At 61.1% G+C, this 52,049-nt stretch overlaps 2 protein-coding genes across 4 annotated transcripts; one reads left to right on the forward strand and one right to left on the reverse strand.

The window, feature by feature from the left end:
• Positions 1-232: 232 nt before the first annotated feature.
• On the reverse strand, positions 233-19,227 carry MATCAP2 (microtubule associated tyrosine carboxypeptidase 2). Of its 2 annotated transcripts, XM_051978115.1 has the most exons (7): positions 19,137-19,227; positions 7,169-7,854; positions 6,169-6,312; positions 5,531-5,663; positions 5,021-5,326; positions 4,717-4,814; positions 233-555 (listed from the first exon to the last, which is right to left on the reverse strand). In XM_051978115.1, the coding sequence occupies exons 1-7, from the start codon at positions 19,159-19,161 to the stop codon at positions 394-396; spliced, it is 1,554 nt and encodes a 517-aa protein (XP_051834075.1). In that variant the 5' UTR covers positions 19,162-19,227; the 3' UTR covers positions 233-393. The 2 variants fall into 2 exon arrangements, with proteins under 2 accessions (XP_051834075.1, XP_051834068.1); XM_051978108.1 differs by lacking the exon at positions 19,137-19,227 and having other exon boundaries at positions 7,169-7,947.
• Positions 19,228-25,738: 6,511 nt separating this feature from the next.
• ANLN (anillin, actin binding protein) lies at positions 25,739-48,837 on the forward strand. 2 transcript variants are annotated; one of them, XM_051978157.1, is made up of 24 exons: positions 25,739-25,971; positions 30,499-30,652; positions 32,126-32,446; positions 33,150-33,514; positions 33,786-33,999; positions 35,106-35,296; positions 35,372-35,479; positions 35,718-35,826; positions 37,068-37,172; positions 37,525-37,766; positions 37,951-38,093; positions 38,457-38,610; positions 39,010-39,145; positions 39,686-39,865; positions 40,400-40,523; positions 41,312-41,360; positions 41,502-41,558; positions 41,692-41,730; positions 41,951-41,972; positions 42,091-42,203; positions 45,763-45,849; positions 46,678-46,785; positions 47,300-47,472; positions 47,906-48,837. In XM_051978157.1, the coding sequence occupies exons 1-24, from the start codon at positions 25,954-25,956 to the stop codon at positions 48,027-48,029; spliced, it is 3,336 nt and encodes a 1,111-aa protein (XP_051834117.1). In that variant the 5' UTR covers positions 25,739-25,953; the 3' UTR covers positions 48,030-48,837. The 2 variants fall into 2 exon arrangements, with proteins under 2 accessions (XP_051834117.1, XP_051834127.1); XM_051978167.1 differs by having other exon boundaries at positions 37,534-37,766.
• The last annotated feature ends 3,212 nt before the right edge of the window (positions 48,838-52,049 follow it).

The following is a 52,049-nucleotide window of genomic DNA, read 5'->3' on the forward strand; positions in this document are numbered from 1 at the left end:
TGGGGGACCAACCTCCGAGCTGCCTCGGGACACCCCCACAACATCTGGAGCCGCACGTCTGGAGCACGTTCCCTCCACGAGCTCTCCAGGTGAGAGAGCTAGCTCGCCGGCCGTGGACGTCCTCAGCAGGGCCCGGGTATCGGGAAGGGCGTCGCGACGGGGAAGGCGACTATTCCATCGGGAGGGCACCCAAAACAGTGAACCTCCCCCCTTAAAGAAACATTTCTGGGAAATTGTTTCAGGTTTGTATTTTAACGCACTTAATAAACATTGCTGAATACTGCAGATCTTCCTCACTGAAAACTTGCATAAATCACTGCTTTGCTTTCATAAAATTTCTGACACCAGCACAGTCCAGGTGTGGGTCCGTAGCTCTCCAGGGCGGGTCAGCCGTTAGAATATGAGGTCTTGGAGCTCCTTGTCCGTCAGCTCATTCACCTCCATGATTTTCTGTAACTGTTCCATGTACCGATCACTGTCCTGCAGGAAATGGGGGACCCTCAGGTTCTCCGTGACGGCCAGCGTTTTCAAGCGCTCCACGTCCTCGAAGGACACCTGGGGAAGGAAGGGGAGAAGGTTAACAGACACTGGAGGCCACTGGGTTCTAGCGGCCTCGTCCACGAAGCGCTGATCAGTTCATGGTGCCGGGACCCCTACTCTAGATCTAGCCAGAGCTCGCTCCCCCTCCCCCTCTTTCCCTCCTTCTCTGTCTCTCTCTCTCTGCCTCCCCCTCCCCCCTTTTCTCTGTGTCTCCGAGATAAGGCTGGGTTCGTCGTAACCTTGTTCAGAAGTTGCACAGGGAATGACGGGCCCAGAGCCGGAGCGGGGGGCAGGGGGAGACAGGGGGCCCAGACACGGGCAGGGCTGCGCCCAAGCTCCCTGAGCTCCCGCAGCCAGAGCTGGGGGCTGCCCCGGGCTCCTGGCTGCCATTCTTCCTGCTCCGACTCCCTTCAGGGCCTTGGGTTTTTCCCAGGTCAGTTTAGGGCCTTTCTCTTTACATCACAAGGGTCCCACCCTGGAGGGGAGGCGTCCGTGACAGCCGGACATTGGCCCGGCCTGGAGAGTGAGTTTCGGCAGTTGTGGGGGTGGCTCAGCCTCAGCCGGGCCTCGCAGGACGTAGATATTCGTGGATGGCGGAGGGAAAACCCGTCACGTTCACAAACCTTTGGGGACGGGTGACAGTGTCGGTACGAGGGCGGTCCTGGTGAGCTCGGGCTCCAGCCTCCGGTGGATGTTTGCCTGTCTCCGCGCCAACACGCGGCTCCTGAAGGTGGTGACTTTGCCCCTGTGGGGAAGCCCCGAGCCAGCTGCAGGGGGTCCCGCGCAGACAATGCCCAGGGGCCGGCTTCTGGTTCCCCCCGCTTCTCCCCCATCCTCGGGAGCGGATCCTGGGCAGGGCCCCGGTCCTTTCTGCACAGACTCAGACACTCCAGGGAGCCTCTGCCGGACCGTTCCTTCGTGGTGGCGAGACCCGCCCCGACGCCCAGGTTCTCGCGGGCACAGAACATGTTCAGGTCGCCGATGTTCTCCCGAGCCTCCCATTCCAAGGGAGCTGGCCCGTCCTCGACTCACGTTGAACGAGGCTTGTGTTGAATGCTCAGAGGGGACTGGAAGGGACGAGGACTTGGGGGGCATTGAGGGCCCCGGCCTCTCCCAGAAGGCCTCCAGTGAGAGGCCCTCCCGCTCCATCACCCGGGGCCAAGGCGGACGGCCCTGATCCTGCTTCTGTATCCCCCGAGTCTTCTCTCCTCTTAGGGAAAGGCTCCTCGGGTGCCACACTCAGCCAGCTGCCCGGCCCTGCCCTGCCCCTATCAGCCCCATGGGCTCCCGGGCCCCTCCTCGGGCCCATAGGCTTCCGGGCCCCTCCTCGGCCCATAGGCTTCCGGGCCCCTCCTCGGGCCCCCACTCTGGCCGTCCCCCCTCGACTGCTGCCGCAGCGGCACCACCAAAGCTCTCTCCGACAGGGGCCCGACCCCTAGCGCCGCGCTTCCTTCCGTGTGCTCTGGCACCCTTGAGGGCTCCTTCCACCAGCCCCGGCTCCAGCAGCCTTGTGTCCCGCTCAGAGGCCATGGCCCCGGTCCCTTCGTGCCAGCCCCCCCCTCACAAACTCCTCCCTAGGCCGGCGCACCTCTGACCGCTCCCTCCTCCATGGGTCCTACTCGTCCGCTCCGTCCTTCCCTCTCAGGGCTCCTCTTAGCGGCTGCACAGCCTCCTCTGGGGTAGCCAAGAAGCTGCCGCGCTCTCCTTTCTGAAACCCGTCTTTTCTGGCGCGGCCCCTCCCCCGGCACGGCCCTCCTCCCCTTCCCCCAACCACTGCCCTCACCCGCGGCTTTCTCTGGCTCCCCGGCTCAGCCGTCCAATCTTTCTAAAGCCCCGGTCTAATCAGGGCACTGCCGCTCCGTCGTGGCGGCTCCCCCACTCCTAGGATCCTCCTTCACATTTCCCACAGCGCGTGGTCCCCTCCGTGCCTCTGCTTCCATGTTGGTCGGGGCCGTGGCGATGGGCTGCTCTGTGTCACCTTCTTCCACAGTGGACGGTGCCAGGGAGCCGGCCCTCTTCTTCATCCCGTGGATGGCCTCCTCCATGTCTCCTCCATGTCCCCTTTGTCCACAATGGATGGTGCCGTGGCGTCGGCCCTTCCTGTGTCTCCTTTCGTGACAGATGGTGCTGTGGCTCCAGCCCTCTCCATGTTCCTTCATCCTGTGGATGGTCTCCTCTGTGTCCCCTTCTTCCGCAGTGGTTGGTGCCATGGGGCCGGCCCTCTCTGTGTCCCCATCTTCCACAGTGGATGGTGCCATGGGGCCGGCCCTCTCTATGTCCCCATCTTCCACAGTGGATGGTGCCATGGACCTGGCCCCCCGTGTGTCCCCTTCTTCACAGTGGATGGTGCCATGGGGCCGGCCCTCTCTGTGTCCCCTTCTTCTGCAGTGGATGGTGCCATGGTCCCCTTCTTCCGCAGTGGATGGTGCCATGGGGCCGGCCCTCTCTGTGTCCCCTTCTTCTGCAGTGGATGGTGCCATGGGGCCAGCCCCTCTGTGTCCCCTTCTTCCGCAGTGGATGGTGCCATGGTCCCCTTCTTCCGCAGTGGATGGTGCCATGGGGCCAGCCCCCCGTGTGTCCCCTTCTTCCACAGTGGATGGTGCCATGGTCCCCTTCTTCTGCAGTGGATGGTGCCATGGGGCCGGCCCCTCTGTGTCCCCTTCTTCTGCAGTGGATGGTGCCATGGGGCCAGCCCCCCATGTGTCCCCTTCTTCCACAGTGGATGGTGCCATGGTCCCCTTCTTCCGCAGTGGATGGTGCCATGGGGCCAGCCCCCCGTGTGTCCCCTTCTTCCACAGTGGATGGTGCCATGGTCCCCTTCTTCTGCAGTGGATGGTGCCATGGAGCCGGTGCCCCTCCACGTCCCCTTCTTCCGCAGTGGATGGTGCCATGGGGCTGGCCCCTCTGTGTCCCCTTCTTCCACAGTGGATGGTGCCATGGTCCCCTTCTTCCGCAGTGGATGGTGCCATGGGGCTGGCCCCCCGTGTGTCCCCTTCTTCCGCAGTGGATGGTGCCATGGTCCCCTTCTTCCGCAGTGGATGGTGCCATGGGGCTGGCCCCCCGTGTGTCCCCTTCTTCCCTTCTTCATCCCGTGGACGGCCTCCTCCGTCCCACTCTCCGTGTCCCACTGGCCGTGAGTCCCCTCATTTGCTCCAGGCTCCCGAGGTCCCACCTTCTCCAAGGAGCCTCCGCCGCTTCTCTCCCTCTGAGATTCTCTCCGTCGGTCTCTGGTCCGCCTCGGGGACCGGCTTCTGCGGTTTTCCTCGGGCCCGTCTCCTCAGTGGGGCTGCCGGTCCCGGGCTGGGCCCGGGCACACGGACCCACACGACAGATCGAGCCCTAAGATGCTCCTTCTTCTTGGGGACGAGGCCGGGAAAGCCACACGAGGAGCCGGCAGCCCAGCGCTGCACCCGTCTCTCACCGGTCCTCACGCCCCGGGGCGGGCACAGGAGACCCAAGCTCAGAGACCCCAGGGTTGGCCAAAGAGCTCCTCGGTCTGAGAAGTTCAGCCCAGCCACCGGAAAACCACCGGGGCGGGTTCTAGCTCCTGGCCCGGCCTTAATCTCTGACTGGGCCGTCCCAGGCCTCCCACTGTGTCCTGATCCCTCTGGCCTGGGGCCCGGCCCCGCCTCCATGAGGTCCGGGTTGTCCTCCCAGGGGACGGACTTTTGGCCAGGTATGTCGCCCAGCAGTGTAAGGGAACGACTGACCCGTCCTGTGTCCACGGAGACCTGGGAGATGCTGCTCTCGGACCCGGTTCTGGACTGGGGAGGGACACGGCTCTCGCTGACTTATCTCCCCCCTCCCTGCTCTGTGACGCCCCCCTCCCCATCCAGCGGACAGGGCCTTGGGGCCGCCCAGGGCACGGGCCCCGCGCCGCCCTCTGAGGTCCCGGGAAGCCCCGAGGGGAGGCCTGAAGCCGACTACAGCATCACCTTGCTGGGAATCAAATTCAGGAGAAGTGACTCTTTTTGCAAAACGAGACTTTATTGTATTTTTCGGAGGAAAATGGCCTTTTCCTTCTTCCGTCTCCTTCTTCTCCTTATTTCCCAAGCCTCAGTCTGGGTTTCACAAAGAAGCCCCTTTTCCCTTGGCTCCCGGGGCCCAAACGCACCGGAGCCGGGGACCGGGACCGGGCCTTCCTCAGTGTTTGCGGGTGCCCGCCGGGGGCCTTACCTTGCCCAGGGTGGTCAGCAAGTGGAAGTCGATGGACTCTCTGTACCTCAGGATCTGAAGAATGCCATCCAGGTAGACTTGGTCTTTGTTGAAACAACCTGGCGGGACCGGAGGGACACGTGGCCAAGTTGGGACGGACGCCACCTCCCGCCCCCTGCCCTCTGCCCTCCAGGGGCTTTTTGGCTTCCTCCCCACTTCCCCCAAAGGAAGGCGGGCTGCAGGGGACCCTCCTGGGACAGACTCGGGGGCAAACACAGGGGGGCCCTTCCCAGAGCCCAGAGAGTTGGGGGAAACATGCGCCCACCTGGCTGGGAAGTGTCAGTCCAGCCCCGCTTGGCGCGCACACAGTAGTCCCACCGCGTGTTGGGGTCCTTCACAAACTTCCCCACATCCTGGAAGAGCTCGCTGAAGGACATCTGGCTGGCCTGGTAGACCGTGTAGTAGAGCAGGGCGGCGCGCCACAGCAGGGGGTCCTTGCGGAAGAGCACGCTGTGGATGCTGGCCAGCCCCTCCTCCGTGGGGTTGTTGGGCCGCAGGCCGTACTTCTTACGGCCCGTCCAGTTGCTCCAGGGCTGCTGGAGATTGTTGATCCCGCGAAAATAGTGCGTTCCTGCCAAATCCGGGGGGCTTCAGGCCGGGAAGCCCCCTCTGGGAGCCGCCCCCCCACCCCTCCCCAGGGCACTTTCACCGAGCCGGGGGCTTCTCCCCAAAGGGGAGCCACGCGGTCGAGGGTCTCCGCTGCGGGATGCCATGGGAGGCGCGGGCCCGGAGGAGCCCCTCCCCGGGACGGCCGGAGGTCGAGGGCCGCACTTACCGATTTCGTGCCTCAACATCCCCTCCAGCCAGTGCTCACGGGCGGTGGAGACGTTGATGGTCAGCGTCGGACAGCCATTGACCACTGTCATGGACGCTCGGGACAGCAGATCTTCAGTGAGATGAACCACAATCTAAGGAGGGGAGAGATAAGTCGGGGCCACTGAGAGGGAGGCCCTCCCCCGGGGTCCCTGAAGCTGAAGAGGGAGACCCTCCCTTTCTGTGAGAGCCCGGGGGCCTCCCCACAAGCACAGGCCTGGGCCGGAGGGGCCCCTGACTTCCAAGAGATTTCTAATCTGCACCCCCACCCCCAAGCTGCTGGTGATTTTGGTGAGATGCCGGCTTTCTCCATGTGCATTTGGTGGCTGTTCGGATGGGGCCGTGTGGTCCCTGGGGTGTGTGGTCCCTGGGGGAGCCGTGTGGTTCCCAGGGGGGGGCCGTGTGGTTCCCAGGGGGGGCCATGTGGTTCCCGGGGGGGCCCGTGTAGTCCCTGGGGGAGCCTGTGTGGTTCCTGGGGGGCCGTGTGGTCCCTGGGGCGTGTGGTTCCTGGGGGGCCGTGTGGTCCCTGGGGGGGCGTGTGGTCCCTGGGGGGCCGAGGATGGCTCGGGGGCCACATACCTCCCGCTCCGTGGGACTCACCTCCCCGAGGCAGCCTTCCTTGGTCATGTACTTCCTGACATGGCTCCAGATGCGCGTTTTGGACAATAAGCAGCCCCCGGTGGACTGTTCAAAATTCTCATAACTTCCGTATCTCTGTAACGTTCTCTCCATAATATTGACAGACTGCAAGAGGCCCCGACAGGCCCGTTAGTTCGGATTTGGAGGCGGCCCCGGACGCCGGCCCGGTGCTCACTGGGAGCCCGGGGCCGCCCGCCCAGAAGGGACAAGAGTAGGGCGGAAAGACGGGGGCCCCCAGGGGGCTGCGGGAGAGGACGGGCCGGGGGGCGGGGGTCTGGGCGGGCGGCCACCGGAGAACCTCTGGCTAACGCCGCACTAGCGGGGGACGCCGCCCGGGACTCCGAGAGGAGCGAAGGCCGCAGGTTGTCGACGCCCCGGGCTGACGCTCCCAAGCGGCCTGAGAGGCAAGGCCGGGGCAGGGTGGGGGGCCCTGGGGCAGCCGGGCCTTGGGTCAGGGTCCTTTTTAAATAGTTAGGAAATGGTGCCACCTGCTGGGCTGGCGCGGGCTGGCAGGGCAGGGGCTTTGCTTTGACCACCACCCCAGCTGTCTCCTTATGATGCTCCCTCTGCCCAAATGGGAAAGTGTGTGTGTGTGTGGGGGGAAGCACCGGAAGGGGCCGCCCTTGGGCCCCCAAGCTGCCTCTTCTCCTGCCCGGCCCCACCCAGGACCTCGGGAAGGCGACCGGCCCTCGATTCACGGCCGTGGGGCACCCCCTGCGTCTCGCTGCAAGCCCTCGCCCCTGCCCGCGTGCCCACGAAGGAGCCCCGGACTAGTGCCCTCGCCCCCGGGCCCTGTGGCAGGACAAACCCCCCGACGGGTCAGGCCGTTGGATCCAGCCCGGACGCATCCCCTCCCCGCGTGCCCCGGGGTGACGCAGGGCGGGCAGAGCGCCGGGGAGCCGGCGAGTCTCGGCACCCGCAGAGCGGGGAGAACGGCCCCTCGGGGGCGCCCGCGCCCTACCTGCTTCAGGAAGCGGTCGGACGCCTGACCGTGCTTCGCCAGCACGGCGGGCACGGTCGGGTTGGCGTACTCAAACTGGGGGTTGTAGGCGAACTCGGCCTTGAAGAACTTGGCCTTCTCCCTCTCCAGGTTGGTGGGCTTGATGGCCGTGAGGATGCAGAGCCTCTTGGCGGGGTCGTCGCCCTTCTCGAAGTTCTTGGGCACCGTCGGGGGCTGCTTGGGCTTGGCCAGCGTGGAGAAGTGCCTCTTGGCCTTGGTCTTGGGCCTGGGGGCCAGGCCGCTGCCGCTCACCCCGAAGCTGCTGGAGAACTTGATGCCGCCGGGCAGCGGGTTGTTGACGAAGATGGACGGCTGCTTGTTCAGGTAGCACCAGCTGTTGTTGCTCAGGGGCATGGGCACCTTGATCTTGCGGTGGTGCTGCTCCTTGCCCCGTGGGGACCCCGGCGAGCGGCTGGGCTTCCGGTGCCGCCGGTGGTGGGCCGGGGACGGCGGCTTCGACAGCTGGTTCTTCTTCTCCTCCTTGGACTGGAGCAGGACATTGTAGCTGCTGGTTCCAGTCGTGAAAATGTCTTTCAGGATTCCCGAAGTCAAGTGGGAAAGGTTGTTCTCACAGTCAATGATCAGCTTCTCCCCGGGGCTCAGCAGGGACTTGGTGGCGAACTCTTGCTCAGGCCAGTGAAGCTTTTCTGCAAGAGACACGCGGGGCAAAGGTGACCGGGCGGCCCCGGACATGCAGCCCCCGGCCCTCGGCTACGGCAGCCCCGGCCTACTCGGCTGCCTGCCCCTCCTGCCCTCGGCTACGGCTGCCCCGAGCCCTAGGCTTCTCAGCTGCCTGCCCCACCCCCTCAGCTATGGTTGCCCCCAGCCCTCGGTCACTAGGTTGCCCCCGGTCACTAGGCTGCCCCCGCCCTCGGTCACTAGGCTGCCCCCGGCCCTCGGTCACTAGGCTGCCCCCAGTCACTTGGCTACGGCTGCCCTGAGCCCTAGGCTTCTCAGCTGCCTGCCCCACCCCCTCAGCTATGGTTGCCCCCAGCCCTCGGTCACTAGGTTGCCCCCGGTCACTAGGCTGCCCCCGGCCCTCAGTCACTAGGCTGCCCCCGGCCCTCGGTCACTAGGCTGCCCCCAGTCACTTGGCTACGGCTGCCCTGAGCCCTAGGCTTCTCAGCTGCCTGCCCCACCCCCTCAGCTATGGTTGCCTCCAGCCCCCGGTCACTCGGCTGCCCCCGGCCCTCGGTCACTAGGCTGCCCCCGGCCCTCGGTCACTAGGCTGCCCCCGGCCCTCGGTCACTAGGCTGCCCCCGGTCACTCGGCTGCCCCCGGCCCCCGGTCACTTGGCTGCCCCCGGCCCTCGGTCACTAGGCTGCCCCCGGTCACTCGGCTGCCCCCGGCCCTCGGTCACTCGGCTGCCCCCGGCCCTCAGCGAGATGCCTCGGCAGAAGCAGAGAACAGCCAGGACACTATGGGGGCCTTAATTGCTTCTCTCTTCCTACGCCAACCCCCGTCCAAACCGGTGAAAGCGTGACTGAGCCCGGGCACAAAAGAGGCCCCAGGAAGCAACGTCCTCCGCCTTCAAGTCCCTTCTCTCACCACGCTCTAGTTCCACAAGATCCAAGATGCAAAGAGCTCAATCCAGAATTCTATGGAGGACATCGTTCAGTGAAAATTAAGAGCCGCCTCAGAACATTTCAGATAACACAGCTCTGGGACTCCCCACCCCCAGGCGGAGGTCCTGAGTGAACACACTTTGGGAGGCTCGGGCTTCCCAGAGCGATTCCCCAGAGAGTGCCCCCCACACTGCCACAGGAGGGCACCCTGGCCAGTCAGACATCCATTAGAGAGAGGAAGACTCCAATATCTGGGGGGACAGAGAGAGGAAGGCACCAGAAGTGGGGGGCAGATAGAGGAAATAGAAGTGGGGGGACAGAGAGATGAAGGTACCAGAAGTGGGGGGCAGAGAGAGGAAGGCACCAGAAGTGGGGGGGGCAGAGAGAGGAAGCAGAAGTGGGGGGACAGAGAGAGGAAGGTACCAGAAATAGGGAAACAGAGAGAGGAAGGCACCAGAAGTGGGGGGACAGAGAGAGGAAGGCACCAGAAGTGGGGGGCAGAGAGAGGAAGCAGAAGTGGGGGGACAGAGAGAGGAAGGCACCAGAAGTGGGGGGGGGCAGAGAGAGGAAGCAGAAGTGGGGGGACAGAGAGGAAGGCACCAGAAGTGGGGGGACAGAGAGAGGAAGGCACCAGAAGTGGGGGGACAGAGAGAAGAAGGCACCAGAAGTGGGGGGCAGACTGAGGAAGGCACCACAAGTGGGGGGCAGAGAGAAGAAGGCACTGGCCCCTGGGGACCCAAAGTCTCTTAGAGAATCAGAGAATCGGGGGAGCTGCAGATCAGGCAAACATTGGGGCCCGAGAGCACCAGGCCCCCAGGGATGCCCACTTGAACGTACCCAGCGAGTGGCGCCCAGCCTCTGCTTGAAGGCGCCGAGAGGGCCCAGGGCTCGCCGCAGCCCCCGGCGCTGGGAAAGCTGCAGCCGTCCTGTGTTCTCCCGAGCCAGGACCGAGGGCTCTGCGGCTTCTGCCCCTCGCTCTGGGCCCAGCCCTTCTAATACCCCGAGGCCGCCATCCTATCCCGGTTCCCCGTGCCAAGGGCACGTCCGCAGCGCCTTCTCTCCTCCTGTGTCGTGACCCCGAAGCCCTTCGCCCGGATGGAGGCTCTCCAGCTTATCAGAGCGGGCCAGAGCCCGGTCCAAGCCCAGAGTGGTCTGTGCAGGGCGGAGCCTCTCTCCAGGAAACTCAAAATCCAATGAGCTCCCGCTGCCGACTCCCAGGGGGCGGGAGCCCATTAGGCGCCCCGGCTCCTTTTCCTGGCCCGCACCGCAGACGGAGGGACGCCCCGACTTCAGTGAGGCTGCTCTTTGTCCCCAAGCACGAGACTTCAGGGAACTCGATCTGACTGGAACGAGGCTACGGGGTCGGCTCCCAGCGTGGCGAGTCACGGGAAAACCAGAGGGGTGTCTCCCTGACCAAAACGGAGCCCCCCTGCCGCGGGCCCTCCTTGGGTTCGGTCCCCCGGCCAGCTGGCGGCTCCCACCCGGCCCCTATTCCTCCCTCTTCTATCAGACCTTGAGAATGACACGCGCACAGGGAGCCTGCGCGCACCAACTCCCGAATTCTGACCAAAATGGCGAGGCTGGCAGGAGCCAGGCTCGCCACGGCCCCCCAGGGCTCTCGGAGGCCCCTATCTGCCCACCATTTTCCCACGGCTGGCTCCCGGAACGCCCCCAGGAACCCAAGTTAAGCCAACCGGGTTACAGTCTTCCGCTCTCTTCCCTTTCAGAAAACTGGGGCGACATTTGCCCTCCCAGGCCGGGGCGAGCTCTCCGGGGGCGCAGGAGCTTTCCGCTGTTGCTGGCGGGGCCCAGGAGTCCGAGCGATCTCATCCGGGCCTGGAGACCTGAGCCCGTCAGAGGCAGCCAGCCGGCTCTCTTCCCGGCTCCGATATCCACACGGTTTTGGTCCCTCCTCTCCAGGGCGAAGGGCGAGCTCCCTGGCAGAGAAAACAGGCACCGTCCCAACCCAGCGGGCCTGGTTCTCTCCACTGCCCATTATCAGCAGCCTGAATTTCAACTGGGACACAAGGTGGTGACTGAGCCCGAACAAGTGGCACAAAGGGAGTGTTGTTGGGCGAGCCGGGCAGGCTGGCAGCGGGCAGGGGCGGCCCAGAAGCTGGATCTTTGTGTCTGGGAGAAGTGGGAGAGGTGGAGGAGCCCGGCAAAGGCCTCCAGAGGAGGGGGAGAGCATCAGCAAAAGCCAGCGGGGAGCCAAGTTTCCCTGGGCCTGTCAGTGCTGGGGGGTCACCGAAGGTCTGGGGGCAGGAAAGAAGTGCGAGGGAAAGCGAGTTGGGCTGAGCCCCTGGAGGGGTCAGGGAAAACAGGGCCACGGGCGCTCGGTGAGGGCAACTCCGGCCAAAGGGCGAGGGCCACGGGGGGCGAGGGGGGACGCCATTCCTCTCCGAAGTCTGTATTCCAAGGAGAGCAAAGAATTGGAAACTGAGGGAGCACCTGCGTGGCGGGGAGCACCGACCACACCTGATGTGGGAGAAATGAGGGGGGCAGAGAAACCTGGGGAGAGAACTAGGAGAACCAGCCTGGTGGATGTGGAGGCCGGCCCGGGGAACGGGTCTCACCAACCATCTTGGAGGGACTTGGTAAAACTTTTCTCCAATTAGATGTAACACAACTGGAAAATGGGTCAACAGTTGCTTCTTATTTGATTTTGAGTTACAATTGTTTTCTCCCCCCTCCCTCCCTTCCCCCCAAGATGGCGAGGAATCAGAGGAGGCACAGGGCGCCATTCGTTTTCCTAGGGAGGCTTGTGCTCCCAGCAGTGGCCTCTGCCCCCAAGGGGTCACGGAGTAGGAGAGCGGGAGCAGCTTTTTGTGGGAGAAGAGAGCCGGAAACTGAGGGGGTGTCTGTGACTGGGGAACGGCCTCCAGGCAGAGGATGATGGGGGCCAAGGGGGTGCTGTACGCAGGAACCACAGAGGGCTGTGTGAGGGGGGCTGTGGGGGGTTACGGACTGGAGGTGTGGGAATGCCGGATGGCCATGAGGTCCTCCAACTGGAACTGGGAGCGGGGGAAGGTCCTTAGTGACTAATAGGAAAGGTGGGGGAAAGGGAGGGTTGGGGGGGGGGGGGACAAAGATGTCTGAAAGGTAAGTGGGGGAAGGGAGAGGAGAGGGAGGGAGGAAGGGAGAGAGAGAGACAGAGACAGAGGAGGGAGACAGAGACGGAGAGGGAGGGTTAGGGGCGTGGCACCCCCTGCTCCGGGGAATCCTCGTCCAATGTTTTGACCCTCACACAGGAGCAGTCCGAACTCTGACGCTGTTAGGAGCCGGGTCGCTGCCGTGCCCGCTCTCCCGCCTCCCCAGTTTCTGGGAGCTCTGCTTTGTCGCCGGCCTTCTCAGGGCATCCGTGGCTTCTGCCACCCCCCCCCATCCTTTTTTTATTTCTTACGCTGACCGGAGACACACTAAAAGCCCGATGGGGAACGTCTCCATATAAAAGGGACACGCGCCCAGGAATGGTTACCGCCTGCGCCCACGGGGCTAACGGGATACGGACCCGAGCAGTGTGGAGGGAGAGGAAGAGGAGGCCCAGGGGATGGCCGTGACCCGGAGGAGGATCTAGAGAGAAAAGGGGGTCAGGATGGATGGAGGAGACGGGGAAGAAAAGGGGGAGAGGGAGGATCCAGGAGGAAAGACGGTCGACGGCATGAAGGGCCCCAGAGGTCGAGAGGAGGATGGGGAAAAAGCCTTGGATTGGGCGATTACAAGGTCATGGTTAACTGGGGAATCCAGTCAGGTGAGTGATGGGTCACGCAGAGGGCGGGACTCTGGAGCATCTCCTGGGGACAAGGTGTTGATTGATGTGATTGACGAGATCACGGTTCTCTAGCTCCCATACATCTAGTTTGAGATCATGATATAATCAGCCGAGATTGGCTTGTACTCAGTGTGCTGTGATGGTGTCATTGTATCAGGGGGTTTAAGGAGAACTGGGATCAGACTCTGGGAGAGACTGGTTGAGACCGGCTCGGACTGAGACAGACACAGACTGTGAGGGAGACCACATTCGTGTCCATCCTCCTGGTGGCTCTCCTGCTGAGACCAAGGCCGTCGGGGGGCCCCCAGAAAGCCGGCCCGGACACTACGGGGCCCAAGTGCGGCCAGCCTTCTCAGGGGGTCTGGCCACAGGAGGGAGGAGCCAGCCTGGGGACGATGGGGAGGGAAGGTCAGAAAGGGCGGCGGGGAGGCTCTTGGCAAGGAAGGCTCAGGGGCCGGAGCAGAGCCCCCCTCCCCGCCCCCCCTGCAGGGAGACGTCACCCTGAAGGTGAAGAGGGGAGAAGAGGGAGCTCTCTGCGAAGGCCCCACTTTTTTGGTGATGATGAAACAGGGTCCACATGGACCCCAAAAGCAGCCGGACTGAGAGCCGTGCCAAAGCCACAAGGGGGCCGCCACATCCCCCCTACCAAAGCTCCACCAAGTCCCAAAGGCCAGAATCCCTCAAGCCCTACACACACACGTGCACACACTTACACACACGTGTGCACTCGCACACACACACACTCACACACTCCTAGCCCTACGTACGTTCCCCTAGCTGGAAAGCACCAGCGAGCCTCAAGGTCCGTGACCTCAAAGTGAGAGCCGAGAGGCCCCCAAAGCAAACTCCCGGAGGCGCATCTGGACGGGCCAGAAGGAGCCCTCAGCTGTGCGGGGCGGACAAGGCGCCCGACCCTTGGTTTGGCTTCCTCTTCCCCAGACCTGAAGGCTCTGATGCCATTTCCTTCTCCCACTTCCGGGCCCCCGCGGGCCGCGGCTTTTTGGGAAGAAGGCGCAGGTTTGGCGCATCTCGTCCACCTCAAGGCCCCAAGCTGGGCAAAGGCTCTGAATGACACCCAAACCCTTCGCCGAGTTCATGACGGCGTAAGATCTTGGGAAGCTTTTTCCTGCCCCAGATGAAGCACGCGAGCCGCTGGTCCTGTCACAACTCGGGGACGATTGAAAAACGGCATCTGGAGCCCCGGAAAGGGCCGCCAGGATTCCGGGAGCCCGGGCCAGCTCCGTCAGTGACCTTCCGTGCAGCATCCGCCCGGTCTCCGAGCCGACGGGCCCTCTCGGCTCTCTCGGCCAGAAGGACAGAGGCCACTCGGCCGCGCTCTCTCAGAAGAGCGTTCCACAAAGGAGCATTAAGTTTCGCTCCCCCTGCCATCCGCAGCCCAAAAGGCCGGGAGACAGTGAGCGCTTTGAAACCGGAGGGCCTGGAAACTGTTCTCGACCTAAAAGAATAAGGTTGTTTGAAAGAAGATCCCAGAGCACTACAAACAAAACAAAAGCCTTCATTCTACCCAGAGTTTTTTACTTAAAACTCAAAGCAGTCAATCGCTTCAGTCAATCAGCTTGTTTTTTTTCCTTTTCCGCAGCAAGATAGCTCTGTGGAAGGAGAGCTAGGTTAGTGTCAGGAAAGCTAAGCTTTGTGAATCCACATCTAGCCTCCGACAACTACCAGCTGGGTGACCTTGGGTAAGTCGCTTCACCCTACTTGCCTGGGTTTTCTCATCTGTAAAATGGGCTGGAGCAGAAAATGGTCAAGCCCTCCAACATCTTTGCCAAGAAAACTTCCAACAGGCTCATGAAGAGCCGGACATGACTGGGCAATGACTACCATTTTTTCTTTTGCCATATCCTATTATTCATTTTTCACACTATTCGTGACTCTCATCTCAGTGTAACCCTAAATGAGGAAGAAATACAAAAGATTCTTCTCAAATTATGCCGGAGGGGAGAAGCACCCACTGCCCTGAGGCTGAAAGCTCAGCATTTCAGCAACAGGGACAACGCTCCTATTACCACGCCAAACTTCCTTCATCAGAAGCGAACATCAAGCAGTGAGCCAGAGGCTCCTTTGGAAGGCCGAGGAGGGGGTCTCGGTGTGAAGACGCCCCCTTTAAAGATGCTCCTGGGAAGCGGGGGGCAAAGACGGTGACCGGGGAGGAGCCGGCCCAGGGCCCCGAGGACCCCGGCACTGACCACGGCCTCCCAAGCCACCACTCTCTCCTAGACTTGAAGATGGACACAAAAATGGAAGACCGCTCCCAAGGAGTTCACAAGCTGCCGCCGGGAGCCCCCCCAACCTCTGCCTGGAGAACAGACATCCAAGCGGGCAGCGGGCGGGCGTCCGAGGGGCCCCGCCGAGCCGGGCAGTGCCCTGTAAGTGCCCGTGCAGAGCACAGCACGCTTCCGAGCTGGGAGAGCAGGGCCTGGGATACTGAGCGACGTCTAACGTCTGCAGACAGATGAGCACTCCATGGAAAGGGCTATAACCCAAGGAAGGCGGATAAATCTGTGTAACTCTCCCCCGCCTAATTCCAAGTCTGCGAATTCTGCTCGAGTCGGCTGTTTCATACACCATTCATTACAATCTGCTGCTGCTTATGGGGTACGAGAGCTTTTCTTTTGGGGGGAAGGTAGTGAGAGCGACACAAATGAAAACACAATCCAAAAGGATCCCTGGAACATGTTTAAAACAGAAAAGAGCAGAGGAACTCCAGAGAGTGACAGACAGGAAGGCCAGAGCTGGACTCCCCTGGCACAAAGCAGGGTACCCCAATTCCCCGGGCAGAGGCGGTGTGAGCAGCACCTCCTTTTTCTGCTCTTCACACATGGAAATGGTCACATGTGACCATGACTGTCCAGTTCTTAACCATGAATATTCATTGAAAATAATTTTCCTTGTACCCGACCCTTTTTGTTGGGGGTGGGAAGCAGCAAGGCTGGCACTGTGCAGTGGTCACAGAAATGGCAAACCCAAGTAGGGAGGCAATGGTCAGTCACTGGGCACTGCCTGGCGAGGTGTGCCAAAGCCGGTGGCCCCGGCCCTCCGGCCCCGCGGCCTCCCCTCCCCGTTCCCCATTTCTTGGCCTCCACCTGGTAGTTGCTGCTCAGGAACCACTGAGGGCTAGACTTTCACTTCTGTCTTCTCCTCCAAAACTTTCCAAGTACTTAGCACATAGAGAGAGCTTAGCAATCGGCTACCACCGTGCGCCAGGCTTTGTGCCAAGGGCCGAGGGTACAGAAAGGGGCAAAATACAGTTCCGGATCTCAAGGAGCTCAAGGGTGGGAGGGGAAAACAAGCAAATACATACAAAGCTTTAGGACTAGATAGCACAAAGAGCTTAGCAATCACCTACCACCTGCGCCAGGCCTGTGCCAAGGGTCGAGGGTACAGAAAGGGGCAAAATACAGTTCCTGATCTCAAAGAGCTCATAATTGGGGAGGAGGGGGGAGACAACAAGCAAATACATACAAAGTTTTAGGACTAGATAGCACATAGAGAGAGCTTAGCAATCACCTACCACCTGCGCCAGGCCTGTGCCAAGGGCCGAGGGTACAGAAAGGGGCAAAATACAGTTCCTGATCTCAAAGAGCTCATAATTGGGGAGGAGGGGGGAGACAATAAGCAAATACATACAAAGTTTTAGGACTAGATAGCACATAGAGAGAGCTTAGCAATCACCTACCACCTGCGCCAGGCCTGTGCCAAGGGCCGAGGGTACAGAAAGGGGCAAAATACAGTTCCTGATCTCAAAGAGCTCATAATGGGGGGGGGTAACAAGCATTCAAATACATACAAAGCTTTAGGACTAGATAGCACCAAGAGCTTAGCAATCACCTACCACCATGTGCCAGGCCTGTGCCAAGGGCCGAGTGTACAGAAAGAGGCAAAATACAGTTCCTGATCTCAAAGAGCTCATAATTGCAGGGGATGGGGGGGCAGCATTCAAATACATATAAAGTTTTAGGACTAGATAGCACATAGTGAGAGCTTAGCAGTTGCCTACCACCATGTGCCAGGCCCTGTGCCAAGGGCATAGAAAGAGGCAAAATACAGTTCCTGATCACAAGGAGTTTGGGGGGGGAGGGGGAGGTAACAAGCAAATACATACAAAGCTTTAGGACTAGATAGGAGATAAAGGATAAGGAGGTGGGAGAGGCTTCCCACAGGAAGCCAGGAAGGCCAGAGAAAAGGGGCAACATCCGCAAAATGGCCACAAGGCTATGGCATTGTTCAAGGTGGGGAATAAGGGGCAGAAGACTGTGGGCCGGACTAAGTCCGAAAGTGAGGCGCTTCCTTCCAGTAAGAAGGCTACAAAGGGCTCCCAATGCCAAATAGGGGATTTTGTATTTGATCCTGGAGATCTTAGGGGCTGATGGAGGTAACTAAGGCTGCCTTGGGAAAATCAGGTGGCTGAGTGGAGGCTGGACCAGAGTGGGGAGGGCTCCTTCACCCCCAGCAGCTACCGTAGCAATTGAGTGGTGGCAAAGGTCAGGAGTTCAGGTCTTAGGGCCAGCTGGGCTCCGGTGGGGTGAGGAAGAACCAGGAATCCAGAGGGGCTCCTGGGTAGTGCCAGGGGCAGTGGGAGGGGGGAAGATCAGGAAGAAAGAATGAGCTCTGAATTTAGCTTAAGATACAGTCAGAAACAGACGATTCCAACACCGTGGCCATGTGGAAAATCCCAATGCCAGAATCTTAGATGGACACATACATACAGACGGCTAAAACTCAGCAATGCACCAACCCAACATCTGCTCGCAGGACAGCAGCATCACAACTCCCCGCCCTGCCCCCAGCTTCCTGGACTTTCCTTCTGCCTCTGCTTGGGTCCTCCAGAGAGGAGGGGCCATATCAATGAGGAACGGCTTAGGAGAACCTGGGCCTGCAGGCTTAGATGGCTCAGGGCACAGGGTTAGGAGAGCGAGTTCCAATCCAGCCTCCGACACTTCCTGGAGATCACAAAGGGACCCCAAAGGCTGCAGTTTGAGGTGCAGACAGGTGCAGCCCAGGTTCCTCCAATAGTAGCCAGCTGTCTATTTCCCATGCAGTTATGGGGGGCTAAAATGGGGTGGGGGACAGGGAGGCCACTCTGACTCACTAAAGGCTCAGTGGAGTCTGGGGGCATCCCTCTGTCATGCTAAGGAGGAATATTCAACACCCATTTGCCATGGAAAATTAACACTATTCTCAATGTGGGGGTCATAGTTTGAGGGTTAAGATTTAACTTCTTTAACTCACAAATGATGCGATCTGGGACTTGTGTGATTCACCCTATGGGACCTGGGAGGGGAGGGCGTACTAAAGCAGGGACTTCGAGGAAGACTGTGTCCCGGTCCAGAGATGTCTAGCCAATAGCCTGTGGTCACCAGCCCGCGTCTGGGCAGAGAAGTCATAGCACGAAGTCACTTTCCTTCCCCCCAGCCACAGGGCTTGACAACACTAGAACTCACAGGAAGGAATCACATCCAACCAAGGGGGAGCACTTTAGGGTCTTGGAGCAAGAACCCCGGGCTCCAGTTGGACACTCACTGCCTCAAGGATGGTGGGGAAGGGGAAGAGCTTTTGTTAAATGTCAGCTGTGTACAGACATGCCGGGGTACAAAAGGAGAGCATCTTTGAGGCAGCGGCTGGGAGGCCCAGGAGAACCAAAGGGAGCCTCATAGAGAAACAATGTTACAGGGAACTGCTGGGCCCCCCAGGAGAACCAAAGGGAGCCTAATAGAGAAACAATGTTACAGGCAGCATCTGGGCCCCCCAGGAGAACCAAAGGGAGCCTCATAGAGAAACAATGTTACAGGCAGCATCTGGGCCCCCCAGGAGAACCAAAGGGAGCCTCATAGAGAAACAATGTTACAGGCAGCATCTGGGCCCCCCAGGAGAACCAAAGGGAGCCTCATAGAGAAACAATGTTACAGGCAGCATCTGGGCCCCCCAGGAGAACCAAAGGGAGCCTCATAGAGAAACAATGTTACAGGGAACTGCTGGGCCCCCCAGGAGAACCAAAGGGAGCCTCATAGAGAAACAATGTTACAGGGAACTGCTTGGGCCCCCCAGGAGAACCAAAGGGAGCCTCATAGAGAAACAATGTTACAGGCAGCAGCTGGGCCCCCCAGGAGAACCAAAGGGAGCCTCATAGAGAAACAATGTTACAGGCAGCAGCTGGGCTTCCCAGACTCACCAAAGGGAGCCTATAGAGAAACAATGTTACAGGTGCCCAAGACACAAAGTTTGGAGCCGCACGGCCGGATGTTCCAGTCTTAATGTTTAGTCAGAGGAGGCGAGACCTCCACTTCCCCGGTCTGGGTGAGGAGCCCGGAGTTCGAGACTGACACGAGGGGTTTTGGATGGGCACTCAGGGCCAGTGGGTGCAGAGCAGCCCGGGGACCCTGGCTCTGCCCCGGAGGGCGGGAGAGAGACAGAGAGGAAGAAGCAAAGGAGGGATAGAGGAGAGCAGAGCAGAGCAGAAGCCCGCCGGGCTCCCAGCTCAGATCCTCGGCCCAGAAGGACCCCTCTTTAGCAAACCCCCTTCCCACTGGGCACCCCTTCCCCCCCCCCCGGGGCCCCCCACGAGGCCGCTCACCCGTGACCCGGATCCCCTCCAGCATCCTGGGCCGAGGCCTCCTGCGGTGCCGGGCCGAGCGGCGCGCGTGGCGCGGCCCGGGCCCGGGGGAGGCGGCGGCTGCGGCTGCGGCGGCCGCGGAGGCGGCGCGACGGGCGGAGGCGGCAGCCACGGCCCGAGCTCGCCGGTGGATGGCGGCGGAGGCGGCGGAGGCTGCGGGGCGCGGGCCTCGCCGGCCTCTCAGGGCCGCCCGCAGCCTGGGACCTCGGCCGGGCCTCAGCTCTCCGGCGGCGGGCGCGGCGGGGGATCGGGCGGCGCCGCAGGCGCGGCGAGAAGGCGGAGCCCCGGCGGCGGGGGCGGCCCGGGGGGCCGGGGGCGAGGAGCACGGGGGGCGGCGGCGGGAGCGGGGCGCGGAGGGCGGCGGTCAGCGCCGCCGTGTGCATGGGTGCTCCCGCAGCCCGGATCTCAGGCCGCGGCGGTCGGCCGGGGCGGGGTGGTGGCAGTGACGACTACGGGGGCGCGGCGGGGCGACCTCAAGGGGCGCAGGTGGAGGGCGGCCCGCGGTCTCCTTTAGTCCCTGCGGCCAGCTCCCAGCGGGCGGCAGTGACGTGCGCCGCTCCCGCGGTTGCTAAGACACCGCGGCCGGAGCCCTGCCCCCCATGTCGCTGGCCCCGCCCCCCCGTCCCCCGTCCCCTCCCCAGACAGGTGGGCAGACACGTTGGGAAGAAACGGAGGAACTACGAGTCCCGGCAGGCACAGCGAGCTCACGTGGATGCCGGGGAAACGTCACCCACTCCGTGGCCAATCAAGATTCTGAGCTCCGGAGGCCCTCCCTTAGGCACTGAGTCTCCGCCCCGCGCGCGGGGATTTCGGAAACCGGGCCTCCGGCTCGGACGCCCCCGGCACCTGGTCATCTCAATGGTTACGAGTCGGAGGCAGGAAAGCCCGCGGCAGAGACCACTAATTCTAACCTTGGAGCACGTCACTAAACCTCCGCCTGCCTCAGTTTCTCATCCCTAAGTGGGGATCACAATAGCATCTCACCACAGGTTGTCCTGAGGAGCAAGTGAATGTGAGGAGTATGTTGCAAACCCTAAAGCTTTACATAAATGTTATTTTTCTTCTAGCTCCTAAGTGATCCATGCGGGCTGCTTCACGTTCTCTGTACAGGTCCACGGGTATGATGTGTGTGCTGCGGTCGTGCCGGGGCTCCAGACTCGGGGTGCCCCCCACGGATCGCGGCCCTGCCGGCTCCTCTGTCCCGCTCTCCCGGCGGCGGGCCAAGCTCACGCTCGGGGCTCCCGTGACGCCCTCTAGCCCCCTCATCCTCTCCCATCCCCGTTTCCTTTTGCCTGTCTTCTCGTGTGACCGAGGTAAGCGTCAGCTTCGGCAGTTTATCCTAGTGAGAGGATCCATGGGACTGCAACCTCTGGGTGGCCAGAACCACCCAAAACTGGCTGCGGACAGGAGGAGAGTCAGCACACAAACTCACGTTTAATTAGTTCCTGTGAGGAAAATGGCACTTGCAAACGGACCCCGCCTCCTCCCCGGGAGTGTTGGACTTAAGGCTGCTGGCGCTGGAGCCACTGACGGGCTCGGCCTGTCACAATCATTCTTCCATCTTGCGATAGCTTTCCTGGTTAGCATTTCTTGGGACGATACCCGTGTTCTGGGGTCTCATGTGCCCCCGAGAGGCACCGAACCAGAGTGCAGCAGTTGTCACTGACAAGGAACGTTGACCCTGATCATGTGATGGCCGGCTCTGGGAAATAAGGGGAGCTAAGTCCCAGAATGACATTTTGCCAGGAGGGGGAGATGCTGGAGAGGGTGAAGGCAGAGGACCTTTTCCAGAGCTGAGGTTGGGCAAGCAGGCTGTGTCCTAATCTAGGCGTGACAACAATCCTTTGTATTCACCCTCTACTTTGTAAGAAATATTGTTAGGTTTCACAAACATTGTAAAGGACAAGGAAGAGGGGTGAAATCTGTTAAGATATCTTCAAGTAATCATCTTGTGAGTCAAATTAGCTAAACCACAAAGTTTCTGATAAGGGGACCCAGGTCTAAAGCTCCTAAATCTGCTAGAATCAAGAACAGAACACAGACTTTTAGCAACTACTCATGCTTAATGAACTTCCTTAATAGGCCTTCCTACCTGGTACTTAACTACCGTAGTTTGTGTTTCTTCCCAGATAGATGGATGTGTATATGTACTTTTCTCTTGATTGAATGGAAACTCCTGAGGAGCAAGGATTGTTTTCCTTGTTTGTGTCCTTAACATTATTTTTAGACTGAATAAACTTTTCTTCCATCCTACCTCTCTCCACAGAGTTGTCAGAAACATTTTCCTACAGCTCAGACCTAATTGTATCATCCCACTACTTACTACATCCCAGTGACGCCCTCTTCTCTTTTTTCATTGAAGGCCCTCACGTTTGGCTCCAGGCTCCCTTTGCAGCATGATTGGATGATGTTCCACTTTGTGCGGTTATGCTGAGGTGGATGTGGCCTTCTTGCTTCTTTCCTGACTATTATGCCTTTTACCAGGCTGTGCCCCATACCTAGAAGGCATACTTCCCTCACTTGTCTTTTAGAACCTCTAGCTTCCCTGAAAGCTCAGCTTGCATCATCTTCCACATGAGAACCTTCCTATATGTTTACCCTATGGGCTTGTGTCTGCCCCTTAAAATTATCAGGATATTAGAAAAACTATAAGCATAATCGAACCTAACAACAAAACAACAAGAACAATTTGCTTATATTAATATAGGCAGAGGAAGCCTCTGACAAAACACAACACCCATTCCAATGAAAAACATCTGGAAGGCATAGGAATAAAAGGAGTCTTTGGAATAAATGGAATTTTCTTAAACGATTAGTAGCCATCCAAAACAAAGAGCAAGTGTTCCCAATAAAAAAGAATAAGATCAGGGGTGAAGCAAGAAAGCCCATTTCATCATTATTATTCAATATTGTGCCAGCAGTGCTAGTTAAGGCAATAAGACAAAAAGGAATACAGATAAGAACAAGTAACAAAGAAACAAAAACGATCACTTTTTGCAGAAGATATGATTGTTTACTTAAAAACCCTAAAGAATCAACTAAAAAATCAGTCAAAACAATTTGCAACATTAACAAGAGTTGTAGATATGAAATAAAGCTACAGCATTTCTGTTACTTACAAATTCTAACAGGAAAGATCGATAGTATAAAATACATAGAAGGCTTTCTATCAAGATACCTATAGAAACTATATGACCACAATTACAAAATAATTTTTACACAAATAAAGATCTAAATACCTGGAGAAATGTTCATTGCTCATAGTTAGGCTAAGTCAATTTAATAAAAATGACAATACGACTGTTTAACAGAATTCTGTATAACAGAATTATATATCGCCAAACTGTCGATACCTGGAGCCACACAAAGCAGGTCTAGAGACAGGTTTTTAAAAATCAAGTAGTGGTTTAATTAATCACTCAGTGTGAAGAATTCGATTCACAAACTGAAAGCTCTTTTAAAGAAGGAGACCTTAACTGTTGCAGTAAAGAGATTTTATACACAAATCTAGTCCTGTGGGAACTTAAATTCTTAAGTGATTGTTTCAAATTCTGATCACTGGTCATTCAAGGCCTGGCTGAAGTCTTAGAGGAGAGGAAATCCAGTGTCCCTCAAAGTTCCCTATCTGCTAATATCAGGAACCTTGTGCTGACGCCAAGCTTTGCTTTGTGGCTGCCGGTTTACTAAATTCCCTGGTGAGGCACACTCAGGTTAAATGAAGGAAGCTAGATTTCTACCCCCTTCCTACGGTCCCCTCCCCACATCAAATCTTTTCTTCTGGGTGAACCTTCCCTGGTTCCCTCCCCAAGGGGAAAAAAAATAAAACATTGGACAGGATCACAGTAGGGTTCTGTCCAACGAACAAAGATGGAGCACTTCAAGGGGAATAAAAGTCTGAAGCACAAGGAGTGTCTGCCCTCCTGGGGTTACTGCATTCTCAGCTGGGCTTGTTGTCTCATCCACTGGGGCATTCCTTTTGCAAATACAGATTTCAGCTCTTCAGTGCCGCCAGAGCTCATAGGTTATTCAGTAAGATTGGCAGACACCTCCTGGTGGTGTAGGCTGATAGGGACAGGGCTGCTTTTCCTGTTTCATAATTTATTAAACCACCATGGTTCCCTACCAAATGCTCTGGCTGGCTGTAGTTTACAGTTTTGGTTCATTGCTTTTGCTAGTGAGTCTGTAATTTAATTGGGCCAGAATCTCCCCATGAGGAAACTCCCTCTGCCAGTGCTGCTTGGCACCTACTCTGCAGCTGGGGTCTCGGAGATGTCGGGGGCACTGCCAGGTGAGGTGCCACGAGGGCCCAGGATGTGTCAGAGCTCAGAGCTTCCTGATTCTAAACTGGCTCTCTATCTAGCACATCCCGATGCCTCTGATGTTACTGGATAGTAACAAAATATTAGACTGTTTAATAGTAATAATAATACCAATACTAAAGGCTACAAATTCTGGCATATTTGGAGGTAGCTAGGTGGCTGCAGTGAAGAGGGGGCTGGGCCTGAATTAAAATCTGGCCTCAGACACTCAAGTTTCCTCATTTGTAAAACGAGCTGGAAAAGGGACGGAAAATCACTGGAGTATCTTCGCCAAGAAAACCCTAAATGGGGTCACGGAGAGTCAGACATGAATAAACAACAACCCACTACTGGGGTGAATTAATTTATAAAATCTAATTCTAATTTTAAAAAATACAACAGGGAGATATGAGAGGAACATAAGCAGTAGACATTGTGCTTGAAGGGAAATTTTTTTTTAATTCTTCCTTTTGAGATCACGATCATGGTAACTGAAATGAAATGAGAAAGTCGAAGTGTGTGGTTGTCCGTCCAAGGCAAATCACGGAGAGCAGAGAACGGCCAAAGAGCCGTAAGGTGACGCTAACTCCCGGGCAGCAGAGTAGGAAGCCTCCGAGGGTCCCGCGGGGACCAGTGACGCAGCGTCAGCTCAGAGCGTGAACGTCCCGGCGGCGCCTCTAGCTGGGACCGTTCAGTCCAGGAGTCAGCCCCGAAGCAACCTCAGGAAGGACTGAGCTATGTGGGCCAGTTCTGAGGACCTCCCTATAAATGAAAGTGTGGCTCTGTGGAAAACGGGCTCCCGAGCTCTCGGCAAACTGTTGTTGGAGTCCATTTTAACGCCAGACTAAGGGTAATAAGATACCTTATATTGTTTAGTTATTTTATGTTTGTCCATCAATCGATAAGTATTAAGTGCTTACAGTGTGTCAAGCACGCAGCTCAGGGCTGCAAAAACAAGAGGGAAAATAGTCCTTGCTTTTGAAGGACTCCTCCAGGGAGGGCTGCAGATTCTAATCTACAGCAAAAGTGATTAACTAAACAAAACAAAAACAAAAACAAAAAATTAGTTGCTCGGTGATGAGTCGCCTGGAGGTGGGGGTGGGGATGGATCTGGAAAAGCCTCGTGGAGCAGATGTCGCTCGGGCTGATCCTTAAGAGGACTACCGGAGATGGGGGACACTTAGTCAGTGGATGTGGCAAAGGACGGGCATTGTGTGAGGAGCTGCCAGGGACACCAGCTTAGTGGGAGGAGAGAGACAGCGAGGAAAACAGAGACCGAGAGGGAAAGCCACCCGGGGAGCCCCAGCGGGCAGGCTCCCCCCTCTCTGCAGTGGCTGGAATGCTAACATGGAGCTTTAAGGGACAGGGAGTTAATACTTGATCCTAGACTAGGTAGACGCTGGAATCTATTTGGTAGAAAACCCAGCGCTGGCTTATCCCATTTTAAGTGTATTGCGCGGGGTCACCCAGCTAGGAGTGTCCCAGGCTGGCTTGAATTCGGATCTTCCTGACTCAGAGCGCGCCCCTAAGCCACCTCACTTGGTCTGGTGCGGGGCGGCCCGGCCAGCTTTCTGTAGCCCTAGTTCAGCACTACGCCCCGCCTGGCGGTTTTCCCCTTCTTCAGTAGAGACCCCTCTCTTCTCCCCCGCGCCCCCCGCTCCGCAATCCCGGGCCCCGATACCAGTTCAGCACTACTCTGCTAACCCAGCTTATTAACGTTTATTTGCTTTAATCCTTTCTAAAACGCGGCGCCCCAGACTAGGCACGGGGGGCAGGCCTGAGAAAGGCGACATCCCCCCCAGGACCAGTTTTTGGGAGTCGGAGAGGAACTGGAGCAATTTCGAGGACTCTGGGCTTGTGGGGGTCCCACGGAGCGTCTGCCCCGTCCCCGCCGCAGTCGGACACAGGGAGATACAAACTATCAGCAAGAGGCTGGAACGAGGAAGCGCCCCCCGCAGCGCAGCCCGGCTGCCCCAGCCTAGGGAGGGGGCCCCTTTTCCAGGGGACTGGCCGCAGCTCCGGCCGGGCGGGAAGCCTGGGTTCGGGCCTTTGGGCCGTCGCCAAGGATTAAGAAGGGTGAATTTTAGGGAAAAAACTGCAGGCTGGCTAAGAGGGGAGGAACCAACGCCCAGCGTTCGGGCGCATGCGCAGAGCCGGGTCACAGGGCGCAGCCGCAGTGTTCAACCCCCTAGCCTCAATGAGTCACGTGACGGCGACTTCCCTTAGGGTGGCTGGGACACACCCCCTCATGATGCGCACGCGCAGTTCCGGGGCGCTGAAATTCAAATTTGAACAGTAGCTGGGGCTGTGGCACAGGAGACACTGCCCACGACCGGAGCTGAGCGAGTTGAGCTCGGCCGCGGCGCCCCGTCCTCCCGACCCGACCACAGGCCGGCCTACCCCGCCAGAGTCCTAGGCCCACGATTGCCCTTTTCGTTGGTGACGCCGGAGCGGCTGAGTCTGCGGACCGCGGGGTCGCGATGGACCCATTCACCGAGGTAAGCCCAGGTCGCTGCTTCGCGCCACGTCCTTCCTTCTGCCCCTCCCTCCTCCCTGATTCTCAGGGGTCGGGACACAGGCGTTGGGGGCCCTTTGGGGAAGCTGCTTGTGCATACGCGCGAGGGTCCGCCCCCCCCCCAGCTCTGTGGGTTTCCAGCGCGCACGCGCGGAGGGGTCTGTCTGCATCAGCTCTCCCCTCCCCCTCGCAGGGGGCTTTCAGTGCGCACGCGTCAGGGGTCCCTAGGCTCCTCTCTGGGCCTGGGTCTGCCCTTCGGGAGGCTCCTGTTTCGGGGGCGGTGGAAACGCTGGGATGCCGGCCGGTTGTGGGGCAGGCTGTCATTTGCTGGCCACGTGACCTCGGAAGCTCTTTTCGAAGGCCCCTCCCTCCTTTGGCATCAGCCCCCGCCCGACGCCCCCTCGAAGTTCAAATGAGTCGGCCCGGGAGAGTTCCCGGTGGGCGGGTCCGGGCTGGGCAACTGACGAGGAGAAACTGACCCTGCTTCCTCAGCCCGACCCGTGACTTGGGCTCTTTGTGTTTTCAAAGAAAATAGTCGGGAGAAGGACGACAGCTGTTCTAGAAAATGAGCTTGTCGGCGCTCCCTGAGGCTTTCGTCCTTCCCCAGACTCGCCTGGATGCAGCCGGCGGCTCAGTGGTGGAGCTGGGCCCGGAGGCAGGAAGCCTTAGGGCGAATCTCCCCTCAGCGCTTCCCTGGGTGGCAGCGGGAGCTCTCCGGAGCTGTCCGGAGCCTTCTTGGTGTCCCTCCCGCCAGGCGCGGCGCCCAGCGCGTGCATCCGTCCTTCCCGCCGCCCTCCCCCCTCTCCACCTGCGCCTCCTTGCAGGCTGTTCCCTGGCAGGCCGCCCCCCCCCCCGCCCGCGGTGCCGAAGCTCGGCCCCCTGCACGCAGCCCCGAATAAGTGCTTGTGGGACGGGGGAAGGGAGAAATGAACGCTTTAGTCTTCGGGCAGTTACCGGGCGGGGAGGAGACTAAGTAGGAGTTTCTGCAGAGATAATGAGAGGCTTAATTAGAGAGGAGCCAGGCCCTGCAGGGGCAGCCCCGAGGCTGGCCGTGGCCGAGGTCAGAGAACTGGCCACCAAGCATTGGTTAAGTTCCTACTGTATACCCGGCACCGTGTACCCGGGCGGGTGGAAGCAGCCCCTGGCCCGGAAGGGTCCCCGGGGAGACAACGTGGAAATGGCTGTGAAGAAACCAGAGACGTTGAGGATGATCGGGGGAGGCCCGGAGACTGAGGCAGTGCTGGGAAGGCTTCCCCCAGGAGGTGGGGTCCTAGCTGAGCCCTGGGGGACTTGAGTGGGCTGGGAAGGCCGGCTTTCGGAGCCAAATGGGATTAATGTTGGATGTTGGAGGAAGTGGGCGCCGGGGCCGGCACAGTCACTTTGCTGGCAGGACTGAGGATGCCTGGGAGCGGGGAGGGGACTTGCTTGCAGGTTTGCAGGGGAACGGGGTTAGCGTGACCGGAGGCTGGGGGAGGAGGCGGGCAGGTTTTAGGGAGGACTTCTTCAGGAGAAGCTGGCCAGCCCCGTGGTGATGGGGGTGAAGGACCAGCACCCACAGGAGGGCTCTGGGAGCCCCGGGGCTCGGAGGCCAGGGAGACCCGGCTTCAGCCGGCTGCCGAGGCCTTTTAACAGTGAAGTTTCGGGCCCATTCTGCCGTCCCGCTCCCATAAACAGCCCGAGGAATTCTCCTTACTAGGTAAGGAATGATCTGAGGACTCTGGGCCAAGTCCAGGTCCAGCCTTGAGGCTGTTAACGGCTCCATTCCAATCCTTCTGGTGACTTCACGCCCTTGAGACCTCCCAGCCCTTCTCCCCACCCCTTGCCTCTTCTCGGCTGGGGCCGGGGTGGGGCTGGGCAGGGTTGGGCAAGTCCTTGGTTCTCCCTTCTTGGTTCTCCTTTTGAGAAGGCTGAGTCAGAAGCCAGAGAGCCAAGGCCGGGGGGCCTTCCACCGCCACCGTGGGCAAAGCCACATTCTTTTGGGATGACGCATTGCATGGGGAAAAATCCAACGGAAAAGACGGGGATGTGGGAGGAAGGGAAGCATCGATTAGGCGCTGACTGTGTGCTAGGCGGTGGATGTAGCTGTTTCTCGCACCTGGGCCAGCATGGGCGCTTTGAAAGTAAAGATCATTTGAAACTTGAACTTTCATCTTGTAAATTTCTTTCCCAGCCCTTGCTGACTTGGGCTGGATTGTTAATTATCTGCTGATCGGAAGCAGTTAAAAGTGAGCGGCCGCTTCTGAGCAGCTTCTCGGGGGACTCCCTGTGGGCTTTGCAGCCCGGCAGTGGCCCCCGAGTGGGGCTGCTCGGAGGGATTTCTTTGGGCCGCCACCGGGCAGAGTCCCCAGGAGCACTCGCTCACCCCTTTGCCCGAGACCCTTCCTTGAAGTTCAGCCTTGAATCATTCTTTTTTTTTCTTTGTTTTTTTCCATTTTTTATTACAGCTTTTTATTCACAAGTTCTTTGCCTGGGTAATTTTTCAGCATTGATGGTTGCAAAACCTTTTGTTCCAACTTTTCTCCTCCTTCCCCCCACCCCCTCCCCCTGATGGCAGGTACTCCCATACATGTTAAATATGTTAGAGTATAAGTTAAATACAATATGTGTACATGTCCACACCGTTATTTTGCTGTACAAAAAGAATCGGACTCTGAAATAGTGTCCAATTAGCCTGGGAAGGAAATCAAAGATGCAGGTGGACAAAAATAGAGGGATTGGGGATTCTATGTAATGTTTCATAGTCATCTCCCAGAGTTCTTTCACTGGGCGTAGCTGGTTCAGTTCATTACTGCTCTATTGGAACCGATTTGGTTCGTCTCATTGCTGAGGAGGGCCAGGTCCATCAGAATTGATCATCATATAGTATTGTTGTTGAAGTATATAATGATCTCCTGACCCTGCTTGTTTCCCTCAGCATCAGTTCCTGTCAGTCTCTCCAGGTCTCTCTGAAATCCTCCTGCTGCTCATTTCTTACCGAACAATAATATCCCATAACGTTCATATCCCACAGTTTACTCAGCCCTTCTCCCATTGATGGGCATCCCCTCAGGTTCCAGTTTCTGGCCACTATAGACAGGGCTGCCCCAAACATTCTTGCCCATGTGGGTCCCTTTCCCTGCTTTACGCTCTCTTTGGGGTATAAGCCCAGTAGAAACACTGCTGGGTCAAAGAGCACGCACAGTCTGCTACCTCTTTGGGCACATTCCCAGTCGCTCTCCAGAATCAGCCTTGAATAACGCTTAGCTCTTTGGTAACGATGGCGATAAGCCCGGCTCATGGAAGTGAGGGGCGCTCTTCCTGCGGGAGGAGGGCATCCGTTACTGGCCCACCGCTTGCCACTGTTGCCCGGGCAATGAAAGATCATCCCCTGGGAAAGGCCGGCAGCTGGGCCGGTGCAGGCTGGCCAGGGTTTGTCGGCGGGAGGGCAAGCTGGCCTAGGCCGCCCTCAGAGGTGCTTCCTGGCCTGGGCAGGTGGGTGAGAGCCGGCCCAGATGGAGGGTGAAGCGTCAGGAGCTTCACCCTTGTGGTTCAGGCCTGGGCTTTTCGTGGTCCAGAGCTCACAAGCCGGTGCACTCGGCCACTTCTGGGACTCATCCTTTTCCCTCAGTGCTCCCTTCCCTATCGCTGGTTGGACTCCACCCCTAGGGCTCATCCTGGAGTCCTCCCTTGGCCCCTCCCCCCTCACTTTCACCTTGGAACATCCCCAAATATTCCCCTTCTCCCTCAGCCCCCACCCAGACAGGCCCTCATCATCTCAGGTTGGGCAGGGGAGGAGGCTGCCTGCCTCGAGGCTCCCCCCACTCGTGTCCATTCTCTATTCAGCCACCAAATGGATTTTCCCAAACCCCACATCTGACCATCCCCCTTCCCCCTCCCCATTAAGCTCCAGAGGCTCTCCCTGCCTCTTCAGGCTAGTGGTCCTCCTGACTTTCCAAGCGGCTCCACCAGCCAGAGCCTCCCTCTGGGCTCTGGGCCTTCGCCCGGCCCGCCCCCAGGCCTGCACTGCCTCCCTCCTGGCTGCCCACAGCCTGGGCTTCCTGTAAGTCGAGGCTGAAGGAAGTCTCCGAGCCCCGCTAAGTGCCAGGGCCTTCCCTCCCTCCATTAGCTCCCGCTGAGCTTTGCTCGATGCTGTTCTGGGAGGGCAGGGCCCCTGACACTCAGTGCAGCACTTGCACGCACACAGTAGGAGCACCGGCACACAGTGGGAGCACAGAAAGCTTGACCCCCGGATTGATGGGCCTCTGACTTTGGGACGGTTGCCCAGGGCACCGGGAGGGGGGGCGAGGTGCCCATGGCCTTGGAGCCCACCCGGGGTCGGAGTCGGCTCTTGCTGCCCAGAAGTTACTGCAACACAAGGGGAGAGCGATGGGGGATCCCCTCCTTTTCCAAAGTGGTTTGTCCTGTGTTTTAGCCCGTGTGCTTCTCGTTCTCAGGCCTGGGTGCCCCGGGGCAGGGGGTCTCACAGACCCCGGAGACGGCTCACTGACCATTTATTACATGAATCCCTCAGAAACTCCTTGAGCGGACTCGTGCCAGACGAGAGAACCTTCAGAAAAAGATGGCTGAGCGGCCCAAGGCGGCGGCCAGGACCACGGCCCAGACCAAGAGGCTTCGGGAGCCGCTCACGGAAGCCAACAACCAGCTGCCGCCGCGGGAGGGAGAAGGTAAGTCCGGCGCTGGGCCCCCAGCTCTGCCCCGAGGCCTTGAGCCTGGGGAGGCTTTGGCCCTGTCCGGGGCAGCTGAAGATGCCGTCCCCCGTCCTCCAGGGCCCGTGTCTCCCAGCGGGGTTTGTGCCCGAGCGTGAGGCCGAGTTTGGGGCCGAAGTGGGGGCAGTCGGGGGTTTTGGAGCCGAACCACCATCCGGAGGGCTCTGAGAGGCAGACCCGGGTAAAGGCCCTGGGGCCGGAAATAAGGCGGGGGCAGGGGCCAGGAGGCCGGGGCCAGCTTAGGGAGTTGGCCCGAGGTCTCCCTCACAGGTCTGGAGGAGGCTCAGGGAGGTGCTTCTGGCAGCGTCCCCCTGCCTGGCACACGGCAGCCCCTGGGCCCCCCAGGGAGGGAAGAGACAGCAGTGACCCGCTGGGAGTGCAGCCACGCGGGCAGCTGTGGGGGGCGTGGGGCAGGGGACTGAGGGGGGGGCACCTCGGGGAGGGGGGGGGCCTGCTGCCCACAGGATCCGGCTTCATATTCTACCCCAGGAAATGCCGAGGGAAAAGACTTCAGCCCCTGGTTTCTTGAAGTAGGGCAGGTGTTTCCGGCCAGAGAAGCCCCTCAGGGTCCCTGACGGTCGCATTTTGTCAGCATGGCCGACGCGAGCTTAACACTGAGACAGGAAAATGGCACGAAACGGCACTCGCAGGTCGAGGCCGGTGGTCTTTTTTCATTGGGGCCCACGGAGTCTGTCCGTCAGGGCCCGTGGGGTCTGTCCGTCGGGGGCCCGTGGGGTCTGTCCGTCGGGGGCCCGCGGGGTCTGTCCGTCGGGGGCCACGGTGTCTGTCCGTCAGGGCCGCAGTGTCTGTCCGTCAGGGCCGCGGTGTTTTTCCATCAGGGCCCGCGGGGTCCACGGTTTGCTGAGAGAGCCGGGCTTGAAGTCTGAGAGCTTTTTGTTCTCTCTGAAGATGAGCTTCCGGGGAGGGCTTTGTGTCTTTGTGCGATTCCCGCTCCCTGTGACAAAAACTAGAAGGCGAGGAGGCGAGTGGGCGGAGCTCCGGGGGGCCAGAGCCTGTTGCTCCCTCAGGTGTCGGAGGCGGGGACCCCCCGGAGAGAGGCGCCCCAGGCGCTGTCCCTCAGAGACTCGGGGGGTCAGCGGTTCCCTGTATAATGAGGCAGCACCGCCCCCCTCCCCCCCAGAACATGGGCGCTGATTAGCATTAGTCGGGCTGGGCCCTTCCCAGGGAGCTCTGAGGGAGGGCGGCCACCGAGCCCCTCAGCCTTGGTTTCCCCACCTGTGAAATGGGGAGAGGACCAGGCCCTACTTCAGGGCTGTCGGGAGGATGGACCCCAGGGGAGGGAGGTCCTTCTGTCGGCTTCCGAGCACTGAATGCTGGTTAGTCACAGACCGGAGTTCGTGGGAAAGTGAGCGTCGAGTTTTAAAAACGAGTCGGGTTCCCTAACGTGCTTGTGCCCCATCTCGTGTCTAGAAAGAACCTGCACCAAGCCGTCGCCCTCGAAACGACCCTGTTCAGACCATCCGGAAGTACCAGCTTCGAACCTGGAAAACAAGCAGCCGGAGGCTCCCCCTTCTGCAGACCCCCTTTCTCCGAGCCGCCCTCAGGCGGCGGCCCAGCCTCCCTTAGCGGCCGCGGCCCAGCCTCCCTTAGCGGCCGCGGCCCAAGCCCAGCCTGGGCCCCCGGGGCGGGAGGAGGGAACGCCCCCCGCCCCGACGCAAGTGCCCGCGGCCTCCTCGGTGAAAACGCGCATGCAGAGACTGGCGCAGCAGCGCCGCGGCTGGGATGGTGACGGTACGTGCGCCCCCGCCCCCAGGGGCTGCTCTTCCCCTGCCTGTGCCGCTGTCCAGCTGCTGATGGGGAGGGCCCGGCCGGGAGGTGGCTCCGAGGCGGAGGAAGCGCTTTGTGCACCCGCCACAGCCCCGGGGGCCGCGGGCACAGAGCCTGAGGGCATCTTGTCCAGCCCCGAATGTCAGGGATGGGAGAAGGGAGGGCTTGCAGCCTGACCCCGCGGGGCCGCCCTGACCCCCAGAGGGCTGAGCGCCATCCCTGCCGCCTCCTGCCCAGAGCTCGGGGGGGGGGGGGGGCAGCGAGCTTCCCTGGGGCTTCGAGGTCACTGGGCGGAAGTCAGGCGGGCATCGTCCTTCAGGTCAGCCAGCGGCTTCCGTCCCGCCTCCCTGCCAGGGGCTCCTCGGCGGTTTGGGCCTGGGCGGGGGCACGAGAGGACGACGGCAGGGAGGGCCCTTCAGGGGCAGAGGAGGCCGGACGTCTGGCTCGGTCCGCAGGAAGTAACCTCTGGGGCCGGTGTTAGCGAAGGGAAGCTCCGAGCCTCCTTGTGGGATACGTGTGCGCACACGCGTGTGACAGAACAGCTACCCGTGTGCACGCGTGGTGCTGATGGAACAGCTCCCGACAGGGAGCGGCTCCCGCGGGGGCCCTGGGGCGGCAGGGGGCGCTCCCCTCGGGGCCTCATGTCCTGCGCTCTCTCTCCCCTCAGATGCTGTCCTCGAGGCCCCCGGCCCGGCCCCCGCCCCCCCGGCCCCTCAGGCGCCCCCTGCAGGCGCCCCCGCCGCCGCCCCCATCGGGAGGAGGGGCCGCTTGGCCGACCTTGCTGCCACCATTTGTTCCTGGGAAGATGACCTCAGCCGCCCATCTGCCAAGGCCGGCCGTGGCCAAGAGCAGCCTGGTACAACTTGTTTGTCCCCAGTTTCCTCCTCCACGGGAGCATCTGCTCACATCAATAGCGGCTCTGTCGGCCAGAGAGACCCCGGCTGCTCCCGCCTGGGGCCCGCGGTGGCGGCTGGCTCCGGGGCCGGCTCGCGGGAGGCCTCTCAGAGCCGGGCGGCTCGCAGCAGCCCTCAGGTGAGTGCGCCGTGGTGGGTGGGGGGCCCGGGGCGCCCCCGGGGGGGTGGTAACGGGGGCGCCAGACGGGAGGAGCTCTGGAGATGGGGGGGCTTCGTGGGACCCCGAGCCCCCCGAGGAAGGTCTCGGCTGGACCAAGGAGGGTCCTGGGAAGGCCAGGGGGCGCCATTCCCTCCGGGGCACGTGGGCGGCAGCCCCTCGCTGAGGGACGCGGGGGGGCCTTGGCTCCCACGGGGCCCGGGCCGAGCCTCAGCTGGGTCTGCTCTTTCAGAAAGCTGCTCCTCCCCCCGCAAAATCCCGCACGAGCCCCCCGAGGAGCCCTTCAGGAGGGACCAGGCAGAAGGCAGAGCCGCTCCCTCCAAAGCCCGCCAGCCTCACTCCGCAGAGCGAGCCCGGGAAGTCCGGCCTCAGCTCCGCCCTCCCCCAGCCCAGGCAGGGCCGAGCAGCCCGGGGGCCTCCCCCGAAGGACCAGCCGCTGACTCCAGGTGATGCTTCGGGCCTGGGAGGGCTGGGGGGGGGCACGTCTGGTCCCCTGGAGGTCGCGGCTGAGGGATCGTTGGGGAGCTTAGTGAGCGGTTTGCAAAGGAGGGTCGGAAGCCCCCATTACCCCCTGGCTGAGACCCCCCGAGGGGTGCGGGGCTGTTCCGGGGAGAGGATCAGCTTCTGCGCCGGAGGTGTGGGGCCCGCTCCCCCAGGGAGCCAGTCTGCAGCAGGGCCTCCTCCTGCCCAGCGGCTCTCGGACCGGCCAGACAGGGCTCGTGTGAGAGTGTATGTGTGTGTGTATAAGGTGTGGATGTGTGAAATTGTGTATGTGAGTGTGTAAGTTGTGTATGTGAGTGTGTGACTGAATGTGTAAGGTGTGTATGTGTGTGATTGTGAGTGTAAGGTGTGTATGTGTGTGAGTGTGTAAGATGTGTATGTGAGTGTGTAAGGTGTGTGTGTGCGCGCGCGCACGTGTGCAGATGGGGTTCCCTGCGTCGGGGGAGCAGAGATGGGCCCAGGGGGCGGGCAGGGCCACGTGGGCCTGGGCCGAGGCTGCCCCGGTGCCTGCTTTTCAAACCCTCGGACCCAGACGGCCCCAGGAACGGTCTCGGCGCTGAGGGCAGCCGGCTCCTGCTCAGGGTCGAGAACGCTTTCCGAGCGTGTCTCCGCTTGATGCTCGCAGCTGCTCGGGGGGGGGGGGGGGGGGGGTTGGGTCCCCTCCTGGGGGAGGGTCCCCTCCTTACAGTTGAGCAAACCGAGGCAGGCAGAGTCAGCGCCACTTCAGGCCAGGAGGTTTTGAATTCGGGCCCGGTGCTCTGGGCACGGTGACACCACCCCCTCCCCTACCCCCCCCCCCCCCAGCTGCTTCCCTAAGTTCTCTGCCTCCCTCCGCCCACGGTTCCGCTCACCGGCCGCTGTCTGACCAGTCGGGGCTGCTTTAGGTCCTTCACTGAGGCCGGGAAGGGCTCCCGTGTCACGTGACCCGGAGCCCTGTGGTTTGGTGCCAGCTGGGATGCCGTCAGGGAGCTCGGGGGGGGGCCGTGAGAAGGCTTCTCCCCGTTTGGGGGGCTCGGGGTGCTGACCCCCGTGTCCTGCCGGGTGTCTCTAGGGGGAGCCGGCATCAAGCCTTTCCTGGAGCGCTTCGGCGAGCGTTGCCAGGAGCACGGCAGAGCGAGCCCCGCGGCGCCGACCCCGCCTCGCGCTCCCCTCGTCACCCCCAACACCAAGGCCCTCCAGGAGCGGCTCCTGAGGCAGAACGCGGCCTCGGCCTCCAGCACCCTCAGCCAGCAGCTCAAGCAGGTGGGCGGGGGGCGCCCGGGCGGGGGGGGGGTCACCCCGAGGCTGCGGGGCTCACTTTGTCCAATGGGGATCTAGGAGCGCCAGAGGGAGCTCGCCTGTCTCCGGGGCCGTCTGGACAAGGGCAACCTGTGGACTTCGGAGCGAGGGGAAGTCCCCAGGAATAAGCAGCCGGAAGCCAAAGAGGTGAGAGGAAATCCAGGGCTTCGAGCCTCGCCCTGACTCGGTGCTGGGTGGACCCCGGCCCTGCACACGCCTGCCCATCATCCCCCCCCCCCCCCCAGGGCAGCCCTGCACACGCCCGCCATCTGCCCGTGGCCTCCGGCGGTGGCGCGCTGCTCTCCACGGTGACGTCGGCGGGACGCCCACAGAGGCCCGGGGGGGCAGGAGGGCTCACTCGTCTCTGTCCCGCCTCATCCCGCAGGGCGGCCCCTGCCAGGATGATTTGCCGGGAAAGCCTCGGGCGGATTGTGACCAGGACCAGGCCGCAGACTCTGCGCCGCCCGTAAGGTCTCCCCGCGCACAGCCCGCCGGTGAGTCTGTTTTGGAAACGGGCCCGGGGGGGCGGCTCTGGGCAGCGGGGGGGGGGGGGGAGGAGGGGTCCGTGCTCGGCGTTGCTGGTTTGGGACCATCTGCCCGCATTTAACCTGCTGCTGGGCGAGGACCCCGAGCTGCATCCGTGGTGACGTCCTCGGGGCGAAGGGGCCCTGAGTCTGCGTGAGGGGTGCGGCCGAGCAGGCAGCTGCCTCGGTGCCCCCAGAGGAAGCTGGCTGTGGGGTTGGGCTGCGAGACTGGCCCAAGCTGCTCTGCGGGTGCAGGTGCCCGCGGGCACTGTGTGCAATGGCGGCATCCAGGGCGATGGGGCCTGAGAGACAGAGCACCTGGCCAGCCTGAAGGGCCCCCAAAATGCCGCCACGGCTCCTCGGGGGCAGACAGCAAGGCTGCCGGCCTCTCCACTGTGCTCGGGGCATTGCCTGCGCCCGGCCGTGACACATGGAGCCAGGGCAGCCGTGGCCAGCAGGGCACCAAGATGGGCAACAGAAAAACTGCTCGGGCAGGCTAGAATGGGAAATGTGGCGCCAAGGGGGGTCTGGAAGCCAGCCTGGGCCAAGTCCCGAAGGTGGCGGGGACGAGAACGGCCCGGGCACAGGTGGGCACAGGTGGGCACTGCCAGGCCCTCGCCGGGGGCTCCCGTCAGTCCCCTCCCCCACTGAAGCTGCACCCGAGGACCCGCTCCCTCAGGGTCCGCTGGGCGTTCCCTGCCCCCCAGAAGCAGCGTAATGAGGACAAGGCCTCCATGGGGAGCCCCCAGCTCCATTCCTCCCCCCACCCCCCGCTTTTATCAGCCAGGTCAGGGCCCCCCACGCTCTGCTCCTTGCCAAGGGGGCTGTTCTGTCGCCCCGGGGCGGCCTTGGGCTCCGGGGCCTGTCACGGCGGGCGTTCCTCGTGCCCGGACATGGGCGGGGGGGGGCTCCCATTGAGTGCGGGGGTCTTATGTAAAAAACTAATGGAGGTTAAAGATCGGGGGAGCCTCATTCTAGAACTAAGGGGCGCTTTTCCTAGTTCTAGAGGCGAAGCGGCAGGATGGGGGGCTTGGGGCGCAGGCGGGAGCCTCAGGGCAGCCATGCTGGGCCCCCCGGACACACAGGCCCTGCCTCACTGGTCCGGCCCGGGGCCCTGCGCACCCTCGCGGCCGGGGGGCTGAACCTTCCCGGGGTTCTCTTCTGTCCGGGAGCCCGTGGGGGGAGGCTGACGGCTCGTCCCCCCTTTCCAGGCCTTCCCGAGAGCGACATGACCACGTCGAGCCCCTTGAGAATAACTCTGTTCTTGGAGGAAAAATCGAAAGTCGCGCTGGACCCGGAGGCGGAGAAGCAGACAGGTCGGCTGCCCCACCCCCCTTGGGCTCCCGGGCTGCGCCGCCATCTCTTGGGGGAGGGGAGGGGGTGCTCGTGGTCAGGGCCGAGGCCTGCTGGGAATGTCCCACCGGGGGCTTTCCAAAGCATCCCCTCCCCCCACCAGGTCAGCCCAGCAGCTGCTGCCGCCGGGGAGAAAACGGCCGGGTCTCGGCCTTGGGGCAGAGGCTCTCTCGGAAGCGGGGCTGGCGCCTTCCCTGGCAGACGGGGGAGAGGAAGGGGGGGCGCCCGCCGCCTGGCCCTGCCCCCCCACCCCCCCCCCCGGCCCTGCCCCGCCCCCCCGCCCGGCCCCGCCACGTCCTGCTCCTTTCTTTTCAGAGGAGGCAGAGGAGGCAGAGGAGGCGCACGAGGCCCCCGGGAATGGGGACGACGACGAGATTCTCAACAGCTCCAGGGTCATCAATGACATCTTCAGCGGCGTCCTGGCGGAGAACGGCCTGGGCCTGGAGCCTGGGGAGGGCAGCGAGGACAGCTTCGAGGAGCCTGAGGACGACCTGAACATTTCCTCCATGTCCCTCCTGACGCCCCTGGCGGAGACGGTGAACGTGACGGGTCCGGAGGTGAGGGAGGCAGGGAGGGGCCCCCACGCCAGCTCCCCCCCTTCTCAAAGCAGACTCTGCCGCGGGGGGGGGGGGGGGGGGGGACGTAGGGAGCCGGACGCCGGCTCGCACCGGCTCTCGTTTGGGGACGGGCCGGGGGCGGCCGCGGTCGGTCTTCATGGCTGCTCCCGCCGCTGCTTCGCAGGCTTTTGCTTCCTCACCCAGCGTGGAAGGGAAAGATGGCGCGGGAGAGGACGGCCCGAGGCCGGGCAAGTTTCAGAGGACCCGGGTCCCGAGGGCCGAGTCTGAGGACAGCATCAGCTCTGGAGACCGCGACCTCCCCTACAGGTGAAGGGGGCAGAGAGCCGGCCTGGGGCGCGGCGGCCATCGGGAGGGAGGGCGGGGCCTGGGGCGGAGGGGGACCTGAGCCAGGGACATCTGGGAGCCTCGGTCCCCAGCTTGCAGTGAGGCTGGCCCCTGCCCTGCCCCGGCCCCCAGCCTCCCCTGCCCCCTGGTCCCATCCGTCTGGGAGTGAGCAGGGAAATCAGGACCATCCCGCCCCGGCCCTGCCCTGTTTCCCGCCCTGCCCAGCCCCGGCCGTCCGGGAGCAGCAGTGAGGTCGGGACGTCCAGCCCTCGGGATCCTCCGTGGCCGCCTCTGCCTCTGACCCCGGGGGCCGCTGCTGACCCTTTGCTCCTTCCTTCTCGGCAGCATCGACACCTACCGCTCTCAGAGGTTCAAAGAGATCGAACGCCCCTCGATAAAGCAGGTGATCGTTCGCAGAGAAGACGTGTCCTCCAAGCTGGAGGAGAGCAAGAGCGCGCCCGCGCCCCCCTGCCAGGTGAACGTCAAGCAGAAGATTCAGGTCAGTCCCTTTTCTGGGGCAGGAGGAGGATTCTGGAGCTAATTGGGCGGAACCGGGAGCTCTCCCGGGGCGGCCGTGGCTGGGCAGGAATCATCCCGTTTGGGCGCCGCCCTGAAGTGCCCTGAGAGCAGGGAAAGGGACCCGCTGGGGGCCCTGCCCTCGGGAGGGGCTTTCTCTGGGGTCGCGCCGGGAGGGTCGGGGCCTGCCACTGGGGGCCTGAGTCTGAGGCACAGCCGGGGAGGGGGTCGGCCGCGTGAGGTGCTCGGTGCGCCACAGGCGTCATAGACCCACTGTCCGGGGGCCCGGGGCCTTGGGGCCGGAAGCCTTGCAGTTAGGAAACGTCGTCCGGCTGCGCAAGAAGGGCCCTCAGCCCTCCCTCCCTGACCTTGGACTTGCCAGGAGCTGAACAATGAGATCAACTTGCAGCAGACGGTGATCTACCAGGCCAGCCAGGCTCTGAACTGCTGCACTGACGGCGAGCACGGGAAGGGCTCCCTGGAAGAGGCGGAAGCCGAGAGACTGCTCCTGATCGCAAGTATGGAGGAGCGTGGTCGGGGCGGGGGGAGGGCACAGGTGGGCACAGGCAGGCAGGCATAGTGGGCACAGGTGGACACAAGTGGGCAGGCAGGTGTGGCAGACAGGCAGACATGGTGGGCACAGGCGGGCAGGTGCAGCAAGCACAGGAGGGCAGACATGATGACACAGGCGGGCAGGTGCAACAAGCACAAGCAGGCAGACATGGCGGGCACAAGTGGGCAGACATGGTGGGCAGATGTGGCAGGCATGGCGGGCACAGGCGGGCAGGTGCAGCAAGCATGGGCAGGCCCTGAGATGCCACCAGAAGCAGAAGTGTCTCTTTTCTCTGGTCACATCTGAATTGTTCCCATCTGGAGGATGGGTAAGTTGGGCCTTTCTGAAGCGTAGCCGCTGGGGGCCAGAGCTCAGGTGCCCGGTGCCCCCGAGCGGGGGGTGCTGAGAGCTATCATGCCGGCCGAGGAGGGCCGGGCCCCCCCCTCGGGGCACCGGCCGGCCGAGAGAGCCGGGACAGTTGGGAACATTGCCTGGTCTCACACAGCCGAGAAGAGGGCGGCCCTGATCGAAGAGCTGAATAAACTGAAGGCGGAGGGGCCCCCGCGGCGGCCCAGAGCCAGCCCCACGTCCGGCGAGCTGGCGCCGTCCAGAGGCTCCATCGCGCTCTCCGAGTTCCGGCTGCCTCTGAAAGCCGACTTCGTGTGTGACCCGGCTCAGAGAGCAGGTAGGCTCCTGGTAATGGCCTCCTCCCCGGGTTACGGGCCTGGGCCTGGACGGCGGGAATTCGTCACTGGCCGCCGTGCTGAAGGGCAGGACAGCCCTCAAAGCTGCCGGTTTGGGGTCCTAACGTGGCTTTGGCCCTGAGCTCACTTCTCCCTGGACTTGCGAGCCCAGGGGTGACCCCTAGAGGAGGGGGCGTACACTGAGGGGCTGCCGCTCTCCTCCGATCTGGGGCCGGGAGGCCATTGGCCGTTGGGCCCCATTTGGTCCCACAGCTCTGTGTGGTTCTGAGTGAGTTGGGAATATCCGAGGCCGGCCCTTCGGGGGCTCGCTGCCCTGTGGCCACTCAGTAACCGAAGCAGGTCATTTGGGGGGGGGGGCACCCTCTTCATGGAAAACTAGTGTTTTACCCCCCCTGTGTGCCCCGGCCTTCACTGGCCCGCTTGGCAACTGGAGGCCGAGGGGCCGAAGGGAGCAGGGGTGCCCGGGGGCCGCCCGGGGCCTTGGGAGCCGGGCTCTCATTTCTGGTTTCCCACAGAAGCTACGAATTACTACTTAATTATGCTGAAGGCCGGAGCCGAGAATATGGTCGCAACGCCTTTGGCGAGCACTGCAGACTCCCTCGCGGGGGACGCGCTGACCTTCACCACCACGTTCACTCTGTAAGTGCCAGGGCCTGGTCGGGCCCGCGGCCCCCAGGGGAAAGAGGGCCGGGGGCAAGGGCGCTGCCTGGCGGGGCCGGCCGGGGCTCCTAGGCCCAAAAGCAGAGAATTCTCCTACATCCGTCCTCAAGCCCACGTCCGGCTCTGGCCACGACCCTCCCCTCCCCAGTCAGCACCAGCGGGAGCCAGTTGGCGAATGAGGGGGCGTCGCCCAAGCCCGCGGGACCTCCTTGGTCTGATGGCCATGAAGGTGCTTGGGCCTCGGTCACACGTGGAAGGTGCTGGGCCACCCCCTGCTGTCTCGCCCTTGTCCTGGCCCTGGGGGAGAGCCGAGAGTCTGGCCCCACTCCCAGTGGCTTGTGAGTCAGGACGTTGCCCCTGATGTGTCACCGGTCCTCCCTGAAAGCAGGAGGAGCAGCGGGAGGCCCCCTGCAGCCCCTCCCCTGCAGCCCCTCCTCTGCTCCTTATAGCCTTTCTTTGGCTCTAGCCATGGAGCTTCTTCCCCTCCCTCCTTCCTCTGTGTCCCAGATTTCCTGGGGGGGGGGGGGGTCACTTTTTCTGATCCCTCTGGCTCCCGGCACAGGGCAGCACGAGCCAGGCCGTTCTTTGGCCAGGTGCCCCACCCCCCCAGGGTCTGGGAACCAACGGGGTAGGGGCTCCCGGGCCCACACATGGCTGGCAAGCCCTCAGAGGAGCTTCCCGAGGCCCGGGCAGGAGCGCCGGCTCCCTCGCCCTCAGCCTTCCCGGCTGGCTGAAGGGACCGGGCGCTGACGCTCACCTTCTTCCAGGCAAGACGTGTCCAACGACTTTGAGATCAACGTCGAAGTTTACAGTCTGGTGAGTGTTGTCGGGCTCCGCCTCCCACGCTGGAAGCCGAGGCTGCTCCTACCGGGCCTGGGGTCAGTGGGGGGTCCCCCTCCCGGAGCGAGGCTCCGGGGCTCCCCCAGGGCCTACAGTAATGGTGGTGCTTTTGTACAGGTCCAAAGGAAAGCTCTCCTGGGGTCTGAGAAGAAGAGAAAGGCATCGAAGGCCAAGGTAAGGAGAGCCTGCTCCTGGCAGCGGGGTGAGGTCGGGGCCTTGTGCTGGGGCCCTCGGGGGTGAGGGTTGGGGCACATGCCCTCCCCCAGAGGGGCCTCCAAGCCTGAGCTGGAGCTTGCTTCCCTCCTAGGCCATCACTCCCAAGCGGCTCCTGACGTCCATCACCACCGTAAGTACTTCTTCCTCTGGGCATGGGGGAGAGACTCTGGGCATGAAGAGCGGGAGCTTAGCTTGGGGGGGGTCTCAGACTTGGAAAGAAAAGGAGGTTTCCTGGGGTACTCGTGCCCGGAGCGGCCTCCACGGGTCTCGTCCCCCGGCCTCATGTTAGCACGCTCCTTTTGATTCGTCAAAGAAAGGAAATCATTGGCGTTTCCTTCTTTCTTTTCTAGAAAAGCAGTCTCCACTCTTCAGGTGAGTTGGCCCGGCGGGGCTGAGAGGAAGGACGGACCTCGAGGGGGCAGTGAGCCCTGGGGGGGAGGGGGGAGGTTGGGGGGTCCCTCCCGCGCCGACCGGTGTCTTCTCTCCGTAGTGATGGCGAGTCCGGGGGGCCTCCACGCCGTGCGCACCAGCAACTTCGTCCTCGTGGGCTCTCACACCCTCTCCCTGGCTTCCGTAGGGAACACCAAATTCGCTCTGGACAAGGTAATCCGACGCTGTGTGAAAAAAGTCGGGCTGAGGTCATTTCTGCCGCTCCCAAACGCCAAGCGGTGTCAGGGACTTGGCAAAGAGTCAGTCACCATTCCAAACAAGGCCGCCTTAACCGTCCGCGGCGGAGAAGTGTCGCGGCTTAGCTGGGCTCTTCGTTAGCCTATGAGTCGGGTTTGGGTTTGAGCCTTTGACAGGAGAGTGCGGACGAAGCCCTCGTGTCTCCCGAGCGAGCTCCTCGGCTCTCTCCTTCCCGTCCGTGACTGGGCGAGGGCGTCCCCTCCCCCCGACCCACTGGGTTTGCGGAACATCCCAAGGGGCAACTCAGGCCAGTCGCTCACGGAGCTCACGTGGGGGATGAAGCCGTCGGAGTTTTAAGGTCATGCTTCCCGACCGGAGGGACCGCTGCGTCCACGGGGAAGCTCTTAGCTGCGCTTTGGGGTCGCTGGCCGAGTGATGGAGGCCCGAGCTCACGCGGCTCCAGCCGCGACGGAGCCACGCCAAGCGCATCGTGATAGCGAGTCTCCCCGGGACGGGGCGGGCGGAGGGAGCATTCTGCCGGCGGCGGCCTCGGCGGGATGACATTAAAATAGGAAATTTCCTTTCACGCTTTTTAATAAAGGCTTTCCCTAACGTTGAAGACCTCAAAGATAAAGCCTTTTAAAAATTCTTAACAAATAGCAGTGATCCTGGTATGTCTTTTCTTTTTTTATTTTCACATTTTAGATAAATTATGATGTAAAAGAGCGCGAGCTCCTGGGTTATATGTTCCAGCACAAGGTTGCTATATTTAATTTGCTTACCACTAATAAGCGCAAAGAAAGGCCCCCAACCTAACTCTCGGCTGCATGCACCTCACTAACCCGTTCCTCTTAAATGAAGAAGCTGATTCGTAACCTTATGGCCATCCCCCTCTCTCTGGACTTGGGGAAGAGGTTCCTTGGTGCTGTGAGGGAGCGCGGGCTTTTCCTCCTGCATGCGTGGGCGTCGGGCTCTCTGTCCTCCTCCGGGCGGCCTCTGCCTCCGCCCGGCAAATCCCCCAAATCTGCAATCATGAACCGGAAGTTCCCGAGTGAGAGTAGAATTGACTTTTTTTCAGTTTGGTCTCTTACGAGAGCCTGCCGTGACGTCTTTGGGACGGCCCATGGACACCGACGCTCACGACGCGCCGATTGGGTCCCTCGGTGTGTGGGCCCGGTGAAGGCGCCGTTGGCACGGGCGCGGTGGGCTTGGGGGCCGCTCGGTGGAGGCCGTGGAGGTGGCCGGCGTTCGGCTCCCTGACTTGCGGTTGTTCGGTTCTTTCAGCCGTGTCTGACTCTCTGTGACCCGCTTTGGGATCTTTTTGACAGATGGTGGCGGGCTTTGTCGTATCCTCATTTTACAGAGGAGGAAACTAGGGCAGTGACTTGCCCGGGGTCCCAAATTAGTGAGCCTCTGAGGCTGGATTTGCATCTGGGACGCCAGGCTGTCTCACGATCCACGGCAGCGCCCCCTGGCTGCCAGACTTGCAGCAGATATTAACGGCTCAGTGCCGGTCTGTTTGCCAAGAAGACCCCCAGGGGTCACAGAGACAGACCTCAAAAAGCAGCGAGCGGCAACGGTGGCCGGCAGTTAACACGCGTGGCGTTTTGGTGTTTCGTAGTGACCTGGCGGGGGAGGGACTTCCCAGAGACCCCACTGACTGAATGTTGTTACAGACACAGGGTGGGGGAGGGGGGACCAGGGCCCCCTCGGGGCTCCTGCTGACGAGCCGGACCCCAGACCTGCCGGCAGTGATCGGCTCGGCCCATTCATGGCCTCCCAGGCAGGATAAAACCAGACCCGTTGCCTGCTGGTGCCGGGATGTGTTCTTGGAGCAGTCTTGACGTTAAAGACCCTTGGTCTGTTCTAGTATGCCTTCTGCATCAGGTGCCCCCACCTTCCCTTTCCTGGACTCTGTGGCCCCAGTGTCCATGGGGGGCAGGGGTCCAGACAGCGGGGCCTAGCACGTGGACCATCCCTTTCCCCTAGTGCTCTGTGTTCTGAGCTCCCGTGTCCATTGGCTAGGAGCTTCATGCTCAAATGCTGCCCTTAGTTGGGGGCTCCCCAAGGGGGAAGAGCCATGATAGTGAAGGGTTACCCTCCGAGGTGGACAGGCAGCCAAGTGTGTGTGTGTGTGTGAAGGGGGAATCCGCCTCCAGGAAGGGGGGAGGTAATGGCTCTACCTGGCGGAGACGGGCTGCAGGTGCCGCTCTCAGGAGAGTGAGAAAGAGCCAAGGATGGCACAGAGGAAGGGAGGCGGGGGCGGCGCCTTAGTGCAAGAAGTGGGGGGGGAGGGGTCCTGGCCCTGGGCTCCTGAGGCTCCGAGGGAGGGGAGCAGCTAGGGACGAGGAGGGTCCTGGCCCTGGGCTGCCAGGGGTGAGGAGGCGTGGGGTACAGCACCCTGGGGCCCCCAGTTCCCGTGGGCTTTGGCGTTCTTGTTCGGAGCTTTCCCACAGGAGGTGCCCCTGCGGTTTTGCTGGGTGTGTATTGGGGGGGGGTCGGTTTGGATCGTGGGAGGGTGCGGCTGTGCTGATGTTTGATGGTTCTGGGACGTGTCCCCTTTAGGAGACTTGTTTCTGACTTGGCAAACTGGGGGCCCAAGAGCAGCCGTCCTGGAGAGGTTGTGCTCCCCGGCCCAGAAACGCGGCCCGCCAGGTTCTCGGCCAGGTTCTTCCCCAGGTTCTCGGCCAGGTTCTCAGCCAGGTTCTCGGCCAGGTTCTCGGCCAGGTTCTTCCCCAGGTCCTCGGCCAGGTTCTTCCCCAGGTTCTCGGCCACGTTCTTCCCCAGGTTCCTGGCCAGGTTCTCAGCCAGGTCCTCGGCCAGGTTCTTCCCCAGGTTCTCGGCCACGTTCTTCCCCAGGTTCTCGGCCAGGTTCTCAGCCAGGTCCTCGGCCAGGTTCTTCCCCAGGTTCTCGGCCACGTTCTTCCCCAGGTTCTCGGCCAGGTTCTCAGCCAGGTTCTCGGCCAGGTTCTCAGCCAGGTTCTCGGCCAGGTTCTTCCCCAGGTTCTTGGCCAGGTTCTCGGCCAGGTTCTCGGCCAGGTTCTTCCCCAGGTTCTCGGCCAGGTTCTCGGCCAGGTTCTTCCCCAGGTTCTTGGCCAGGTTCTCGGCCAGGTTCTCGGCCAGGTTCTCTGCCAGGTTCTTCCCCAGGTTCTCGGGTGGCTGCTCTGCCTGCAGGGACACCCTCGGGGGCTCCGTTCTTTCTGGCCGCCTCTGACTGCAGCCTGGGCTGGGCCGGCGCTCGGGGGGGCCTGTGTTTGGTTAGAGTGGACTCGGTTCTCACCGGGAGCAGGTTTTACCCTTGAGGGTCAGGACTGGAGAAGGCGGCGTCTGGGTGTTTTTCTTCAGGATGATCCGCGATCGTTTGTTAAAGGGGCCCCTCAGCCAGCGGCCCGTCTCTTCCCCAGAACCCCCCTGTTGTATGAGGTCCCGGGCTTCTGGCTGCAGAAGTTGGGGGTCCCCCGCAGAAGCTCCGCCCTCCCCTCGCGGCTGCTGTGCCCCGGTGGGCGGCTTCCTAGAGCGGCCTTTCTTTCCGCAGGTGCCCTTCTTATGTCCTTTGGAAGGTCATATTTATTTAAAAATAAAGTGCCAGGTGAACTCTTTTGTGGAAGAAAAGGGCTTTCTGGTGAGTAGAATCTCCTTCTAGAAAGCCACCTGGAAACAGAAAAGTGCCGGAAATGGCTCAGGGCAGGGGTGCCCGGGGTGGGGGGGAAGGGGGGCAGGGCCGGGAAAGCGGGGCGGCTGAGGAAGGGCTCCCCAGAAAGCTCTCCCCTATTTGTGGTTACAAGGGAGTCCAGCAGGTGGCACCAGATGTGCTTTGAAATCCCGTTTTCAGACTCGGCCCCAGTTGAGAATTTAAAAGCCGGTTTCCAGTTGGTTTGGGGGGAGGGGATCTGGCCAGAGATTGGCAAGGGGGTGTGGCCAGCGGGGCTAGCCTGTGCCGGCCCCGCCCACACTTTAGAGTCACCTCCCGCCCTCCTGACCTCCAACAAGTAAAGTCTAAGGGGAGCTTCCCAGGGCGCCCCGCCCCCTAAGAGTGTGCGGGCACATGTGTATCCCGAATGTGCACGTGGGCATCCCTCGTGGGCCTGGGCGCGTGTCCTGGACTCTCCGGGCTGCATCTAGGTACTGCCTCCGGGGCAGCCCCCCCCAGACCTCGGGGACAGCCCCCCTCCCCCCCAGACCTCGGGGACAGCCCCCCCCCCAGACCTCGGGGACAGCCCCCCTCCCCCCCAGACCTCGGGGACAGCCCCCCCCCCACCTCCGGGACAGCACCCCTCCCCCCCAGACCTCGGGGACAGCCCCCCTCCCCCCCAGACCTCGGGGACAGCACCCCTCCCCCCCAGACCTCGGGGACAGCCCCTGCCGCCCAAGCGCAGACTCGGTTATCCTCCGCGCTCCCTGCTCCCGCGCTCCTTTGCGCCGTTCCCTGAGCCACCTGGGTTTTTCCCAGACCATCTTTGAGGACGTGAGCGGCTTCGGAGCCTGGCACCGACGTTGGTGCGTTCTTGCCGGAAACTGCATCTCCTACTGGACCTACCCGGACGACGAGAAACGAAAGGTAACGGAGGCTCTGGGGGTGAGGGGCAGGCGCGGAGCTGGGGGACCCCGGAGCTTCATCTCGCAGCGCCCCCTTCTGGAGATGCTCGAAACTCCTCAGGGAGCCTGGCGTCTTTGGCCCAGACCGCCCCCCTCCTCCCCCTCCTGGCTCTCACACAGGGTGGCTTGAGGGGACCGGGCTCGGGAGCCCCATGGGGGCGGTCATTGAGGGGCCGAGCCCAGCCCCCCTCCCCACATCACATTCTCGCTTGGGTCTCTGCATTCTCAGAGCAGCCCCTCCGTGTGTCTCTCCTGGGCAGCAGTGGGTGCCCGCTGTTCCACCGGGAGCTCCAGGAGGGGCACAGGCCCGTGTTAGGCCTTCATGGGCACTTTCCAGAGAATGGTCACGGGCCGGCGCCAGTTCTTGGTTTTTTAGAACTTTGTCATCGGTGATTTAAGGAAATAAATGTGCCCAGCAGTATTCTGGGGGATTTAAAATGGGGTCTCATGTGAAATGTGGGGTTTTTGTTTTTAAGACTCCTCTAGGGAGGATAAACTTGGCCAATTGTACCAGTCGCCAGATAGAGCCGGCCAACCGGGAGTTCTGTGCCCGGCGCAACACGTTCGAATTAATCACCGTGCGACCGCAGAGAGAAGATGACAAGGAGACTCTGGTCAGCCAGTGCAGAGACACGCTCTGTGTCACCAAGTAAGTGGCTCCCCAGGCAGCCGTGGCCAGTGGGAGCACCTACTGTTTGCCTGCTGTGGGGGCACCTACTGTGCGCCTGCTGTGGGGGCGCCTACTGTGCGCCTGCTGGGGGGTGCCTGCTGGGGGGGCACCTACTGTGCGCCTGCTGGGGGGCGCCTGCTGTGGGGGCGCTTACTGTGCACCTGCTGGGGGGCGCCTGCTGTGGGGGCACCTACTGTGCGCCTGCTGGGGGGTGCCTGCTGTGGGGGCGCTTACTGTGCACCTGCTGGGGGGCGCCTGCTGTGCGCCTTGCTCTGGGTGCTGTAATGGGAGCAGCCTTGTGGGGCCCGGGTTGGGGGGAGGCTGGGAAGCGCCATGCTGGTGAGTGTGAAAGGCCAGCCTGCCCCGGGTCAGGGGGCAAAGGCCTGCTGACGGGCTCTGGGTTCTCCCTTAGGAACTGGCTGTCGGCTGACACGAAAGAGGAGCGGGACCTGTGGATGCGGAAGCTGAACCAGGTCCTCGTGGACATCCGCCTCTGGCAGCCGGACGCCTGCTACAAGCCCGTGGGCAAGGCCTGAGCCCCTGGGCGGGGGCGGGCCCGGCGTTGGCTAGAGCTCTGTGCACGCAGCCCCTTCACTACTAACCCCCTTCGCCGCCCCCGGCACGGGGCGCGCTGCCCCCTTCCCAGCCTCCCTCTCCTGGTCGGTCCCCAGTCTTGTTTTAAAGTCTCCGTGTTTGATTGTCCCCTTTACCGCGTGGGGGGAGGGCAGATGGGCACTGAGGCCTCAGGAGGCCCCTGCTCAGCTTGTGCTTGGGGTCACGCCAAGATTTTAAGGGATTCAGGGCTTTTTCCGAACTCCTCCTGCGTCTGCGTGCAGCTTCCCTCTCAGAGAGACAGAGGAAGCGCTGGGACGCTGCAGGGGCCTCACCCCCGTCCCTCGCCCCTGCGGGGCCGGCTGCACGCGGCCTCCTGCGCCCAGCCTGGGCTCTGCACGGCTCCTGCCCCCGCTGCCCTGGGCGACCCTCCGGGCAGGGAGTGGTGTGAAGTCAGTCACTTTGATGAAGCTGCTCTGGACTAATGCTTGCCTTGCCAAAGGTTTACCTCCTCACAGCCTCGAATGGCGGCGTCTGCCCGCTCAGAACCGCTTGTCTGGGGCCGGAACAGATCCCGGGGATGCTGGGAAGCGGGCGTTCTGCTGGGCGCCATCTTGGGTAGACTTGGGATCTCTTCTGAATCTTTAAGCTGTTGGTTCCCACTTACAAACACTAATTGCCGCCATTGTTTTCTTGTTCTACGATAGTATTTCTTTGGAAATCTTTTTTCTCAAATATATATATATCTTAAAATATATTTTATGTATTTACCCAAATAAATGCTTGTAAATATCTCGTTGAATTGGTAATTGTTCATGGCACCCATAATGCACAGCGAGTGGGGCCGTGTGGCCTGGCGGCGAGCCAGCACTGCCCTCCCTCTACCTGCGGGCCCTCTCTGAGCCTGGGTCCTCAGCCTCGAACAAGAGGCCGACGTCCTTGTGACGGTCCATCCTCGTGAGCCTCGGAGCGAACTGGACACGCCATGGTGGCCCATGGGCACAGAACCAAGGCTGGTGCCCTTCCCTGCTCACGTCGCCTGTCGGGACAGATCCGAGGACGCCGTCAGCCAGGGGGCATTTGGGGGCGGGAGGTCTTAGAAGGCTCATGGTCAAGTCCTTCCTGTGGGATCCTGGACATCGTTGCTCCCCCTCGAAGAGGGCCTGATTGTTAGGTTTGTGGCGGTGGACAGAGAACAGAGGCCGGACGTGGCTCTCCCCTCCCCCGATCTGCGCACTCTGACCCAGGCTGTGCGCGTACAATCCTTTTAGACATCCCCATGTTAGTCATGTGGGAAAAATTCAGATCGCACAGGAACAAGCACAAGGAAGGAAAAGCCAAAAAGGTGAAAATGCGGCGTTTCGACCCTCCTTTGTTCTCTGTGGTTTCTCTGGATGTGGAGGCAGCTTCTGTCCGGAGCCTGTGGGACGTGTCCTGAATGAGCCCGTCGTCGTGTGTCTCGGTCAGCGCGTGACCTTGCTGTCGCCGTGGGCAGTTCTGCTTCTGCTCGCCTCGCTCGGCCTCAGTTTACGCCAGTCCAGGCGTTTCTTCCAGAGCGCTGCTGTTCCCGTTACACTCAGCTCCCCTCACTTCTCCAGCCCTTCCCCAGTACGGGCATCCCCTCCGTTTCCCATTTTTCCCCGGCTTTCCTCTGGACCTTACCCAAGGTTCCACTAGAGAGTCATGAACTATGAAATTCCTTTATTGGTTTGTAACTTTTTTCAACTAAAAAAAAGTTTGGTTTTATTTTCAGATCGGGGCTCTCCTCTCCTGTACCCCCTTAACCCCCACCCCCAAGGAAAACAAACCTCGCTACCAATGGAGAAAGCAGGAAAAACTTGCACAAACCACATTCCCACTTGGGCCACCTCCACATGAATCTGCTCCAGTCTGGGCTGGCCGGTGGTGGGAGGGGCCGATTATCCTGCCTTCGTGGTGCCGGACCCTCCGCAGCACAGAGATACAAGAAAGGGGCTCCCCCGGCTTGGCTGTTGATAGGTTCTCTTAGGCTATTTGGGGAGTTTGCTTACAGAGGCCAGCCCGGACAGCAGCTGGGCAAAGTAAGCTGTGGTTCCTGCAGTGGGCCCAGGCTGGGCGGCTCTCACGCAGAAGCGAGGAAGGCGCAGGGCCGGGCGGAGCCGCGCCGACGGCGCAGGGGGAGAGGGAACCTTCTTTCCAGGGTTCTCACTCACGGTCCCACTCCGGCTCCTCCTGCAGCGGCAGCAGGCTTCAGCCTGAGCCCTTTGGGACATGACCTTTCTTGTGTCCTTCCTTCTGCTTGTGACCCCTCACCCTGTTCTTCACCTTGACCCCTCACTCTCCAAGCCCCTGCTCCTCCCTCATGATGACCCTTTGCTCCCCTCAGCTCATCAGTCCTTCCCCCACTTAACATATTGAAGATCTTGCCCTGCCAAACCTCATCCCCGATCCCTCCCACCATCTGTCTTTGCTCCAATTACAAGCCTCGAGATGGGGCTGCAAGAAAGGAAACGCTCCCCAGCTATCAGAGGTTCAGCGGGATCAAGCAGGCCCTCGCTGGGCAAGGCCGCCTCGCCGCCCCCACAATGACTGCGAAGGAAATGGCAAACGTTCCAGGATCTTCGCCAGAAATCCCAAAGGGGACCCTGAGGAATCGACAACAGAAAGGTCTCGCCGTCCCCCACGGTCTTCCTAACCTGGTCCCTCCCTCTCCTCCCCCCCTTCCTCCACCGTCAGTCAGAACTTGGCTTGTGTGACCGCAACAGCCATTTTCTGAGGTCTGCCGCGAGCCTTTGGCCGCGATCTTCACCTGCACAGGCGGCCCTTGTACAAACGATCCCATTTTCATGTGTCTGACCTTCATTTTGCGGGTGAGGAAACTGAGGCTCACAGGGTGAAGTGACTTGCAGGGGTCCCACAGTGTCTGAGGCTGGATTTGAACTCATGACGAGGAGTCTCCCCGACTGTGCACTGCGGTGCCCCTGGCTGCCATCCATCGTCCAGCCTTCGTTCTCTCCCTGTTTACTCCTGCTCCCCAAAAGTTGGCGCCCATCCCTTTGAGCTGTCCTCCGGGGACAGCTTTTGGCGGGGACAGAGGGAGAAACTTGAGAAAGGCGTCCACCACGGGGGCTTCCACTTCTTTCTATTAACAATTTGCCTTCAACTTCCTCCTTCAACTGGAGCGCTCCCCAAAGTGAGTCTCTTGCTTGTTGAACCGAATGGGCTTTTCTGGGTTCTCGTCCCCACTGTCCACCTGCTCTCCCCTAGGCCCCGTGACTCTGCTCCGACAGTCCCGTGTGACGCTTCTTGGCTGGGTCCGGTTCACAGCACGTTCTGCCCCCGGTGATCTCACCGGCTCCCCTGCAGTCGGTTCCCATCTCGGCTCCGGTCACGTACCCCCAATGTCCCTGTGGAGCTCCCATCTTGTATCTTTCCCAGCCTTTGGGGTCCTCGAGCCGGATGCCTGATGGACTCCAGAACAACTCTCCCAACCCAACTCCCCTATCACTGTCAAGGGGGCCCTTCTTTTTATTCCCCCAAGCTCACAGCCTAGCTGTCCCCACTCTCCCCCGCCTTAGGCAGTGGGGGACTCTGCTTTCACAGCACCCTGTGCGATTTCTGTCTCTGCCCTCGGGCGGGGTCCATATCCTCTCCATAAGGGGGTGAGCAGCATATTTCCTCAGGAGACCCCCAGAAGGATGACCGATAACTGCACGGGTTAGTGTTTCTTTCAGAGGTATTTGTCTCTACCCTATTGTTCCTTGCTTTATCCACAACAGTTTATATACTTCCCATCCTGGAAAATGTCCCATATTCACTCAACATCTTCCAGAGAGTAGCTTCCTTTATAAAAAAAAAAAACAACAAAAAACCAAAAAACCATTATTTTTTTTCCCCAATCAATGTAAAGAAAAAAATGTTAATTTTTTATGAGATTTTAAATTCCAAATTTCTCTCCTTCCCCTCTTTCCTCCCCAAGACAGCAAGCAATCCAGGATGGGTCTAACTTCCTCTTGACATTTTAT

The sequence above is a fragment of the Antechinus flavipes genome, chromosome 1 (genome assembly GCF_016432865.1).
Source record: "Antechinus flavipes isolate AdamAnt ecotype Samford, QLD, Australia chromosome 1, AdamAnt_v2, whole genome shotgun sequence".
NCBI classification, from domain to species: domain Eukaryota; kingdom Metazoa; phylum Chordata; class Mammalia; order Dasyuromorphia; family Dasyuridae; genus Antechinus; species Antechinus flavipes.

Bases quoted from the DNA above. Each gene is read 5' to 3' on its own strand.
- ANLN (XM_051978157.1), top strand. The intron at 32,447-33,149 runs GTACGTGCGCCC...CTCTCCCCTCAG, and splicing joins CCGCGGCTGGGATGGTGACG to ATGCTGTCCTCGAGGCCCCC. The intron at 46,786-47,299 runs GTAACGGAGGCT...TTTGTTTTTAAG, and splicing joins CGGACGACGAGAAACGAAAG to ACTCCTCTAGGGAGGATAAA.
- MATCAP2 (XM_051978108.1), bottom strand. From the start codon at position 7,900: ATGTCCGGGGCCGCCCGGTCACCTTTGCCCCGCGTGTCTCTTGCAGAA. The intron at 5,664-6,168 runs GTGAGTCCCACG...TCCCCTCCTTAG, and splicing joins AGGAAGGCTGCCTCGGGGAG to ATTGTGGTTCATCTCACTGA. The intron at 5,327-5,530 runs GTAAGTGCGGCC...CGGATTTGGCAG, and splicing joins GATGTTGAGGCACGAAATCG to GAACGCACTATTTTCGCGGG.